Genomic DNA, 72,089 nt, shown 5'->3' on the forward strand with positions numbered 1-72,089 from the left:
ATATCATGTAACGTTCACCATGTATTACCATGCTTTTTATGTTCTCTGTCTTCTATGTCTATCTGTTGTATCTATTGGCGAAGAGCGGCGTATGTAAGCCACTGCCGGCCCACCTCATGTGAGGCATGAAATTACAATAAAGGAAAAAAAATCGATAAAAATGTAGTCAAGGACGAATGCACCCAGGAAAAGACATGGGGAGGAGTACATTGTCACAATGACGATGAGTGGTGAATACACTGTGTCCAAAGATTTGGACGTCAGTACGCCCATGAAACATTATGCCTCCCCACAACATAACACCTGGACCACCGAAACGACATTGTTTCTGGGAGCATTAGGGTTCTCATCTCTCGCCACCTGAGGGTGCATACAGCACTGTCGAACATGATCATTTTGGTGGTCCAGATGTTTTGGTGTTGGGAGGCATAATGCTGCATGGGCATACTGATCTCTAAATCTTTGAACACGGTACGCTCACTGGACAAAGTTATTGTGATACTTTGATCCTTTCCAATGTGGGTCTTGTCTTGGGTGCATTAGGCCTCGACTTCATTTTTATGGACGACAGTGCGTGACCACATCGAACAGAGCAGGTGGGGAGTTCTTGGAACGAGGGGATATTCGGTGATTGAATTGGCCTGTACACTCCCCAAATTAAACTCCATCGAGCACATGTGAGGTGCGCATGGAAGGTGTACTGCAACACGTTCATATGCAGCAACAACCATCGAGCAGTTTTCAACCACACTGGTGGAATAATGAAACCCCATACCTCAAGATCTCCTTATCAAAGTTGTGACCAACATGGTAGCACTTTGCAGAGCAAGCATTGCTGTCTGTGTTGGTTACTAGTGTTCGGATCGATATGCACTTAAACACCCGAAATATGTGACAAAACTCCTCGAAATATGCAGTTAAAATATGCTCTTACTGCCAGTATATGCCTTTAAATATGTAGATAAAATTCTTTAATTATTCATTTCTCTTAGATAAATTCTTTAAATTATGCATCTTACTTGGGAAAATTAATGAATAACCATCACATATTTTCAATAATGGCTATAATTCAATGAATAAAATGAAGAATAACATAGGTACTTACACGATAAGTTTGGTAAATTCTAAAAATTAGCGTTTGTTTGAACAACCAACATTTTTCCATATTCTCTACATGAAAATTTTTCCTGTGGCCAGATAATAACATTTTCAACCTTGAAAATGATCGTTCAACATGACATGACACTACAGGTAAAAATTTAAGAGCAGCGACATTAGACGACGTGAAATCATCTACATTCTTGGAGCGTTTCTCTTCTTCCAGTAACTGAGCGATCTTCTGAATCGTAGGTCAACCAGGATTTCTATGAAGAACTGCGTCCAATTTTCTTCTAAGTCTCTCACTTACCGGACCTGGGCAATTCTTGCTCTGTGTCCTGAGTCATTCATTGAGAGCCACTACCTTCGTAACTTCCACGTTACGAGTCTAAAGTTTCTCAATTAGATCTGGATGGCCACCCAAGTGCGCTCGGATGAAAGATATGCTGTGTAACAGGCTGGAATTCTTCAAGGCGTCCTTGGCTTTTGGTATGGCTAAATTTTCGCTATCTTGAAAACCCTTTAGGACCTGGAACAAGAAAGTAGTAATCTAGTGAATGTCGGTTTCAACCTGAAAACTGCTGTACGGAGAAATAAGCTTAATATTGGAATTCTATGTTGTGTTCGTTTTCTTTGCTTCCATACCTCTACAACTTTTCTGTGGTTGTCTGCATAATAGTTTGCACCTGAATTTCACATTCCCCACCTCGTCAAGATTGGTTCAGGTGGCAGAGGACAGTCAGGGTGAGCAGTCTTGAAAGCTCTCACTCGACTTGGTGCCTTGATGAAAACCTTCTTTGCCGAAGGTATAAGGCTGCTGGCCTCTGTCAATGTGGCTCTGACCTCTTCAGCGACTCGATGAATGCCATGAGCAAGACACGTGAGGTGAATAATTTTAGGGTAAAACACCTGGAGACACTCTGTGGCCTTCGCCAAATATGCGGCACTATCCATCACAATGGCCAAAATCTTCTACTCCCCACGTTTCTGATCTTCACTTCTCCACAGCATGCCTGAAAGAAAATCAAAGGATTTTACAAATTTTACTCATTTTTTATTATTTTACTATTGGCTCGGGAGATGATGTGAAAAACTAATCATTAGCTCGGGATATTGTGTGAAAAACTGCACTCTTATATTACCTGTAATTTATTTTAAACCATTCAGTATTGGCGAAACTTACACAATGCTTCCTGCAGTGGGCGTGCAGTCGTGGCGTGTGTCGTTCGTTCCACTTTTTTGCACAGTATGAGGTGCCTCGTCAGCAAAGAGTTTTACAACTATGACGTGCACCATATAACGACCGCGACAATCAGTGGTTTCGTCAATGGATAGCCAGACTGGAGCATCGACAATGTCTTTCCCAATATTCTCCAATGTCTGTAATAGAGAAACTAAATTGAAAAATACGCACAAACACGTGGACACTACATAGGAGACATACACAGGAAAACAAATTATATCCGTTTTAGCACCTACCTATATTTTGACTATTTTCTTAGGTATATTGATTCATCAAAATAATAGTCATTTAATTCGCACAAAAATTATATTCTTTAAAAATAAATATAGTTTCTTTTTTTTTGCAGTGAACGTTTCGAGACAGAGCGTCTCCTTCTCAAGTCCTTTCTTCATTTGTCTTTTCCTTTCTTGAAAATCTTCACTCACTTTAAATGTAGTTTTTTTTCACATTCAAGTAACAATATTCATTTTATAAAAATAAACATTCAAACATAATTTAAATTTCTTTTTCGATTTTTTTAAAATTTAACGACTGTTATTTTGGCCCATGTATATACCAAATTATGTCCATTGACTTTCACATACCTACGCTCATAAAAACTACCGAAAAACCTTACCTTTTTATACAATGGGTCCACATAGTTCTTTCTGAGCGTTGACTCCTGAGGAATATCTTTTCCTGTGTATATTTTCAAGGAGGTCCTTAATCCTTCTTTCTCCAGCTTATTCAAGGGGATGGTGGTGGTGGTTTTTGGGATGTTTAAGGGGGACTAAACAGCTAAGGTCATCAGTCCCCCATTCCAAAAACAGGCGAGACATAAATTCGCGGAGCAGGTAAAACCCCAAGGGGAAGGAGACCCCCCCCAGGCACTGAAAGAACACAATTTAGGCAACGAACACTACAGACAAGAAGAGTACAGATGAACACCAGACAGAAAGAAACAGAAGAAAAGAAGATGACCAAAGACTGGTTGACTGACCACGAGAACAAAAAAAGGGAAAGAGTCAACCATCTTACGACACACTAAAATCTGCTACCAAATATGAGAGACTCGAGGACAAGAGGCACAGAAAGGGAAAGGTGCAGGACCTCCATAAATGGAACTATAAAAAGGATTACCACGGATAAAATTTAAAACGTCGTCAGCCATGGAGGTATCGTCGCATAAAACCAAAGGCAAAGTGCCCGGGAGATTAAAAGATTGCCGGACGGTGCGCAGTCGGGGACACTCCAACAAAATGTGGGCGACCGTCAGCCGGGACCCACACCGACACAGGGGGGATCCTCCTGACGCAAAAGACGACCGTGCGTCAGGTAGGTATGGCCGATGCGGAGCCGACACAGGATGACAGAATCCCTGCGAGAAGCCCGCAGGGAGGAGCGCCACACATCGGTCGTCTCCTTGACAGCCCGCAGTTTATTCGGGGATGTCATGCCATGCCACTCAGCAGTCCACATCCCAAGCACCTTACGGCGCAACACCAGCTGCTGATCGCGAGCTGTGAGGCCGATCTCCAAAGCTGGGGCGTCGATCGCCCCTTTGGCCAGCCTGTCAACACGTTCGTTCCCCGGGATGCCAACGTGACCTGGCGTCCAAACAAAGACCACCGAACGACCAGAACGGGTAATGGCGGAAACAGACTCCTGAATAGAGGACACCAGAGGAGAACAGGTATAGCAGCGGTCGATGGCCTGGAGGCTGCTCAGGGAGTCACTGCAGATGACGATGGACGTACCTGAGCAGAAACGCATATGCTCAAGAGCGCGCAATATGGCCACCAGCTCTGCAGTAAAAATACTGCAGCCAGCCGGCAAGGAGCGCTGCTCAACATGGGCAGCGTGAGCAAAAGCGTAGGCAGTGCGACCATCAACTAGGGAACCATCAGTGTAGACAGTCTCACAGCCCTAAAATGAGGCGAGGAGCGCAAGAAAACGGCGACGGAGGGCCACAGGCGGAACCGAGTCCTTGGGTCCCTGTGCCAAGTCCAGACGGACGGACGGACGGGGAAAACACCAGGGAGGCGTAGGTGCACGGACCCGGAAGGGAGGCAGAAGAGGGAATGACCCCAGTTCTGACAGCAGGTACTGGACGCGGACAGCTATGGAAAGCCCAGACATAGGTCGCCGTTCGGGCAGATGGAGGACCATGGCAGGGAAAAGCAGGCGACGATTGGGATGGCCCGGCGAGCAATGCACGTGGACAGCATAGTCGGCGAGCAGTCGATGGCGGCGAATCCGCAGCGAGGGAACCCCGGCCTCCACCAGCAGACTATCTACGGGGCTCGTACGAAAAGCGCCAGTTGCAAGCCGAACCCCACTGTGGTGTATGGGGTCTAACAACTTCAACACTGAGGGTGATGCAGACCCATAGGCCAGGCTCCCATAATCAAGCCTGGACTGCACAAGGGCTCTGTATAATCGCAACAGCGTGCAGCGATCCGCACCCCAAGATGTGTGGCTGAGGCAGCGGAGGGCGTTGAGGTGCCGCCAGCATTTTTGCTTCAGCTGAGTAATATGAGGAACCCATGTGAGCCGGGCATCAAACACGAGTCCTAAGAAGCGGCAAGTGTCCACCACTTCAAGCAGGTGGCCGTCGAGGTAAAGTTCAGGATGAGGGTGGACCGTCCGACGCCTGCAGAAGTGCATAACTCGAGTCTTGGCTGCAGAGAACGGAAAACCGTGAGTCAGAGCCCATGATGCTGCCTTGCGAACGGCTACTTGCAGCCTGCGTTCGGCGACTCCCGTAGTCGTGGAGCTAAAGGAGATGCAGAAGTCGTCGGCATACAAAGAAGGAGACACCGACGACCCCACGGCTGCAGCCAGACCATTAATGGCCACCAGAAATAATGAGACGCTCAACACCGAGCCTGCGGGACCCCATTCTCCTGTGTATAAGATGAAATAGAGGCGGCACCGACTTGCACCCGGAAAGAGCGGCGCAATAAAAAGGTTTGAAGAAAAGCCGGGAGCCGACCACGAAGACCCCACTCATGCAACGTAGCAAGGATGTGATGCCTCCATGTGGTGTCATACGCCTTCCGCAGATCAAAAAATACAACAACGAGATGCTGACGTCTGGCAAAGGCCGTACGGTGGGGCGGCGTTTGTGTTGGGTCCTTGAGTCGCGCGGTCTCCTCGCTCCATCCCAGGGTGGCTTCCGTCGGGGCCGGTCTGCTACGGACAATTTGGTGCGGCTGGAATCTGCTATCCGTACGGCCTTTGCCCGACGTCAGCGTCTCTCTCTCAAGGGGATGTTTGCTTTTATTAAAGCCTCGCAAAGATCTTCAATGAACTCATTTTTGTCGTCCATATGCTTCGAAAATGAGATCAATGGTTGCTGTGACGTTTTTAACCGTGTCTTGGTTACGTTGTTCTGGTGCTGAGGTGTCTTTTTATGCTGATCCAGTTGAAATTTTTTCTCAAATCTGACCTAAAGCGTTGAAGTGAATAAATATCAATAAGTACGTACAATTGTACAAAAATGTAAGAGAACAGTATGTACCTGCGAGATGGTCACTCAAAAATGTTATAAGACTACAAATAAATGTCTAAAAATTGGAACTTCGATCCCCTCACAACATTTAACTTTTTTTTAAAGTGCAAGAAAGCGGAAGGTAATTCCTAAAGTTTTATTTTGTTCCTTCCCATTGGTACATAGGAAACATGCACGCAAATTTGCAAATGAACTTAATAATTGTTTTAATTTCTTGAAAAAATTATCGAAAAATAAAAAAACAAAATTAAACCTACATCTTCTTCACACAGCTGGCAGAATATTATTTTCCCGTCCGTTGTGAAAGTATAATCGCTCCCGATCCATTTCCGTAAATTATTGGTTTTAGGCCTGGGAATATTCGTAATTTGAAGAAGGTAGCAAACAGTCGATGTGAACAGCACGTAAACACAAGCAAAAATGATTCATATTCCGATATGCCAACAATAACTAGTACGGCATTGTCGGCGCATTGCAGAGATCACGTGAACGACCTGAACACGCAATAACTGCGGACAACAAATACCGAAGCACGTGTCTACTCCGATAATCCATCTTGCAACAATGAACCATCACAAGTCTTTTTCATCCTTCTCCGAGAGGCTACCTAAATAGAAAAATAAGGCTATGTCCCTCCATAAGCTACACACGTTTACCTGAATGGCTTTTTATTCTGGTGCCTCGTCCCGTATTATCTCATTTTGGAAATTTATTGGCCTAATATGGGAGATTCTTGGGTTGTCAGGGAATAAAATGAACCTCAATATGACCTCTAAATGTCAAAAATATGCATCTTTACAGCCATTTCCTCTAAATGCGCAAACGCCAAAAATACGCAAATAACACTAGATATCATAAAAAAATGATATGCCAAATATGTAAAATCCGAACTCTTGTGATTACACGCGCTGTTGAGTACCATGCTTCGCTTGTTGTAATGTCCAGGGGACCATCATTAATAGCAGTGACTACAGTCTCATTCCTGTCTTCGAATAAACGTGTCATTCTGTTCATCTCATTGCGTGTTTCTTTCAGTTACGCTTTGTACTATACCGTAGCAGTTCTTTCTGTGTATGGTCCAAGTTTCATCCAGCTATGTTACTTGGCGGAGACAAATCATGCGAAAATTACGTTGGTCCTTACGTTTTTTGCACATCGGTGGATTATCTTGATGCATGTGATTACTATTAAACTGATAAATGACAACGTTTAAAGGTGACAATTACTGAACTATATGAAATACAATCGTCATAATTTATCAACGGTTTGCTTTAGGACGTTCAGACTGCACGGTTGACCGCGGGGCAAATTGGAATTAGTATGCACTGTTTGGTTTGGATTAGCAACGAAGCGCACTTTCATTTGGATGGGTTCGTCAATAAGCAAAATTGGCGCATTTGGGGGACTGAGAACCCGCATTTCGAGATAGAGAAAGAGTCTTCACCCTCAACGGGTAACTGTGGTGTACAGTGTCCAGTCATGGAATAATCGGTGCCATATTATTTGATGGCACGGTGATTTTATCGCCATTATCGAAAGTGCCCTGACGTCGACAAGATGTGGTTCATGCAGAACGGAGCTCGACCGCATCGAAGCAGGAGAGTGTGTGATGTCCTAGAGGAGCGCTTTGGGGACCGCATTCTGGCTCTAGGGTACCCAGAGGCCACTGGAATGGGCCACGATTGGTCGCCATATTCTCCCGATCTGAACAAATGTGACTCCTTTTTGTGGGGCTATATTAAAGACGAGGTGTATAGCAATAACCCCAAAACCATTGTTGAGCTGAAAACAGCCGTTCAGGAGGTCATGGACAAATGGCTCTGAGCACTATGGGACTCAACTGCTGAGGTCATTAGTCCCCTAGAACTTAGAACTAGTTAAACCTAACTAACCTAAGGACATTACACACATCCATGCCCGAGGCAGGATTCGAACCTGCGACCGTGGCAGTCGCGCGGTTCCGGACTGCGCGCCTAGAACCGCTAGACCACCGCGGCCGGCGGGTCATGGACAACATCGATGTTCCGACACTTCAGCGGGTCATGCAGAATTTCGCTATTCGTCTGCGTCACATCATCACCACTGATGACAGGCATATCGAACACGACATAACCTAAATACGAATATCTGTAGTGACGTTACATGTCGAATAAAGTGTGTGCACGCCGTAGTTTGTAACTAATTTACGTTTCTTTTCATATAGTTCAATAACTGTCACGCTGTACTTACCAACCACGTTTTCTGTCACTTTCCTAGACTTTTTGAAAACTCATTTCGATGCTCTACAACTTTTCCCTTACACAGTTTTGCATCAAACCGGTCAATTCTCAGATATTGCACTATCACGTAAATGTGGAAAAGTAAACGTAAAAAAAAAAAGCAGTGGGATTATCTATGGCGCACACTAGCCTTTCCTCTCTCCTACATGACATTACTTAAAATAATCGTTTACAAAATACTCAGCACGATGAGAAAAACTGTTTTCGTACTTTCCAGGAGAAATGTAGTAAACTGCGGCCGTGTGTAGGTGAACGAATGTCTTCTCACAGCGCCCAACTTCGGCAAGTATGCCAACTGACAATTTGGGCAGCCGTGACGCAGGGATAGCGCTGCCTGGACTTTCCAGGACTCGAGACAAACCACATTCCATTGAGGCGTAGTCCACACATTGGTGCCAATATTGTCGCCAGTACTAACTCATCGCTTCTGTATTCCCCTGGCGCACTACGCTATGCTGGTTATAGCCGCGGTTTGAAAACACGCTAATTTTGAAATAAAGATTATATTGCAATCGATTTAAGATCTCTCTTTTTTTTTTTGTGAATATTTCAGAAGGGGCTCCAAACCCCCAACGCTCCCTCTGGCTACGCCCGCACTTTAGCAGTATCATGGACAATCATCTATAGAAGTATAGGAGAATTCTGCAATTGATAAAAAGTCTGTCCTTCTGATTACATGGGAGTGGGCTCCGTTTTGTATGCGGTACTTACGACTTTTTGCATACGTTTAGGAAAAGATATTGGCGCCACAATCTTCCGCGCCATTCATAAATTACGTCACACGTTAAGACAGAGGGAGGGGCCAACAAAGATGACATCGTGCGACAAGAGGGGCGGGGGAGGGGGGGAGGACAAGACATAAGGTTCCTGATGTTACATGTATAAACTTTAGTTTTGTATTACAGCTCTAATGAACAACTCTAACGAAAAACTTGAAATCATTAGCAGTTCTATCATTATTATTTACTAAGGTTTTAATTTGTTTGTATCACTTTTTGGAATCTTTAAAATGTTGCACATTTTAAACCATAACTCGCTCGTATCGTGGATTTTCGTCGCAACCACCTTCGCGAATGAAAATAAACACGGGTTTTACAAAAACCTTCTCAAGCTCTAATTTTTCGAAAGATGGTATTTCTTTCGTAGGTCTGTGGCATAACATGAATCCCTGCGGCTGGGGAAGAATGTTTTCCACCACGAATCGCTCCGAATGTAGGCCCAGAGTGTGTCACGCGTCGGCCACCTTTGACATACGCCGAAGCGCAATCCCACCTTTACGGGTTTGACTAAAAATCGCCACAGCGCTGATTATGGCTATGTTGAATTGTTCATATCATTCAGTCAAAACCTGACTTTCGCTGAGTGATGGACGTGTTTTCCTTGGTTCTACTATTTTGTGATTTTCCATTTTTCTAACAAATTTTAAATGACCAAAAAAGTGATTTAGTTATTCTTACCGCAAACTTTGAAGTAAATAGTGCATCTTATGCTGATAAAATATACAAGACGAAGTTAACATCTTTTGGCGAAATTTAAAAAAAAGTGACAATGTTGAAGGTGAAGTGGATTCAAAAATCAAAGAATTGAAAAAAAAAAAAACTGACGAAAAACAAAATGACACATATAGATTTTTGTTGAAAATTTTCTTCGTCGTCACAACCACCGAAACGTCTAGAGCCCGTGAGCGTAAAACGATGTTGAGTTTTTACATTATTTTAACATTTCGTGCTCCACCACTAAGAATATATTTAGCGTTCTGTGGCAAATTGAAAAAGAGAACAAACTAGTCAATTACGTTCAGATGTTATTCATTACTTATTACTAAACAAAATCGGCAACCTTATATCTCAGTCTGTTTCTCGGAGGTAATCTCGGAAGGAACAAGGTCGATTTCAAAGCAGTTCTCACTATCGTGCAGCTGGATTCTTCAACGTGATTTAGTGCACTTATTGTGTGAAATGCCCGTATTTAACATTTTACATGCTTACTTTTAACTACAGGAAGAAACCGAACAGGACATATCAGAGGATACTGATGATATTAGTATACAACCAAGTGGAAGCCAGTTAACTCAAACAGTAACTAAAAGTACGCCTAGTAAGAATACTTATACGAATAAAATTGTAATACTAGAATCTGAGCTCGATACCTTGCTGTTAGCACGCGATGCTGGCATGGCGACAGACGAAGCAACAAAAAGAATAACAGCGCTAAGGAAAGACATTCAAAACAGGCAACGAACATACTGAAGAGAAAAATCAACGCGGCCGAACTACAGAAAAAAGTTGTGATTCTAAAGAAACAATAAATTCTAGAAATTCGTGAAATTAATTCCGTCATAGCATAAGCTCTTAAAACTTCGCAATTCTGTTGGTCGGCCTAGAGGAAAAGAAAATCAATCCTGTTTACTTGCAATCATAAAGGAGAGGGCAGTTTTTGGTGGTACATCTGATGATTGACGTCGCACTGAAATTATATGGTGCTACAAAACAATAGACGACTTACAAGCCCAAATACGTAGAAAAGGTTATCAGTCGATCAGGGTTACATTTAAGACACCTTCCCAGACGGGTCAGTACAGAGGAAGCAAAAACTGTTAAACTGTACAAACCAGACTCTACGCTTCATGTAAAGCGTAGAGATGGCAAAATCTAAAGATATTATAAGAAACATTGAACCTTTAGTTTCAATTTTGGGCGCTGGTCAGTTATTCTTTTTATCTACGGATGATAAAGCAGGTGTGCCATTTGCTGTTACATCAGCACCAATATTAATGCACCTGGACTATCGTGTGAAATCACTGGATCATGATTTTGTGGGCACTGAAAAACATAAAACTTACCCCCTCTGTTTGTGTGGGTTTGTAATAAAAAAATATGTAGGGAAATCTGAAGCTGCGACGCACTCTGGGCCTACATTCGTAGCGATTCGTAATGGAAAACATTCTTCCCTAGCCGCAGGGATTCATATTATGCCACAGACCTACGAAAAAAATACCAGCTTTCGAAAAGTTAATAAGAGCTCGAGGAGGTTTCGTAAAACCTGGGTTTATTTTCATTTGCGAAGGTGGTCCCGACGAAAATCTACGATACGATCAAGTTATAGCTTAACCTATGCAAAGATTTAGGTTTGGTTGCAATTTACATTGCCACAAATTCTCCCTGAAGAAATGCATTTAACAGAGTGGAGCGCCTCTTTCAGTCGCGAACTTACTGTTGTATTAAAACAGAACAGTTTCGGTTCACAACTTGATTCCAGTAATCACACAATTGATTTAGAACTACACTACTGGCCATTAAAATTGCTACACCACGAAGATGATGTGCTACAGACGCGAAATTTAACCGACAGGAAGAAGATGCTGTGATATGCAAATGATTAGCTTTTCAGAGCATTCACACGAGGTTGGCGACAGTGGCGACACCTACAGCGTGCTGACATGAGGAAAGTTTCCAACCGATTTCTCATACACAAACAGCAGTTGACCGGCGTTGCCTGGTTAAACGTTGTTGTGATGCTTCGTGTAAGGAAGAGAAATGCGTACCATCAAGTTTCGGACTTTAATAAATGTCGGATTGTAGCCCACCGCGATTGTGGTTTATCGTATCGCGACATTGCTGCTCGCGTTGGACGAGATCCAATGACTGTTAGCAGAATATGGAATCGGTGGGTCCAGGAGAGTAATACGGAACGCCGTGCTGGATTCCAACGGCCTCGTATCACTAGCAGTCGAGATGACAGGCATCTTATCCGCATGGCCGTAACTGATCGTGCAGCCACTTCTCGATCCCTGGGTCAACAGATGGGGACGTTTGCAAGACAACAACCATCTGCACGAACAGTTCGAAGACGTTTGCAGCGGCATGGACATCAACGCGGAGACCACGGCTGCAGTTACCCTTGACGCTGCATCACAGACAGGAGCGCCTGCGATGGTGTACTCAACGGCGAACCTGGGTGCACGAATGGCAAAACGTCATTTTTTTCGGATGAATCCAGGTTCTGTTTACAGCATCATGATGGTTGCATCCCTGTCTGGCGACATCGCGGTGAACGCACATTGGAAGCGTATATTCGTCATCGCCATACTGGCGTATCACCCGGCGTGATGGTATTGGGTGCCATTGGTTACACGTCTCGGTCACCTCTTGCTCGCATTGACGGCAATTTGAACAGTGGACGTTACATTTCAGGTGTGTTACGACCCGTGGCTCTACCCTTCATTGGATCCCTGCGAAACCCTACATTTCAGTAGGATTAATCACGGCTGCATGTTGCAGGTCCTGTACGGGCCTTTCTGGATACAGAAAATGTTCGACTGCTGCCTTGGCCAGCACATTCTTCAGATCTCTCACCAATTGAAAACGTCTGGACAGTGGTGGCCGAGCAACTGGCTCGTCACAATACGCCGGTCACTCTAGATGAATTGTGGTATTATGTTGAAGCTGCATCGGCAGCTGTACCTGTACACGCCATCCAAGCTCTGTTTGACTCAATGCCCAGGCGTATCAAAATGGTACAAATGGCTCTGAGCACTATGGGACTCAACTGCTGTGGTCATAAGTCCCCTAGAACTTAGAACTACTTAAACCCAACTAACCTACGGACAGCACAAACATCCATGCCCGAGGCAGGATTCGAACCTGCGACCGTAGCGGTCGTGCGGTTCCAGACTGTAGCGCCTTTAACCGCTCGGCCACTCCGGCCGGCCCCCAGGCGTATCAACACCGTTATTACGGCCAGAGGTGGTTGTTCTGGGTACTGATTTCTGAGGATCTATGCACCCAAATTGCGTGAAAATGTAATCACATGTCAGTTCTAGTATAATATATCTGTCCAATGAATACCCGTTTATCATCTGCATTTCTTCTTGATGTAGCAATTTTAATGGCCAGTAGTGTAGTAAACGGAACTTTGGGAGTGCTTGCATCATGCATCACAATATTTTTTAGAACTGAAAATACGAGGTTGTCGCGTACTACGGTATGCGACGATCCAGCCTGCAGCGATTATTACGAGAGTGGTTTTTACGACCATCTGTTTTGATCAAACAGATTTCAGACGGGTGTGTACCCGTCGGAAATGATGACTCCGAAGGCATATTTGCTGCGCTGTTAGTACAATTATCTTTGTGTCTCTGAGCGTCATCACATTTGAAGCAAATTCTGTGTGATGGCTATTGCCTCAGTGTCGAGGAATACTTAATTAAACGATAGAGTGGCATCCGTGGCGTATATTTTTCATCATACAACCACTAACCAACACACGCAATGACATAAGAGCCGACAAAAGGTTTTGCCCATCACGAAGATTCATCCTCAAATAACTGCAGTTAGACGTGCCAGGGAAGATCTTTGATTGATGAACGACGATGGGTGAAGATGATGTCGACTCATTGAATGCTTCTAATGTTATCCAAATCGAGAACGAAGTGATTGCCATCCCAGTTATTCATAATATAAAGGAATGGGTTCAAAGTCCTTGGACACAAAACGTTAAATTATGTATCAGTTATTTGATATGTTATGTTTAAATACTAACACGAATTCTTTACAGACGAATGGAAAAACTGGTAGAAGCTGACCTCGGGGAAGATCAGTTTGGATTCCGTAGAAGTGTTGGAACACGGGAGGCAATACTGACCCTACGACTTATCTTAGAAAATAGATTAAGGAAAGACGAACCTACGTTTCTAGCATTTGGGAGTAGACTTAGAGAAAGCTTTTGACAACGTTGACTGGATTATTCTCTTTCAAATTCTGAAGGTGGCAGGGGTCAAATACAGGGAGCGAAAGGCTATTTACAATTTGTACACAAACCAGATGGATGTTATAAGAGTCGAGGGGCATGAAAGGGAAGCAGTGGTTGGGAAGGGAGTGATACAGGGTCGTAGCCTATACCCGATGTTATTCAATCAATATATATTGAGCAAGCAGTAATGGAAACAAAAGAAACATTCGGAGCAGATATTAAAATCCATGGAGAAGAAATAAAAACTTGGAGGTTCGCTGATGACATTGTAATTCTGTCAAAGACAGCAAAGGACCTGGAAGAGCAGCTGAACGGAATGGACAGCGTCTTGAAAGGAGGACATAAGATGAACATCAACAAAAGCAAAACGAGGATAATGGAATGTAGTCGAATTAAATCGGGTGATGCTGAAGGAATTAGATTAAAAAATGAGACGCTTAAAGTAGTAAATGAGTTTTGTTATTTGGGGAGCAAAATAACTAATGATGGTTGAAGTAGAGAGGATATAAAATGTAGACTGGCAATAGCAAGGAAAGCGTTTCTGAAGAAGAGAAATTTGTTAACATCGAGTATAGATTTAAGTGTCAGGAAGTCGTTTCTGAAAGTATTTGTATGGAGTGTAGCCATGTATGGAAGTGAAACGTGGACGATAAATAGTTTAGACAAGAAGAGAATAGAAGCTTTCGAAATCTAGTGCTACAGAAGAATGCTGAAGATTAGATGGGTATATCACATAACTAATGAGAAGGTATTGAATAGAATTGGGGAGATGAGAACTTTGTGGCAAATCCTGACTAGAAGAAGGGATCGGTTGGTAGGACATATTCTGGTGCATCAAGGGATCACCAATTTAGTATTAGAGGGCATCGTGCAGGGTAAAAATCGTAGAGGGAGAGCAGAAGATGAATACACTAAACAGATTCAGAAGGTTGTAGGTTGCAGTAGGTACTGGGAGATGAAGTAGCTTGCAGAGGATAGAGTAGCATGGAGAGCTGCATCAAACCAGTCTCTGGACTGAAGACCTCAACAACAACATGTTTTGTAAATTTTCTAAGACGTTTGATTTAGTCTTGATTATATGAAAAAAAGGTTTTATATAGAAGTATAGGATTTGTGAAAAATGTTCAAATGTGTGTGAATTCCTAAGGGACCAAACTGCTGAGATCATCGGTCCCTAAACTTACACACTACTTAAACTAACTTATGCTAATAACAACACACACACCCATGCCCGAGGGAGGACTTAAACCTCCGCAATCCGTGACATGACGCCTCAAACGAGATATGACGCCTAAAACCGCGTGGCCAGGGTGGGTCAAAAATGTACTATCAGTTGGAATGAATACAAAAATTTTATTTATGAACATAGAGACAAATTCATCGGCTTGAATTACAGAAGAAAAATGTACTTACAGAAACATATTCGCAAATGTTCAGAGCAATGACCGTCACTGTCCAGACAAAGCCGATAACGCGAACCAGAGGATTCGCAAACGTCACGACACAGCTCTTTTTGGAATTCTGCAACATTGTCGTTCAATTTCAAATTTCAGTGCATCAGTTGTTCTGGGTTTTGTGCGATAAAGTTTGTCCCTGAGATAACCCCATAAAAAGACGTCCATTGGTGTGAGGTCTGGGGAACGAGCAGGGTATTCGGTACTACCCATTCGTCCAATCCATGTGTTTGGAAAAGCTGCATGGAGGTGAACTCTTACATTGTGATGGTAGTGTGGATGTACTCCATCCTGCTGAAAGTAAATCTCGTCATCATCAAGCAACTCCTCAATTCGTGGACCGACAGACTCGCAAGGTTAGCTACTTGTCACCAGTGACAGGTTCGCAAAAAAAAAAAAAAAAACCTATGATGCCCAATGCTGAATCCCACACCACACCTCTTACCCCTACTAAGTTTAAATGTTGTTCAACTGTTGAAACGTCCCCTTAGAAAAATTATACATGACTGTGCTTAAACTGACACACAATATTTTTTAGCGCAACGCAATCTGACTTTCAAAAATCTCTACAAAAGAATGGCCCTGACTAACATTAACCTATACCTTTCACAAATCACTTACCTCACAAAAATCTTCGTTACTCGAACTACTGCAATACAGCGAGCGCCACTACTGCCAGCTAAATAAAAGATTCAAACTACGGAAGGCACTAACTACCGATAGGCATAGTTAGCAAATGAAAGATTTTAATAGAGAACAAACAATGTATTTACCTTAATAGTCATAATATATATAGTAGTTCATGACATCCAGTCTTACAAATTTCAAAACTCCGCCATCTCTCTCCCCACATCCACCACTGCAGGCGGCTCACCTCAACTGCGCAACGCTACGCGCTGTTCACATCCAGCTACCGCTGCCCAACATGTAGAATGGCAGACAACAATGCAAACTAGCCACAGACTGCACACAGCACAGCCAGTGATTTTCATACAGAGCGCTACGTGGCGTTACCAATATAAGAACCTAAACAGCCTACTTACATAGCCACAACAGAGCAAACACACAGCAGAGTCATTCGAAGTTTTGAAGAATACTGGTAGGTAGGTCATCACAGAGCAGACCCACTGTAGTCCTGGTAGAGATTATGGTATTTGTGGGCCACCAGAGGTGCAGACCCATTGCAGTCCTTGTAGAAATAATGGTATTGGTGGGTCATCAAAGGTGCAGACCGTCATCAAAGGTGCAAACCCACTGTAGTCCTTGTAGAGACGGCCAGCAGCCATCTGTTGCGACTGTGCAGGTGCACAATCACCATCGAAGAGTCTTGCGGAGAATATAGCAAGTCCATAAACCACCACATGTCCACTCACAAAAAATTTGTTTGAAATGTCCTTAGAACCAGCAATGCTGTTATCCAGTCCCTTGCTGAATTATTAACACACGTGCAAACACTATCAGTCCCTACTTCTCACATATTGTCCATATACTATGACCAACAGAAACGTGTGCAGTGAAGTGTAACTTACGAGTTACTTAATTTGATGAACTGGTGTCAATTACAATTTTATAACATAAGGATACAATAACAAAGCTACAAAATACATCATTAAAGAACATAACAATACAGATAACATTTGTAGTAACACAGACTTTACAAAAGAATAGAAATAAACAGATACATCAGTGTTACAGGAATTATGACATAAGTACATACATAAAAGATCAGAATAACTTTTGAAACATCAACTTCGCACATAAGCATTAAAACAAAACAGAATAAATAATGTCTAAGCATCTTTACAAAGAAAAAAACATATTATTAGAAAAATTCCACAACATAACTCATATCAGCTAAACACATAAAGACAGGAAAAACACAAATATACAAGAGTACACAAACACATAGCAGAATAACACAAGAGGAAAGGGCAGTGTTTGTTTTCAGTGTAACATTTGGTACTGCAGTCCAACCTAAAACTTCATTCCATAGATCTTTCGTCTTATTTCAACATGTGTTTCCACCAAAAAAATCCTATTCAAGCATGCTTTCTGTATTTATATGTTCACATATTTCTTACCTCATTATTTATTTTCCATTATCTTACCTCATCATTTATTTCCAAGAAAATCCTACCTAAACCTTTTGTCCCTAAACCCTACTTTTTTGTTCATATCCACTTTAAAATACTTTTTTGGCCAACCATTTTCTTATAGCTTCTCAATGCATTTCTTTCCATTCATCACAACTCGTTCTCTTATGTAGCCTACCCCATTTTAAGCTAACTTAAATCTACTGAGCTCAGATGCTAAACTAAGGGATGAGGTAATGCAGCAGCGCAAAACAATTAACACAAACAGCAATGATAAAAAATACAAATGGCAAAGCAAGCAGCATAAATTAGCAAAGCAAATGCAATATTACAACTAATAAAAGGCCATGCGCAGCAAACAAGAAAAATAAATTCGTAGTAAAACTGGCTTAACAGAGTAATACAAAGTCAAATTCAGTAACACTATGCCTGGCAAACAGCAGCAACAAATGCAATAACTTATATCTAAACATGACAAAGCTCAAACAGAAAAAATATTACACTAAAGATGGCCATGTATAATACCTATGTCACATCTTAATACTAGAGTGATGCATCACAATTTATTCTAGAAAAGAAATTACCAAGTCATTAAAAAAAGTATTTATGTAATTCCTGTGAAGGGAAATGTCTATTTGTGCTCTCTTTTCTAAGAAAGTTTATCAGAAACGTATTCTTTACTGAGTCTGTAGACAGAAAATAGTGATATTAGTACATCTATTAAATTTTATAATAACCAATGCTGCAGTGCAGCTAGAAACTAGATATGAAAGAAAATGAGCAAATATGTACAAAGGAAGGCATGAAACATCATTCATTAGCCATATGGCGTTTAATAAGGTAGCAAAAAATCTCTCAACTAGAAAGACAGTAGACATAATCAGGTGTATAGACATAAAAATATTTCTCGTCATTTCATTAGGCATTTTAGTAAATGACAAACTGCCTATTGGCTTCTGTCTCGGGTTCTTCGGCCGACGTTCATCTAATGATTTTTCTGACGTTTCGCCAGCACGAGTGGCTGGCATTGTCAAAGCTTCACCCTCCATTGCCGGTGGTGAACTGGAGCCGAGCTCGCGGGCGCAGGCTATATGTACCTGGCGCGCCAACGTCCGAGGGCTTCTCCGCGGTCATTTCCGGTGCGGTTCTCCTCTTGCTACCTGCGACGGTCGTTCGCTGCAGTACGGGAAGCCAGGATCCGTTGACCTTAAGGCTTTCCTCTTTCTTGTTCAAACTGTTCGCGTGTTTTTGTATTTCTACAGCTTCTCTGAACAAGCGCGTGTGATAGTGCTTCTCTACAGCCAGAACTTCCGTGCCGGCGAATTTAATTACATGGTCGGTCTCATTCAGTGCGTGCTCTGCCACGGCCGATTTCTCCACCTGCCCCAACCTGCAATGTCGCTTATGCTCTTTGATCCTGGTGTTAATGGATCGTCCAGTCATTCCGACATAAACTTTTCCGCATGTGCATGGTATGCGGTATATTCCCGACATTGCAAGTGGGTCTCTTTTCTCCTTCGCCGATCTAAGACACTCTTTGATCTTCCTTGTCGGTTTGAAAATCGTCTTTACGCCATGTTTGCGCAATATACGGCCGATTCTGTCCGTCACTCTGGGAATGTATGGCAGAAAGGCCGTACCCGACAATTCTTTTTCCGGTTCCTTACTTCGCCGAGGGTTGGGCTCTGTTACACTTCTAATATAATTTGTGGAGTAACCATTGCTCCTCAGGACAGTTTCCAGGTGTTGCATTTCTCGTTTGAGGTGTTGCGGCTCACATATTCGTCCTGCTCTCGTTACGAGCGTACTAATCATGCCTCTTTTCTGGCTCGGGTGGTGGTTTGACAGTTTGTGCAGGTATCGGTCCGTGTGAGTCGGTTTTCGATACACGCTGTGTCCCAGATCTTCGCCGTCCCTTGTGACCAGAACATCTAGAAATGGCAGTTTCTTGTCCTTTTCTACTTCCATGGTAAATGTTATGTTGGCATGGAGGCTGTTCAAGTGTCTTAGGAAGTCACTGAGCTGTTCTTCACCATGGCTCCACACCACGAAAGTATCATCGACGTACCTGTACCACACCTTAGGTTTGCAAGTCGCCGAGTCCAGTGCCTGTGCTTCGAATTGTTCCATGAAGAAGTTGGCCACCACTGGACTGAGAGGACTACCCATGGCGACGCCTTCCAGCTGTTCGTAGAAATCGCCATTCCACGTGAAATAGCTCGTGGTGAGACATGCATGGAAGAGCTTTCTGATGTCTAGCGGAAAAATGGAACCGATGTGCTCCAGAGCGTCACTGAGTGGCACTTTCGTAAATAACGAAACAACATCAAAGCTGACCAGGATGTCGTTTGGTGCAAGTTTCAGTTTCTTCAGCTTCTCAATGAAATGTCCTGAGTCCTTAATGTATGTGTCGGTCTTCCCCACGTGTGGCTGGAGCAGAGAGGCCAAATTTTTTGCCAGTTTATATGTCGGTGATCCAGGAGCGCTAACGATCGGTCTCAGTGGAACGTTGTTCTTATGGATCTTGGGTAATCCATACAGCCGAGGTGGTAGGGCTTCTGTGTTGCGCAGGTTTCTCTGTATGTCCGCCGGCAGAGAAGCCGCCTTGATTAATCGATTCGTATTCCGTGTGATACGTTGCGTCGGATCTGCGCTTAGTTTTCGGTACGTCGTCGGATCTAATAGGTCTCGGATCTTTTGCTCATAATCTTCGGTCTTCATTACGACGGTCGCATTCCCCTTATCGGCAGGCAGTACCAATATACTCTTGTCGGCGTTGAGATTCTTAATGGCTTGTACCTCTTCTCTCTTCAGGTTGCAAGCTGGTGGTTTTGCTCGGCGCAGTATCCTGGCTGTTTCCGTGCGTATTTCCTCTGCCCTTTCACAAGGAAGGGTACGAATGGCTGCTTCGGTGTTGGCAATGATGTCCTCCATAGGTATAGTTCTCGGGATGATAGCGAAATTCCCTCCTTTTTGAAGAACAGACACTTCCTCTTCGGTCAATTGTCGTTCAGTGAGATTGACCACTGTGTGTGACATGTCGGGAGTCGCCTTGTCGGTGTGCTTCCGGCATCTTTCAAACTTCTTCTTCTGTCGATCGGTGCAGCGCTCGAGTTCGTTCTGCATGCTCCTGTGAGTGATGCTGTCAATCTTGTCCCAGTCGTCTCGATGCATTCTGCTACTTAGTTGATAGAAAAGGTCCAGAAGTTCCTGATCCGTTCTTGCCAAGTCTCTCCGTGTTGTATGTATTCGCTCACGAAGAAAAGCTCGTTCCATTCTGTCGTAGATACGATGTGCTTGGGCGGTGGTGAATAGGCGCTTACATCTCAAGAACTTCGGTGTAGCACATTCATCTCGGCAACGTGACAGAAAGGCGAGAGAGGACATCAGTCGCGCTTTCTTCTTCCGTCGTTGGTCAAGGCGTCGGTACAATCTGCAAATCTCCTCCCCGTAGAGGCGTAATACAAAATTGTTGAGGCTTTCGTGGCCACTTGTTGACAAACTGCCTATTGGCTTCTGTCTCGGGTTCTTCGGCCGACGTTCATCTAATGATTTTTCTGACGTTTCGCCAGCACGAGTGGCTGGCATTGTCAAAGCTTCACCCTCCATTGCCGGTGGTGAACTGGAGCCGAGCTCGCGGGCGCAGGCTATATGTACCTGGCGCGCCAACGTCCGAGGGCTTCTCCGCGGTCATTTCCGGTGCGGTTCTCCTCTTGCTACCTGCGACGGTCGTTCGCTGCAGTACGGGAAGCCAGGATCCGTTGACCTTAAGGCTTTCCTCTTTCTTGTTCAAACTGTTCGCGTGTTTTTGTATTTCTACAGCTTCTCTGAACAAGCGCGTGTGATAGTGCTTCTCTACAGCCAGAACTTCCGTGCCGGCGAATTTAATTACATGGTCGGTCTCATTCAGTGCGTGCTCTGCCACGGCCGATTTCTCCACCTGCCCCAACCTGCAATGTCGCTTATGCTCTTTGATCCTGGTGTTAATGGATCGTCCAGTCATTCCGACATAAACTTTTCCGCATGTGCATGGTATGCGGTATATTCCCGACATTGCAAGTGGGTCTCTTTTCTCCTTCGCCGATCTAAGACACTCTTTGATCTTCCTTGTCGGTTTGAAAATCGTCTTTACGCCATGTTTGCGCAATATACGGCCGATTCTGTCCGTCACTCTGGGAATGTATGGCAGAAAGGCCGTACCCGACAATTCTTTTTCCGGTTCCTTACTTCGCCGAGGGTTGGGCTCTGTTACACTTCTAATATAATTTGTGGAGTAACCATTGCTCCTCAGGACAGTTTCCAGGTGTTGCATTTCTCGTTTGAGGTGTTGCGGCTCACATATTCGTCCTGCTCTCGTTACGAGCGTACTAATCATGCCTCTTTTCTGGCTCGGGTGGTGGTTTGACAGTTTGTGCAGGTATCGGTCCGTGTGAGTCGGTTTTCGATACACGCTGTGTCCCAGATCTTCGCCGTCCCTTGTGACCAGAACATCTAGAAATGGCAGTTTCTTGTCCTTTTCTACTTCCATGGTAAATGTTATGTTGGCATGGAGGCTGTTCAAGTGTCTTAGGAAGTCACTGAGCTGTTCTTCACCATGGCTCCACACCACGAAAGTATCATCGACGTACCTGTACCACACCTTAGGTTTGCAAGTCGCCGAGTCCAGTGCCTGTGCTTCGAATTGTTCCATGAAGAAGTTGGCCACCACTGGACTGAGAGGACTACCCATGGCGACGCCTTCCAGCTGTTCGTAGAAATCGCCATTCCACGTGAAATAGCTCGTGGTGAGACATGCATGGAAGAGCTTTCTGATGTCTAGCGGAAAAATGGAACCGATGTGCTCCAGAGCGTCACTGAGTGGCACTTTCGTAAATAACGAAACAACATCAAAGCTGACCAGGATGTCGTTTGGTGCAAGTTTCAGTTTCTTCAGCTTCTCAATGAAATGTCCTGAGTCCTTAATGTATGTGTCGGTCTTCCCCACGTGTGGCTGGAGCAGAGAGGCCAAATTTTTTGCCAGTTTATATGTCGGTGATCCAGGAGCGCTAACGATCGGTCTCAGTGGAACGTTGTTCTTATGGATCTTGGGTAATCCATACAGCCGAGGTGGTAGGGCTTCTGTGTTGCGCAGGTTTCTCTGTATGTCCGCCGGCAGAGAAGCCGCCTTGATTAATCGATTCGTATTCCGTGTGATACGTTGCGTCGGATCTGCGCTTAGTTTTCGGTACGTCGTCGGATCTAATAGGTCTCGGATCTTTTGCTCATAATCTTCGGTCTTCATTACGACGGTCGCATTCCCCTTATCGGCAGGCAGTACCAATATACTCTTGTCGGCGTTGAGATTCTTAATGGCTTGTACCTCTTCTCTCTTCAGGTTGCAAGCTGGTGGTTTTGCTCGGCGCAGTATCCTGGCTGTTTCCGTGCGTATTTCCTCTGCCCTTTCACAAGGAAGGGTACGAATGGCTGCTTCGGTGTTGGCAATGATGTCCTCCATAGGTATAGTTCTCGGGATGATAGCGAAATTCCCTCCTTTTTGAAGAACAGACACTTCCTCTTCGGTCAATTGTCGTTCAGTGAGATTGACCACTGTGTGTGACATGTCGGGAGTCGCCTTGTCGGTGTGCTTCCGGCATCTTTCAAACTTCTTCTTCTGTCGATCGGTGCAGCGCTCGAGTTCGTTCTGCATGCTCCTGTGAGTGATGCTGTCAATCTTGTCCCAGTCGTCTCGATGCATTCTGCTACTTAGTTGATAGAAAAGGTCCAGAAGTTCCTGATCCGTTCTTGCCAAGTCTCTCCGTGTTGTATGTATTCGCTCACGAAGAAAAGCTCGTTCCATTCTGTCGTAGATACGATGTGCTTGGGCGGTGGTGAATAGGCGCTTACATCTCAAGAACTTCGGTGTAGCACATTCATCTCGGCAACGTGACAGAAAGGCGAGAGAGGACATCAGTCGCGCTTTCTTCTTCCGTCGTTGGTCAAGGCGTCGGTACAATCTGCAAATCTCCTCCCCGTAGAGGCGTAATACAAAATTGTTGAGGCTTTCGTGGCCACTTGTTGACAAACTGCCTATTGGCTTCTGTCTCGGGTTCTTCGGCCGACGTTCATCTAATGATTTTTCTGACGTTTCGCCAGCACGAGTGGCTGGCATTGTCAAAGCTTCACCCTCCATTGCCGGTGGTGAACTGGAGCCGAGCTCGCGGGCGCAGGCTATATGTACCTGGCGCGCCAACGTCCGAGGGCTTCTCCGCGGTCATTTCCGGTGCGGTTCTCCTCTTGCTACCTGCGACGGTCGTTCGCTGCAGTACGGGAAGCCAGGATCCGTTGACCTTAAGGCTTTCCTCTTTCTTGTTCAAACTGTTCGCGTGTTTTTGTATTTCTACAGCTTCTCTGAACAAGCGCGTGTGATAGTGCTTCTCTACAGCCAGAACTTCCGTGCCGGCGAATTTAATTACATGGTCGGTCTCATTCAGTGCGTGCTCTGCCACGGCCGATTTCTCCACCTGCCCCAACCTGCAATGTCGCTTATGCTCTTTGATCCTGGTGTTAATGGATCGTCCAGTCATTCCGACATAAACTTTTCCGCATGTGCATGGTATGCGGTATATTCCCGACATTGCAAGTGGGTCTCTTTTCTCCTTCGCCGATCTAAGACACTCTTTGATCTTCCTTGTCGGTTTGAAAATCGTCTTTACGCCATGTTTGCGCAATATACGGCCGATTCTGTCCGTCACTCTGGGAATGTATGGCAGAAAGGCCGTACCCGACAATTCTTTTTCCGGTTCCTTACTTCGCCGAGGGTTGGGCTCTGTTACACTTCTAATATAATTTGTGGAGTAACCATTGCTCCTCAGGACAGTTTCCAGGTGTTGCATTTCTCGTTTGAGGTGTTGCGGCTCACATATTCGTCCTGCTCTCGTTACGAGCGTACTAATCATGCCTCTTTTCTGGCTCGGGTGGTGGTTTGACAGTTTGTGCAGGTATCGGTCCGTGTGAGTCGGTTTTCGATACACGCTGTGTCCCAGATCTTCGCCGTCCCTTGTGACCAGAACATCTAGAAATGGCAGTTTCTTGTCCTTTTCCACTTCCATGGTAAATGTTATGTTGGCATGGAGGCTGTTCAAGTGTCTTAGGAAGTCACTGAGCTGTTCTTCACCATGGCTCCACACCACGAAAGTATCATCGACGTACCTGTACCACACCTTAGGTTTGCAAGTCGCCGAGTCCAGTGCCTGTGCTTCGAATTGTTCCATGAAGAAGTTGGCCACCACTGGACTGAGAGGACTACCCATGGCGACGCCTTCCAGCTGTTCGTAGAAATCGCCATTCCACGTGAAATAGCTCGTGGTGAGACATGCATGGAAGAGCTTTCTGATGTCTAGCGGAAAAATGGAACCGATGTGCTCCAGAGCGTCACTGAGTGGCACTTTCGTAAATAACGAAACAACATCAAAGCTGACCAGGATGTCGTTTGGTGCAAGTTTCAGTTTCTTCAGCTTCTCAATGAAATGTCCTGAGTCCTTAATGTATGTGTCGGTCTTCCCCACGTGTGGCTGGAGCAGAGAGGCCAAATTTTTTGCCAGTTTATATGTCGGTGATCCAGGAGCGCTAACGATCGGTCTCAGTGGAACGTTGTTCTTATGGATCTTGGGTAATCCATACAGCCGAGGTGGTAGGGCTTCTGTGTTGCGCAGGTTTCTCTGTATGTCCGCCGGCAGAGAAGACGCCTTGATTAATCGATTCGTATTCCGTGTGATACGTTGCGTCGGATCTGCGCTTAGTTTTCGGTACGTCGTCGGATCTAATAGGTCTCGGATCTTTTGCTCATAATCTTCGGTCTTCATTACGACGGTCGCATTCCCCTTATCGGCAGGCAGTACCAATATACTCTTGTCGGCGTTGAGATTCTTAATGGCTTGTACCTCTTCTCTCTTCAGGTTGCAAGCTGGTGGTTTTGCTCGGCGCAGTATCCTGGCTGTTTCCGTGCGTATTTCCTCTGCCCTTTCACAAGGAAGGGTACGAATGGCTGCTTCGGTGTTGGCAATGATGTCCTCCATAGGTATAGTTCTCGGGATGATAGCGAAATTCCCTCCTTTTTGCAGAACGAACTCGAGCGCTGCACCGATCGACAGAAGAAGAAGTTTGAAAGATGCCGGAAGCACACCGACAAGGCGACTCCCGACATGTCACACACAGTGGTCAACCTCACTGAACGACAATTGACCGAAGAGGAAGTGTCTGTTCTTCAAAAAGGAGGGAATTTCGCTATCATCCCGAGAACTATACCTATGGAGGACATCATTGCCAACACCGAAGCAGCCATTCGTACCCTTCCTTGTGAAAGGGCAGAGGAAATACGCACGGAAACAGCCAGGATACTGCGCCGAGCAAAACCACCAGCTTGCAACCTGAAGAGAGAAGAGGTACAAGCCATTAAGAATCTCAACGCCGACAAGAGTATATTGGTACTGCCTGCCGATAAGGGGAATGCGACCGTCGTAATGAAGACCGAAGATTATGAGCAAAAGATCCGAGACCTATTAGATCCGACGACGTACCGAAAACTAAGCGCAGATCCGACGCAACGTATCACACGGAATACGAATCGATTAATCAAGGCGTCTTCTCTGCCGGCGGACATACAGAGAAACCTGCGCAACACAGAAGCCCTACCACCTCGGCTGTATGGATTACCCAAGATCCATAAGAACAACGTTCCACTGAGACCGATCGTTAGCGCTCCTGGATCACCGACATATAAACTGGCAAAAAATTTGGCCTCTCTGCTCCAGCCACACGTGGGGAAGACCGACACATACATTAAGGACTCAGGACATTTCATTGAGAAGCTGAAGAAACTGAAACTTGCACCAAACGACATCCTGGTCAGCTTTGATGTTGTTTCGTTATTTACGAAAGTGCCACTCAGTGACGCTCTGGAGCACATCGGTTCCATTTTTCCGCTAGACATCAGAAAGCTCTTCCATGCATGTCTCACCACGAGCTATTTCACGTGGAATGGCGATTTCTACGAACAGCTGGAAGGCGTCGCCATGGGTAGTCCTCTCAGTCCAGTGGTGGCCAACTTCTTCATGGAACAATTCGAAGCACAGGCACTGGACTCGGCGACTTGCAAACCTAAGGTGTGGTACAGGTACGTCGATGATACTTTCGTGGTGTGGAGCCATGGTGAAGAACAGCTCAGTGACTTCCTAAGACACTTGAACAGCCTCCATGCCAACATAACATTTACCATGGAAGTAGAAAAGGACAAGAAACTGCCATTTCTAGATGTTCTGGTCACAAGGGACGGCGAAGATCTGGGACACAGCGTGTATCGAAAACCGACTCACACGGACCGATACCTGCACAAACTGTCAAACCACCACCCGAGCCAGAAAAGAGGCATGATTAGTACGCTCGTAACGAGAGCAGGACGAATATGTGAGCCGCAACACCTCAAACGAGAAATGCAACACCTGGAAACTGTCCTGAGGAGCAATGGTTACTCCACAAATTATATTAGAAGTGTAACAGAGCCCAACCCTCGGCGAAGTAAGGAACCGGAAAAAGAATTGTCGGGTACGGCCTTTCTGCCATACATTCCCAGAGTGACGGACAGAATCGGCCGTATATTGCGCAAACATGGCGTAAAGACGATTTTCAAACCGACAAGGAAGATCAAAGAGTGTCTTAGATCGGCGAAGGAGAAAAGAGACCCACTTGCAATGTCGGGAATATACCGCATACCATGCACATGCGGAAAAGTTTATGTCGGAATGACTGGACGATCCATTAACACCAGGATCAAAGAGCATAAGCGACATTGCAGGTTGGGGCAGGTGGAGAAATCGGCCGTGGCAGAGCACGCACTGAATGAGACCGACCATGTAATTAAATTCGCCGGCACGGAAGTTCTGGCTGTAGAGAAGCACTATCACACGCGCTTGTTCAGAGAAGCTGTAGAAATACAAAAACACGCGAACAGTTTGAACAAGAAAGAGGAAAGCCTTAAGGTCAACGGATCCTGGCTTCCCGTACTGCAGCGAACGACCGTCGCAGGTAGCAAGAGGAGAACCTCACCGGAAATGACCGCGGAGAAGCCCTCGGACGTTGGCGCGCCAGGTACATATAGCCTGCGCCCGCGAGCTCGGCTCCAGTTCACCACCGGCAATGGAGGGTGAAGCTTTGACAATGCCAGCCACTCGTGCTGGCGAAACGTCAGAAAAATCATTAGATGAACGTCGGCCGAAGAACCCGAGACAGAAGCCAATAGGCAGTTTGTCAACAAGTGGCCACGAAAGCCTCAACAATTTTAGTAAATATCATAAATTTAAAGCTCCACAATATAATCATATGTTTTCAAGTTTGAGCGTGTCGTATTTGCGATGCTTTCTACAAAGGAATGTCAATAGCGAGGATAATGGCCTCTTTTTTTTTTCTCTACCTAATGGCTTTCTTTTGTCAGACGACTATCTCTCAGCTGGGCGCCCAAAGCGCATTACGCCAAGGTCACTTACCTTTCTTACTGAAATATTTATGACAGCAGTTTCCGCTACAGTGACAGTCTCATATAAAAATATTTTCACAGGTCGAGAATTTGCGTTACAAATGTGTAGAAAATAAAATCCTATAAATATAACAGTGTCGAAAAAATTTTCGACAGCATTGTAATACATTCACGCATGTACACACATTTCATAATTCTTAAAGTACGATTCTTGGTTTCCAACATCCTTTTCCACAAATCAGAGTCCCTAACCACTACTCATTATTCCTTACCTTATTATACATATACATATTCGTCGACACTTCTTCAATATTTCATCATAAGAAATACGTAGCATAATCAAATACCTCATATATGGTAGCATCATCTTATTGATCATAAACATACCTCAACAGCATAATACATATCGTCGTCGTAATAATATCATAACATCTCAGTCAATTCTCAAAATCGTCGTAGCTTCCTCCAATAATTTCAAAACCTAAAAAAAATTCTCTGCTCATTTCAATAGTGTCATCTACCTCAAACGTACTTTAAAAATCATGATCCCATACCAAATACATCATTCAAAGCTCTCATAGTATCACAATGGTTCCGAAAAATATGAAGGGTTCACACAGTACAGACAAAATACAATTTCATAAGTGTGAAGTTATCCAGCTGTGTAATTGCGTAAACATCAGTCACTGACGTAGTAAAAAAAAAATGTTTGTCTCTCTCAGTTAAATGATCAGATAGCTGTGTAATTTATGTGTTAGAGAAATATGGTACCGATGTATAAAGTTGTATAAGCAAATACCATATTAGCTAGGGCTCCTTGTGCTTGCCAAACACATGGTACACAAAGTAAGTGTGTACCCCCCTTAGGATTAACGTAATTATACCCTCAGGTGTTACAGATTACAGCAATGGAATGAAATGTATCACGGAAAACTTTCTTTGTAATTCAAAAATCTTTAAAAATAAATGTTTTAAGTATAAAATTAATAACTCAAATACGTGTACTGTAGCGCTAAACTGTGCATCTTGTTGCAACATAATCTCTGTGGAAGTGTCGTAGTTATCGTCCTCCGAAAGCTAAGTTCTGCAGAAGTCAATGTACTTACCTCATGATAAACAAAAGTGAAATGCTTTGCGTATAGATATCGTAGTTATTACGCTTATTGTTGTGATGAAGAAAGTACTGTACAGTAACGTATTGTTGTGCCACGAAAAAGGCTGTCTCATTGTTGCTATGCCACAAAAGTTACTACTAAAACATGTTTTACTTTCCAGAATAATGCAGAAAAACTGTGCAGATATAAAACAGAAACACCGCAAAAGCAACATTGTAAATTGTCACTCATTAGTAGTGTCGTGATAAAATCGTGTAGTTGTCACATAAACTAACCACTGTGTCGTCTGGTATCTCACAGAAAGTACTTTAAATCCAGAATGTATTTTCAAGTAAACCAAAATGTTGCATTTAACTTCAAACATTGTTGCATGTTAACAGATTCTTAAGTCTGACAAAGCATACTAGAATTGTGAAGTGAAAAATTTTATGGCAAAGACTACGTTAAAAAGCAGATTATCTTTCAATAAACGGTTTTACATGTGAAATGCGGTGCAATTCTTTACTCTTCATAGTACTCAGAGTTTGAACTTGAATGCAGTTATCATGCGGTATACGTCGGTAAAGAATACTGGAATTTTTCTCAAGGTTAGCGCCTGTGTTATTTTTCTCAAGCCCAGCCGGCGCACGCGGCTGCCTGCGGTGCGAGTCATTGTCTGTCTCTTTGTTGCCGCACGTCGTTACTGGGATTAGGAGACCCAACTTCTACAAATGCACTTTGACGAGAAGGCCCTGCCCTGTTTGAAGCTCGCCAGTTGTGATGGAATTCAGGTCTGTCGTTTTGTCGATAGTTTACATAGTTTCTTGTTTGTCAGTCATGTGGTGGAGAATTTCTCCCGGAATCGTAACTGCGCGCTGAACTGTTGCGTCTGAAATTATTCTGTCTCCCTTGATAATAATAGTTCTGGTTACCATATTGTCTGTTTCTATGATTGTCTCTGTCATATTCATTACTACGGAAATGCGAACTTTCTCTGTAACTATTACTCTGCCAGTGGTTGTCATACGGGTGATGTCTGTTTTGGTCACGATTTGTGTTGTGAGAATAGCCTCGTCGTGTCCAGTTATTATTTCTTTCGTCGTGGAATTGCGACGGATGTGACCTGTAATTGATGTGTTGCTGTTTTCGCATTCCGCGATTGTCAGTGTCAAATTCTAATTCTTGTAAGAGTCCCTGAAAAGCTTCAATGTGGTCTTTGCAACGTCCTGCCACAATAATATGTCGTAAATGTTCAGGTAATTTGATTAAGCAAATGCGGATGAGTTCTGAGGGGCTGTATGGGTTTGACAGGTACTGATTCATGTGCAACATGTCTTCAAAATATTTCACAAGACTGGAAAATTCAGATTGTTCGAAATGTTTCATCGTTATGATGCTATGTTTTACTCGGTCTTGTGTAGCTTGAGACCAATATGCTGAGAGGAAGGCATGATAAAATTCTCCTTCACTGTGGCAATCGTGAATGGCCGATAGCATTCTTACAGCTGGTTCATTCTCTAAGTAGCCACACATAAATTCTAATCTGTGCTGCAATGACCAGTTGGGGGGGGGGGGGAACAATGAGAAAATTGATGGAGCCACGCTTGTGGATGAATGTCGTTGCCAGAATTCTTAAATGTTTTGAATTTACGTGTAGTAATGAACAGCTTATAGTCAAAATCATCATGTCGGCGAGTCGCATGTCGGTCATTGTTACGTCGTTTCGACGGTTCCATCTCAAAATTCGGTGTGCCTTGCCAATTTCTTTCATAATTTCCGAAGTGTCCTGTGTTATTATTTTGTGGTTGTTCCGTATTTCTAAGTCCCTCTTCCCGTGTTGGAGCGCGAGTGTCCTCTGAAATATGTAATTTTTGGATTACTTGTGCCAACTGATCTTGTACTTCCCGGATTTCTCTTCTGTGTTGCGTATTAATTTGATTCTGATTTTGTTTGAATTTCTTAATTTGTTCATACTCTTCTGTGTCAGTGATGGCTACAGGTCTTGTGTCATTCAGATCATCATCTACCTTTGTAGATAAGTTAGTGAACTGATCCGAAAGTTCGGCTACTTTCTCCGATAGTGTACTTATTTCCTCAGTGTGTTTTTCTGAACCAAGTTTCAGAGTATCTACTGTGTCCTTTAAGATTTCCTGAGTTTTTGCAAGTTGCGTAACCAAATCGGTAGATGCAACTGAGTCAATTTTAACTTGCAAGGTGTCGTGATTTTCATGAACAATGGTTTGCAGTTCTTTTATGGCTGCTTCGTGATTCTGTAATGCATTTTCATGCCGCGCAAAAATAGGTTGAAAATGCTCACAAATTTGTTTTTACTTCATTACAGACTTTTTGACATTTCGATTCAATGTTATGTAACTCAGTAGTTAAATCTTCACGTGTTTGTTCAAGTGTGGTGTATAACTTTTGAAGCTTTTGCTGTGTTTGTCTCTGATTTTGTTCCATTGTGTCTAACTGTTGCTGTGTTTGTCTCTGGTGTTGTTCCATTGTGTCTACCTTTTGAAGCTTTTGCTGTGTTTGTCTCTGATTTTGTTCCACTGTGTCTAACTTTCGAAGATTTTGTTCCATTGTGTCTAACTTTTGAAGCTTTTGCTGTGTTTGTCCCATTTGTTGTATTAATTGTAATAACAATGCACTGGTGTCTGAAACATGTTCCTCAGTGCTTTTCGGCAGTGAATTTGCACCGGCAACATTCACATTTTGACAAGCAGAAAATGTGTCTTGACTTATTTGAGAAAACGGTGAGGACCCAAAACCTGAATCTACAGTATTTGCGAGATTGTGTCCTGTCATTTCGGATTCCTGAAGCGAGCTATTGCCGACCGATCGATCGATAATGCTTCCCTGTTCACTAATTGTTTCACTGTCTACGCCATTATTTGCCGCCCGCTCCATTTCCCTATGCGCAATTACCAAATCACTAGTTTGAACATTAGTTAATTCATTAAACGGTGGCGTAACACACTGCTTTCGTCTTCACTGTCATTTCTCAGTTTACTTTGGAGCCTAGTATTACGTTTTTCACACGCCATTATTGTCACAATATTTCACACGACAACACACAAAAGTACAATTAGAAGAGCAAAATAAGAAAACACATTAACATAGCACTGAAAATAATATCTAGTTAATTGTAAGCGCAGCTGCGAAATACTTGGTGCAAATCTACATGCATGCCACAACAACAATGAAAGACTGCAACTACAAAGGGGACTCTCTCTACAATTACGCGCTAGCAATAAACAATAGCTACACTAATTACACAAACTACAAGAAAAAAAATCAGAAGATTCCAGTGAGGTATCCTCGGCTAAGGGTCGACATATGAAACGTCCCCTTAGAAAAATTATACATGACTGTGCTTAAACTGACACACAATATTTTTTAGCGCAACGCAATCTGACTTTCAAAAATCTCTACAAAAGAATGGCCCTGACTAACATTAACCTATACCTTTCACAAACCACTTACCTCACAAAAATCTTCGTTACTCAAACTACTGCAATACAGCGAGCGCCACTACTGCCAGCTAAATAAAAGATTCAAACTACGGAAGGCACTAACTACCGATAGGCATAGTTAGCAAATGAAAGATTTTAATAGAGAACAAACAATGTATTTACCTTAATAGTCATAATATACACTCCTGGAAATTGAAATAAGAACACCGTGAATTCATTGTCCCAGGAAGGGGAAACTTTATTGACACATTCCTGGGGTCAGATACATCACATGATCACACTGACAGAACCACAGGCACATAGACACAGGCAACAGAGCATGCACAATGTCGGCACTAGTACAGTGTATATCCACCTTTCGCAGCAATGCAGGCTGCTATTCTCCCATGGAGACGATCGTAGAGATGCTGGATGTAGTCCTGTGGAACGGCTTGCCATGCCATTTCCACCTGGCGCCTCAGTTGGACCAGCGTTCGTGCTGGACGTGCAGACCGCGTGAGACGACGCTTCATCCAGTCCCAAACATGCTCAATGGGGGACAGATCCGGAGATCTTGCTGGCCAGGGTAGTTGACTTACACCTTCTAGAGCACGTTGGGTGGCACGGGATACATGCGGACATGCATTGTCCTGTTGGAACAGCAAGTTCCCTTGCCGGTCTAGGAATGGTAGAACGATGGGTTCGATGACGGTTTGGATGTACCGTGCACTATTCAGTGTCCCCTCGACGATTACCAGTGGTGTACGGCCAGTGTAGGAGATCGCTCCCCACACCATGATGCCGGGTGTTGGCCCTGTGTGCCTCGGTCGTATGCAGTCCTGATTGTGGCGCTCACCTGCACGGCGCCAAACACGCATACGACCATCATTGGCACCAAGGCAGAAGCGACTCTCATCGCTGAAGACGACACGTCTCCATTCGTCCCTCCATTCACGCCTGTCGCGACAACACTGGAGGCGGGCTGCACGATGTTGGGGCGTGAGCGGAAGACGGCCTAACGGTGTGCGGGACCGTAGCCCAGCTTCATGGAGACGGTTGCGAATGGTCCTCGCCGATACCCCAGGAGCAACAGTGTCCCTAATTTGCTGGGAAGTGGCGGTGCGGTCCCCTACGGCACTGCGTAGGATCCTACGGTCTTGGCGTGCATCCGTGCGTCGCTGCGGTCCGGTCCCAGGTCGACGGGCACGTGCACCTTCCGCCGACCACTGGCGACAACATCGATGTACTGTGGAGACCTCACGCCCCACGTGTTGAGCAATTCGGCGGTACGTCCACCCGGCCTCCCGCATGCCCACTATACGCCCTCGCTCAAAGTCCGTCAACTGCACATACGGTTCACGTCCACGCTGTCGCGGCATGCTACCAGTGTTAAAGACTGCGATGGAGCTCCGTATGCCACGGCAAACTGGCTGACACTGACGGCGGCGATGCACAAATGCTGCGCAGCTAGCGCCATTCGACGGCCAACACCGCGGTTCCTGGTGTGTACGCTGTGCCGTGCATGTGATCATTGCTTGTACAGCCCTCTCGCAGTGTCCGGAGCAAGTATGATGGGTCTGACACACCGGTGTCAATGTGTTCTTTTTTCCATTTCCAGGAGTGTATATAGCAGTTCATGACATCCAGTCTTACAAATTTCAAAACTCCGCCATCTCTCTCCCCACATCCACCACTGCTGGCAGCTCACCTCCAACTGCGCAACGCTACGCGCTGTTCACATCCAGCTACCGCTGCCCAACACTACAATGGCAGACAACAATGCAAACTAGCCACAGACTTACACAGCACAGCCAGTGATTTTCATACAGAGCGCTACGTGGCGTTACCAACATAAGAACCTAAACAGCCTACTTACACTGTAACACGGAGATTTACTGGACCGAGTAGGTACAATTATGGCGCTTAATTGTGCCATTTAATTTAAACGTGACCTCATCGCTCCAGGCAATTTTGTGTAGAAACCCTGCATCTTCTGCATATTTTGCCAGGTACCATTCATAGGATTGAACTCTCCGGTCTGTATCGCCTTCATTGAGAGCATGGATTAGAGCTGGTATCTAGCATTTCCAGCGAAGACGCTTCAAGATGCGATGAACGCTATCTTTTGAGATGTGTGTCTCCCGAGCAGTTTCTCGTAGGGATTTCTGTGGGGATCGAATGATTAGTTTCCCACACCTACTCTTCTCTCCAGGGCTGGTGGATGCCCGTGGTTGTCCAGAGCGTTTCTTGTGACGTTGTCACGGTTCCATGTGCTTCAAATTTATCTAATTTATCGCTGATGCGAGCAATGGGCCGGTGCGTTGGTGACGGTTTATCGAACTCTCTTCTTAACAGTCTTTGCGCTTCCGTGGCGTTTTGGGTTTTCCAATAACATTTAAGGACAATCTTTCCCTCTTCAAAGCTAACTTGTTCTCCTGCCATTCTGTTCCATTAGTTACGCCTGAAAAACATAGAAGTCAGTACATTGTGGGCAGTCAAACCGTTAGTGCAGTTTTAATTAAATAATTTCTAAATTTAAAATTATAAAATATGTTGCGTCACACCAGAGGAGAGCAGGTGACACAAATTTGACCACCTGTGACAAGGAGGGGTCTCCAAAAATTATTAAATTCGTGTGGCGTAATTTATGGGTGGCTCCTTTGCTATCTTAGCTAGAAACAGGTTTCTTATGGGATGTCATCAGGCATTCTTTGATGTCGTAAATGTATGGCTCAAGTTGTTGGAGATCAACAATAGCCGTAGACTGCTGTGCTAACACGAGCAGCTAAGTCGAGTGTCGTATCTTTCAGTGTGACTTGTATTCAAAGGGATGCTGTAGATAAACGCACCATGTTTGTACGAGAATGTCGCACCAAACAGATCCTGCAACAATCGCTCACCACAAACATTTGCCCTTCTAGATAGACAGCGCACACTCAGTGTTTCGAGTTCTGACATTTGACCTTCGAAGCAGCTGATATCTTGGTGTACTTTCATTCTCCCTACAGAGCGCAAGTCGTCAGAATCCGAAAAATCTACTTTGATTTTTTCTTGATTTCTCGCGCAAATTATTAGCATTTAATAGTTTTTAACTCTTGTCATGAAATGTAATTTGAAAGCTATAGGGCCGCAAAGAACAAAAGCTAATTTAAGAAATTGTGCTAATTTCTGAGCAAAGCTCAGTAGTGATGAAATACTCCCGATGTTTGTTTTCTGGACACAGTTTTCCAAAGTGAGTGGGTGGCTGTTTCCTCACGATTATAGCCAATTAAGGGACCTCTAGTAAGTTACTTTAGAACTTGCATCCGAACTAGTTCTAATGAAATTTCGTTTGAGCGTTCCGAATCTTAACGTATACCTGAAAAAACGAGGCCGGCCGAAGTGGCCGTGCGGTTCTAGGCGCTGCAGTCTGGAACCGCGTGACCGCTACGGTCGCAGGTTCGAATCCTGCCTCGGGCATGGATGTGTGTGATGTCCTTAGGTTAGTTAGGTTTAACTAGTTCTAAGTTCTAGGGGACTAATGACCTCAGAAGTTGAGTCCCATAGTGCTCAGAGCCATTTGAACCATTTTGAAAAAACGATGTAGGAGTCACTGGGAAATAACGGTCACATTATTAGCGTTTTTTCCTAAACCCAGACAAAAATTTAGTACTGCCGATGTTATCTTGATTGATTGGGCTTTACATGTTGCTAAAAGCATAGGTGCAAATGATTTTCGTTTTCCTGAATTGGGTCACATGTTTCTGCACAATTTTTGACAACGTGTGACGAGAAAAACGACGGAAAATGAAGTGATTCAAGCAGCAGTGATCGTACCTTTCATTGAAAATGCATCAGTAGTTGCAGGGGCAACAGTCTGGATGATTGATCTGGCCCTGTAACACTAACCAAAACGGCCTTGCTGTTGTGGTACTGCGAACGGCTGAAACTACAGCCGTAATTTTTCCCGAGGGCATGCAGCTTTGCTGTATGATTAAATGATGATGGCCTCTTCTTGGGTAAAATATTCCGGAGGTAAAATAGTCCCCCTTTCGGATCTCCGGGCGGGGACTGCTCAAGAGGACGTCGTTATCAAGAGAAAGAAAACTGGCGTTCTACGGATCGGAGCGTGGAATGTCAGATCCCTTAATCGGGCAGGTAGGTTAGAAAATTTAAAAAGGGAAATGGATAGGTTGAAGTTAGATATAGTGGGAATTAGTGAAGTTCGGTGGCAGGAGGAACAAGACATTTGGTCACGTGAATAGAGGGTTATAAATACAAAATCAAGTAGGGGTAATGCAGGAGTAGGTTTAATAATGAATAAAAAAAAAGGAGTGTGGGTAAGCTATTACAAACAGCATAGTGAACGCATTATTGTGGCCAAGATAGACACGAAGCCCACGCCTACTACAGTAGTACAAGTTTATATGCCAACTAGCTCTGCAGATGATGAAGTAATTGATGAAATGTATGATGAGATAAAAGAAATTATTCAGGTAGTGAAGGGAGACGAAAATTTAATAGTCATGGGTGACTGGAATTCGACAGTAGGAAAAGGAAGAGAAGGAAACGTAGTAGGTGAATATGGATTGGGGCTAAGAAATGAAAGAGGAAGTCGCCTGGTAGAATTTTGCACAGAGCATAACTTAATCATAGCTAACACTTGGTTCAAGAATCATGAAAGAAGGTTGTATACATGGAAGAACCCTGGAGATATTAAAAGGTTTCAGATAGATTATATAATGGTAAGACAGAGATTTAGGAACCAGGTTTTAAATTGTAAGACATTTCCAGGGGCAGATGTGGACTCTGACCACAATCTATTGGTTATGAACTGTAGATTAAAACTGAAGAAACTGCAAAAAGGTGGTAATTTAAGGAGATGTGACCTGGATAAACTGAAAGAACCAGAGATTGTACAGAGTTTCAGGGAGAGCATAAGGGAACAATTTACAGGAATGGGTGAAAGAAATACAGTAGAAGAAGAATGGGTAGCTTTGAGGAATGAGGATGAAATAGGTAAAAAGACGAGGGCTAGTAGAAATCCTTGGGTAACAGAAGAGATACTGAATTTAATTGATGAATGAAGAAAATACAAAAATGCAGTAAGTGAAGCAGGCAAAAAGGAATACAAACGTCTCAAAAATGAGATCGACAGGAAGTGCAAAATGGCTAAGCAGGGATGGCTAGAGGAAAAATGTAAGGATGTAGAGGCTTATCTCACGAGGGGTATGATGGATACTGCCTACAGGAAAATTAAAGAGACCTTTGGAGAAAAGAGAACACTTGCATGAATATCAAGAGCTCAGATGGAAACCCAGTTCTAAGCAAAGAAGGGAAAGCAGAAAGGTGGAAGGAGTATATAAAGGGTCTATACAGGGGAGATATTCTTGAGGACAATATTAGGGAAATGGAAGAGGAGGTAGATGAAGATGAAATGGGAGATATGATACTGCGTCAAGAGTTTGACAGAGCACTGAAAGGCGAAACAAGGCCCCGGGAGTAGACAACATTCCATTAGAACTACTGACAGCATTGGGAGAGCCAGGCCTAACAAAACTCTACCATCTGGTGAGCAAGATGTATGAGACGGCGAAATTCCCTCAGACTTCAAGAAGAATTTAGTAATTCCAATCCCAAAGAAAGCAGGTGTTGACAGATCTGAAAATTAGCGAACTATCAGTTTAATAAGTCACAGCTGCAAAACACTGACGTGAATTCTTTACAGACGAATGGAAAAACTGCTGGAAGCCGACCTCGGGGAAGATCAGTTTGGATTCCGTAGAAATGTTGGAACACGTGAGGCAATACTGACCCTACGACTTATCTTTGAAGAAAGATTAAGGAAAGGCAAACCTACGTTTCTAGCATTTGTAGACTTAGAGAAAGCTTATGACAATGTTGATTGGAATACTCTCTTTCAAATTCTGAAGGTGGCAGGGGTCAAATACGGGGAGCGAAAGTCGATTTACAATTTGTACAGAAACCAGATGACAGGTATAAGAGTCGAGGGACATGAAAGGGAAGCAGTGCTTGGGAAGGGAGTGATACAGGGTCGTAGCCTATCCCCGACGCAATTCAATCTGTATATTGAGCAAGCAGTAAAGGAAATAAAAGAAAAGTTCGGAGAAGAAATAAAAACTTTGAGGTTTGCCGATGACATTGTAATTCTGTCAGAAACAGCAAAGGACTTGGAACAGCAGCTAAACGGAATGGACAGTGTCTTGAAAGGATGGTATAAGATGAACATCAACAAAAGCAAAACGAGGATAATGGAATGTAGTCGAATTAAGTCGGGTGATGCTGAGGGAATTAGATTAGGAAATGAGACACTTATAGCAGTAAAGGAGTTTTGCTATTTGGGAGCAAAATAACTTATGATTGTCGAAGTAGAGTGGATATAAAATGTAGACTGGCAATGGCAAGGAAAGCGTTTCTGAAGAAGAGAGCCGGCCGAAGTGGCCGTGCGGTTAAAGGCGCTGCAGTCTGGAACCGCAAGACCGCTACGGTCGCAGGTTCGAATCCTGCCTCGGGCATGGATGTTTGTGATGTCCTTAGGTTAGTTAGGTTTAAGTAGTTATAAGTTCTAGGGGACTAATGACCTCAGCAGTTGAGTCCCATAGTGCTCAGAGCCATTTTTTGAAGAAGAGAAATTTGTTAACATAGAGTATTGATTTAAGTGTCAGGAAGTCATTTCTGAAAGTATTTGTATGGAGTGTAGCCATGTATGGAAGTGAAACGTGGACGATAAATAGTTTAGACAAGAAGAGAATAGAAGCTTTCGAAATGTGGTGCTACAGAAGAATGATGAAGATTAGATGGGTATATCACATACCTAATGAGGAGGTATTGAATAGAATTCGGGAGAAGAGGAGTTTGTGGCACAACTTGACTAGAAGAAGGGATCGGTTTGTAGGACATGTTCTGAGGCATCAAGGGATCACAAATTTGGTACTGGAGGGCAGCGTGGAGGGTAAAAATCGTAGAGGGAGAGCAAGAGATGAATACACTAAGCAGATTCAGAAGGATGTAGGCTGCAGTAGGTGCTGGGAGATGAAGAAGCTTGCAGAGGATAGAGTAGCTTGGAGAACTGCATCAAACCAGTCTCAGGACTGAAAACCACAACAACAACAACAGATTATGATATTTGTTTTTTGCTAATCTTATGCATGTAAGTCTGATTCTGAAAAAGAAATGCGCGCTTGAAGAAAGTGTTCGTCGAAAGTGATAAGACCACCACATGTTTAACACACACTTAACATCACTGCAGTTTGAAGGCTACCCTCATGACCTTATTCCAAGCTACAATCAGAAGTCCATTATCAATTTACGCTATTTTGTGCAAAAAGCACTACGCAGCTTCGACATACTTATTATAGGCACTACGAAACCACCTAAATCTGCTGTAAATTTGGATTTATTTACGGGCAGCCATATTTGGTGAGTCGACAATATTCCAATCACCGACCCCATTACATCAGGTTAAAAGGAGGTTCCTTGGCGTCAGGTACATAATTATTTTCACTTGCGGTATATGAAACACATGGTGCAACTGATAATAGTTACGTACCTAACACTAAGGAACTTTCCTCTAACCTGAAATCACTCAACAGAGGGAAGTCCACTGGACATGACGGGATACCAATTCCATTCTACACAGAGTACGCGAAAGAACTTGCCCCCCTTCTAACAGTCGTGTACCGCAAGTCTATAGATGAACAGAAGGTTCCAAATGATTGGAAAATAGCACAGATAGTCCCAGTTTTCAAGAAGGGTCGTCGAGCAGATGCGCAAAACTATTAGCCTATATCTCTGACATCGATCTGTTGTATGATTTTAGAACATGTTTTCAGCTCGCGTATCATGTCATTTCTGGAAACCAAGAATCTACTCTGTAGCAATCAACATGGATTCCGAAAACAGCGATCGTGTGAGACCCAACTCACTTTATTTGTTCATGAGACCCAGAAAATATTAGATACGGGCTCCCAGGTAGATGACATTTTCCTTGATTTCCGGAAGGCGTTCGATACAGTTCCGCACTGTCGCCTGATAAAGTAAGAGCCTACGGAATATCAAACCAGCTGTGTGGCTGGATTGAAGAGTTTTTAGCAAACAGAACGTAGCATGTTGTTCTCAATGGAGAGACGTCTACAGACGTTAAAGTAACCTCTGGCGTGCTACAGGGGAGTGTTATGGGACCATTGTTTTTCACACTATATATAAATGACCTAGTAGATAGTGTCGGAAGTTCCATGCGGCTTTTCGCGGATGATGCTGTAGTATACAGATAAGTTGCAGCATTAGAAAATTGCAGCGAAATGCAGAAAGATCTGCAGCGGATAGGCACTTGGTGCAGGGAGTGGCAATTGACCCTTAACATAGACAAATGTAATGTAGGTGCTGCGAATACATAGAAAGAAGGATCCTTTATTGTATGATTATATGATAGCGGAACAAACACTGGTAGCAGTTACTTCTGTAAAATATCTGAGAGTATGCGCACGGAACGATTTGAAGTGGAATGATCATATAAAATTAATTGTTGGTAAGGCGGGTGCCAGGTTGAGATTCATTGGGAGAGTCCTTAGAAAATGTAGTCCATCAACAAAGGAGGTGGCTTACAAAACACCCCTTCGACCTATGCCTGTGTATTGCTCATCAGTGTGGGATCCGTACCAGGTCGGGTTGACGGAGGAGATAGAAAAGATCCAAAGAAGAGCGGCGCGTTTCGTCACAGGGTTATTTGGTAAGCGTGATAGCGTTACGGAGGTGTTTAGCAAACTCAAGTGGCAGACTCTGCAAGAGAGGCGCTCTGCATCGTGGTGTAGCTTGCTGTCCAGGTTTCGAGAGGGTGCGTTTCTGGATGAGGTATCGAATATATTGCTTCCCCCTACTTATACCTCCCGAGGAGATCACGAATGTAAAATTAGAGAGATTCGAGCGCGCACGGAGGCTTTCCGGCAGTCGTTCTTCCCGCGAACCACACGCTACTGGAACAGGAAAGGGAGGTAATGACAGTGGCACGTAAAGTGCTCTCCGCCACACACCGTTGGGTGGCTTGCGGAGTATAAATGTAGATGTAGATGTAGATGTAATGGTGTTCGTTGCCGGAATTTGGTCGCTCGACGGAATCTGGTCATCCGTAAATAAATACACCTTACACCATACTTTGGTGGTCTCGTGATGCCTTTCTTTAAACGAATCTTGGGCTACACTTATTACAAACTGCATCCCAGTTTTGTGTAAAAACGTCGAGGCCTATCCGTGCCTTCCAGGATTTTCAAATTTCTTCCTTTTAAGATATGTATTAGTGAAGCAATGAAGTATACTCTCTCTCACCTATTTGCAATAATACAAAAGGAGCTGCCTTTCTTTTTTTACTTTTTCGATGTCCTCCAGCAATCCTATACTGCGCAGCAGTATTTTGGAACCTGACGAACAAGCGCAGCGTAGGCAGTCTCTTTAGTGGATTTATAGCATCTACTAAGTGTTCTGCCAATAAAATACAGTCTTTAGTTCGCCTTCCCCAAATTATCTATGTGATTGTTCCTACTTAAGTTGTTCTTAATAGTAATCCCTAGATATTTACTTGAAATGACAGCCTTGAGATTTGTGTGATTTATCACGTAAGCGAAACGTAACGCATTTCTTTTAGTACTAATGTGAACGACTTCACACTTTTCGTTATTTAGAAAAGACGGCCCTTAGTGTACCCCGAAGGAAAGAGCACAAGGTGTTATGTTAGGCGACCTGGGAGTGCGGAGAGGGGGGGAGGGGGGGGGGGGAAGGGAGGGGCACGGAAACAAAGCATCATATAATAGGAAGGTTGCCTCGTTCCTGGATATCAGCATGCAGAGGAAATAGTCATCCACAACTCCACAAGTTCTTCCTGCATTGTGATTAAAGTTTGAAGGAGCCGGTTTCCGCTTTAAATTGTCACACGAGCTGCAGAGTGTACGGTTTGAAATGCAACTGCCGTCACAAAATCTTCCACACAGTTTGCTGCGGTTTTCAAAGTTCGTGGCTTGCGTGGGCCTTAGATTCTTTTTGGATGACGTACAAAACTTTCCCTCGCCCTCTTCAGGGCACACTTTGGCACACTCGGTCGACGAGTGGAAGTCCAACATCGCCCTTCCTTCAGTCACTTTCCACTAAAATTTAACATTCATTCTTCTTTGGCGAATAAGGGAAAAACTACAACACAGAAATTTTTATTTTGGGGAACATTATCTGTAGTTATTGCAGGTGTGAATGTACCGTCTCAAGCAAATGTTTAGCTTTTTGCTAAATATTATGACTTCTTGTGAATCATAATTCTCTGTTACACGTTACTGTGTCTTCGACGAATTGTGGTTCTCTGTGTCTTTAGATTGGGTAGGCTTCAAATATAAATTTGCACTAATGCAGAGTTTTACAGATAAATGACTTTGATGGGTGGTGGAACAGGGGCATCTCCCTATTTCAAAATCATGTTAGTCAGTTTTAGCCAGCCGAATGCAGTACTAGTACTTCCATTGTGAAGTCCCTCCCTGGTATTTCCCGATTTGCAGATCCAATTGCGGCTCTGCCCTGTTCAAAAGGACTTTAGAAAGAATCTTGTTTGTTATATCCAGCAGTAATATTCCTCTGTAATTGTCGGCCGCGGTGGTCGAGCGGTTCTAGGCGCTTCAGTACGGAACCGCGCGACTGATACGGTCGCAGGTTCGAATCCTGCCTCGGGCATGGATGTGTGTGATGTCCTTAGGTTAGTTAGGTTTAAGTAGTTATAAGTTCTAGGGGACTGATGACCTCAGATTTTAAGTCCCATAGTACTCAGAGCCATTTGAACCATTTGAACCTCTGTAATTGTTGGGGTCTGTCTTCAAACCTTTCTTGTGGATAGGGTGGATGAGAGCTCTTCTCCATTCTGTGGGGATCTCCTCTTCTTTCCAGATTTTATCGAAAACACACTTAAGGGATGTAACTGCATTTTTGTCAGCCTTTTTCCATAGTTCGGCCACTACTTGGTTTTCTCCGGACGCTTTGTTGCTTTTAAGTTCTGAAATGACCTTCTGTGATTGTTGTTGTGGTCTTCAGTCCTGAGAGTGGTTTGATGCAGCTCTCCATGCTACGCTATCCTGTGCAAGCTGCTTCATCTCCCAGTACGTACTGCAGCCTACATCCTTCTGAATCTGCTTAGTGTATTCATCTCTTGGTCTCCCTCTACGATTTTTACCCTCCACGCTGCCCTCCAGTACTAAATTGGTGATCCCTTGATAACTCAGAACATGTCCTACCAACCGATCCCTTCTTGTAGTCAAGTTGTGCCACAAACTCCTCTTCTCACCAATTCTATTCAATATCTCCTCATCAGTTAATTGATCTACCCATCTACTCTTCAGCATTCTTCTGTAGTACCACATTTCGAAAGCTTCTATTCTCTTCCTGTCCAAACTATTTATCGTCCATGTTTCACTTCCATACATGGCTACACTCCATACAAATACTCTCAGAAACGACTTCCTGGCACTTAAACCTATACTCGATGTTAACAAATTTCTCTTTTTCAGAAACGCTTTCCTTGCCATTGCCAGTCTACATTTTATATCCACTCTACTTCGACCATCGTCAGTTATTCTGCTCCCCAAATAGCAAAACTCCTTTACTACTTTAAAAGTCTCATTCCCTAATCTAATTCCCTCAGCATCACCCGAGTTAACTCGACTACATTCCATTAGCCTCGTTTTGGTTTTGTTGATGTTCATCTTATATACTCCTTTCAAGACACTGTCCATTCCGTTCAACTGCTCTTCCAAGTTCTTTGCTGTCTCTGACAGAATTACAATGTCATCGGCGAACCTTAAAGTTTTTATTTCTTCTCCATGGATTTTAATACCTACTCCGAATTTTTCTTTTGTTTCCTTTACTGCTTGCTCAATATACAGACTGAATAACATCGGGGAGAGGCTACAACCCTGTCTCACTCCTTTCCCAACCACTGCTTCCCTTTCATGTCCCTCCACTCTTATAACTGCCATCTGCTTTCTGTACAAATTGTAAATAGCCTTTCGCTCCCTGTATTTTACCCCTGCCACCTTCAGAATTTGAAAGAGAGTATTCCAGTCAACATTGTCAAAAGCTTTCTCTAAGTCTACAAATGCTAGAAACGTAGGTATGCCTTTTCTTAATCTAGCGTCTAAGATTAGTCATAGGGTCGGTATTGCCTCACGTGTTCCAACATTTCTACGGAATCCAATCTGATTTTCCCCTAGGTCGGCTTCTACCAGTTTTTCCATTCGTCTGTAAAGAATTCGCGTTAGTATTTTGCAGCCGTGACTTATTCTGTCAACACCTTCCTTCTTTGGGATTGGAATTATTATATTCTTCTTGAAGTCTGAGGGTATTTTGCCTGTCTCATACATTTTGGTCACCAGATGGTAGAGTTTTGCCAGGATTGGCTCTCCCAGGGCTGTCAGTAGTTCTAATGGAATGTTGTCTACTCCTGGGGCCTTGTTTCGACTTAGGTCTTTCAGTGCTACGACATTCTGTAGTTCTTCAGTAATCCGTGGTTCTGAATTCGGCTCCTCACGGTTATTTGGGATGGAATCAAATTTCTCAAGGATGGGTTCACAATTCAAGAGTTTCCCAAAGTAGCCTGCTAGTATTTTGCAATTTTCCGTGTTACTGAGAGTGATGATCCCATTTACATCTCGAAATTGGAGAGTGGGTGCTTTGTATCTTGATAACCTTTGTTTGAGGGGTTTTTATTATGCAGTCATCCATTTTATCCATGTTTATCTCAAATGGAGCAAAGATCTGCATTGCGGCACTTCATCCCATTTTTTGGAGTGAAATCCCGCAATTTTTGTTTTAGCTAAATTGTAAATTTGTATGTAATTAATAATCAGACAAAGCTAGAATTTGGAGGTAACTAACCAACCTATGTCTTCAACTTGAAATCACGGAAAAATCTACCCCTCATTGACCACAATATTAGAAACATTGAAAATTTCAGGGCTTTACCCCACCCATCCTATGCACCGCGTCATGGGGGCGGGGCCTCTGTGAGCAGTATTATTCTCTAAGGTAAGGTAACCATATTTCTGGGAGTCTAGGCTGGAACCAATGTTCATTCCTTGTAACGCAACAACACTCTCTAATTGTTATACATTATTAAAGCTTACAACGAAGCGGATAGTAGACTCAAAAATGGCTCTGAGCACTATGGGACTTAACATCTATGGTCATCAGTCCCCTAGAACTTAGAACTACTTAAACCTAACTAACCGAAGGACATCACACACACCCAGTCATCACGAGGCAGAGAAAATCCCTGACCCCGCCGGGAATCGAACCCGGGAACCCGGGCGCGGGAAGCGAGAACGCTACCGCACGGGACAGTAGGCACCAAATGATAATATACCAAACATAGTCTAAAACATAGGCACATTCGTAGTTATTGTATAGTTATAAAACACTTAAATCTTAAAAGTTGGTAAACACGACACTTCGTTAGGTAATTCAAAAATGGTTCAAATGGCTCTGAGCACTATGGGACTTAACTTCTGAGGTCATCAGTCCCCTAGAACTTAGAACTACTTAAACCTAACTAACCTAAGGACATCACACACAGCCATGCCCGACGCAGGATTCGAACCTGCGACCGTATCGGTCGCGCGGTTCCAGACTGTAGCGCCTAGAACCGCTCGGCCACCCCGGCCGGCGTTAGGTAATTACACATAGTTTTTAACACTCAGTTTTCCATGTTCTCATACTTCTGTGATGAATTAATTTGATTCAGCAAATCTTTGCTCCCCTTTAAGTTTAAGATGTCATCGATTTCGTACAACTGTACTTAAGGTCGTGTTAAGAAAAGAGTTTCGTAATGGTCTATCCGCGTTTTCAAAGAGACTGTTATACATCTTGCTTGGACCTCTAGAATGTAGTTGCCCCCAAATCATTATGTTCCCCATAGCTCCTTACTTGTATAATTGTTTACTTTCACTTATAATATCTAAATTTCATAGGCCTTTAGATAGGAATTCCATGTCTATCATTCTCCAGTCTTCCCCAAGGTTTCTTATTTTACCTACTGACGTGTAGACTTCATTATATTCCTCTTTTCTTACAATTGTTAGCCTTTTCGTAGAAATTTCTCTGCTCTACCGAAAATGCGATCAGCAGCTAAGTAACTGTGTCCTGGTAATTATAATTACTAACATTATTACTACGCGTTTGTTACGAGAGAGCGCAGAAGCACAGACTGGAGACAGCAGCTGCTCTGCGCGGGAATGTCTAACCTCGACTAGAATTGAACCACGTGACTGGAATGAGCATCTCCTATTGGTCGTAACGGAGTAGTTCTTCTTTGCATAAAATGTATATGTGGACAGGTTCGTGCCTGCTCTGAATCATATATTTTCACAGCCACGACCCATGTTTGATTTCGCTTAAACTGTGTGATGTGTTTAGATTCTGCTTATCCTATACGTAATGTTCCACTCCGTATCTCTTTTTTTTTTTCTTTTTTTTAATTGTGAACTTGTTCGCCTTCGTGTGTCACTTCCTCAAATGTCGTTGCATGTTCTGTCCATGAAGCCCCTCAGTTTAAGCCTAGCTGCCGAAAGCTACTATACACTATGGTTCTGTCAGCTCCCAAGCAGCTGTTGGAACGAATCTTCGCGATAATATTCATTTGTTGTTGGTGAATACAGCAATCGGTGATTTCGACGGCAACGTCAAAGGCCGTGAGTAATAGTGGCCCTCTCGTATGACGATAAGATTCGTTCGAGGTCATCCTTATCTTTCGTGCTTCTGTTTGGCGCCCTTCGACCTTCCTCGTAAGATATCTGCTGTTTATTTCACATCTGGTCGGATACCCTGTAGAACTGTAGAAATTAAACCACCCCCCTTGACGGCAGCCGGAGACCGAACCATACGCTCACTTTTTTTTTTTTTTTTTTTTTGGGTCATCAGTCTTCTGACTAGTTTGATGCGGCCCGCCACAAATTCCTCTCCTGTGTTAACCTCTTCATCTCAGAGTAGCACTTGCAACCTACGTCCTCAATTATTTGCTCGATGTATTCCAATCTCTGTCTTCCTCTACATTTTTTGCCGTCTACAGCTCCCTCTAGTACCATGAAAGTCATTCCCTCATGTCTTAGCAGATGTCCTATCATCCCGTCCCTTCTCCCTATCAGTGTTTTCCACATATTCCTTTCCTCTCCGATTCTGCGTAGAATCTCCTCATTCCTTACCTTATCAGTCCACCTGATTTTCAACATTCGTCTGTAGCACCACATCTCAAATGCTTCGATTCTCTTCTGTTCCGGTTTTCTAACAGTCCACGTTTCACTACCATACAATGCAGTACGCCAGACGTACATTCTAACATATAACCATATTATAGGGACCTGGGTCAGATCTGCGTCTGTCTTATGAATTTTATAAACAACAAAGTTGCTGCTTCAGTCGCATTTGATAACAATATTTACTCTAGCAAGGCGCCTTTCGTCAGCATACTGCCATGACCTGTTTTAGCTTCGATTGCATTAGATGTACCTTTGTTCCATAGGCTCATAGTGAGGAAATCCTCATATATGTATAATACGTCATAAAACAAGAGTACACAATACATTTCTACAAAGAAAAAAGAGATATGCTAATATATTTCCTACGGATCCAAAGTGAATTGGTCCACATGGTTATGGAACAAGGCAAAAAATTTTAAACATTGTTTCATTTAAAAGATAATTAAAATATCACAAAATAATTAAATGCAAAATACGCTGAGGTGATGACAATTTTTAGGATAATATGGCGATGCATCATCAAATTGAAAATCAGCTTGCGACACTTACTTAGATTGATCACATTACTGCACCGAAGATATACTGAATTGCTATTACGAAAACTGACATTATTCAATATTATTAATAATATATAAACGTCATTCTATTCTATTAAGAAATTCGTCACGGAAAATAGAAGCAGTTGCCCACCAATAGCTCCTTGAGGCTCCTCTTACCTTAACTTTATAAGCAGTTAAACTTATGGCTGCTGTCAAGTAAATGATAATACGAGATACAGAATAATAGAAACATTTCTGGACCAAAGGAAGTGACTTTGAAGTTTTGCGAAATTTATTCTTAGTTCCAGTATTGGTTTTATGAACTTAGCTTGTTTTGTTGGTTTGGAAAACGGATTACTATTTATGGTAAATTTCATTAAGTAATAAAGATACTAGAAAGCATTAGTTAGTATTCCCAGTTCCTTGAACAAGCCTTTATAGGACACAAATAATTCGTGTTACACGTTTTTGTACCCGGAAAACTGTAGTCCCCTGTGACATTATGAAATGAACCTATGTCCTCTTCCACTCCTAAAGTATTGCCCTCAACTACATCGCCCTTATATAGACCCTCTATATAATCCTTTCAACTTTATGCGTTCCCTTCTTTGCTTAGAACTGGTTTTCCATCTGAGCTCTTGATATTCATACAAGTGATTCTCTTCTCTCCAAAGGTCTCTTTAATTTTCCTGTAGGCAGTATCTATCTTACCCCTAGTGATATATGCCTCTACACCCTTACATTTGTCCTGTAGCGACCCCTGCTTAGCCATTTTGCACCTCCTGCCAATCTCATTTTTAAGACGTTTGTATTCTTCTTTGCCCGCTTCATTTACTGTATTTTTATATTTTCTCCTTTCATCAGTTAAATTCAATATATCTTCTGTTACCCAAGGATTTCTACTAGCCCTCGTCTTTTTGCCTACTTGATCGGCTGCCTTCACTATCTCATCTCTCAAAGCTAACCATTCTTCTTTGCTGTATTCCTTTCCCCTGTTCTTGTTAATCGTTCCCTAATGTTCCCTCTTAAACTCTCTACAACCTCTGGTTCTTTCAGATTATCCAGGTCCATTCTCCTTAAATTCCTACCTTTCTGCAGTTTCTTCAGTTTTAATCTACAGTTCATAACCAATAGAATGTGGTCAGAGTCCACATCTGCCGCTGGAAATGTCTTACAATTTAAAACCTGGTTCCTAAATGACTGTCTTACCATTATATAATCTATCTGAAACCTTGCAGTGTCCCCAAGCCTCTTTCACAGCCTTCTTTCATGATTCTTAAACCATGTGTTAGCTATGATTAAGTTATACTCTGCGCAAAATTCTACCAGGTGGCTTCCTCTTTCATTCCTTACCCCCATTCCATATTCATCTACTACTTTTCCTTCTCTTCCTTTTCCTACTGTCGAATTCCAGTCAGCCATGATTACTACATTTTCGTCTCCCTACACTATCTGAATAATTTCTTTTATCTGATCATACATTTCTTCAATCTCTTCGTCATCTGCGGAGCTAGTGGTAGGCGTGGGCTTCGTGTCTATCTTTGCTACAACAATGCGTTCATAATGCTGTTCGTAGTACCTTACCCGCGCTCCTATTTTTTTTTTTTTTTTTGTATTCGTTATTAAACCTACACATGCATTACCCCTATTTGATTTTGTATTTATAGCCCTATATTCACATGACCAGAAGTCTTGTTCCTCCTGCCACTAAACTTCAATAATTCCCACTATACCTGGCATTAGCCTATTTATTCACCTTTTTAAATTTTCTGACGTACCTGCCTGTTCAAGGGATCTGACATTCCGCACTCGGGTCCGCAGAACGCCAGTCTTACACTTACATTTCACAAAATGGACGTCGTCGACATTCAGGCAATGTTCAAAACAGGCCGGCCGCGGTGGCCGTGCGGTTCTGGCGCTGCAGTCCGGAACCGCGGGACTGCTACGGTCGCAGGTTCGAATCCTGCCTCGGGCATGGGTGTGTGTGATGTCCTTAGGTTCAAAAATGGCTGAAATGGCTCTGAGCACTATGGGACTTAACAGCTATGGTCATCAGTCCCCTAGAACTTAGAACTACTTAAACCTAACTAACCTAAGGACAGCACACAACACCCAGTCATCACGAGGCAGAGAAAATCCCTGACCCCGCCGGGAATCGAACCCGGGAACCCGGGCGCGGGAAGCGAGAACGCTACCGCACGACCACGAGCTGCGGACTCCTTAGGTTAGTTAGGTTTAAGTAGTTCTAAGTTCTAGGGGACTTATGACCTAAGATGTTGAGTCCCATAGTGCTCAGAGCCATTTGAACCATTTGTTCAAAACAAACTATTAATTGCACCATGAACACCGAATGGAAAATGGAGTGCCACAAAGGTACGCACGATCAAGGTCGAAGACGAACTCCTTGGGAGTTAAAAACTATGCAGGACGATAACCTAGGTATCCACTCTTAAAGAATATCTGTAGAATGATATTGGTATAACTGAGAGAACTAATGGAATGTGAAGGCATGCAACCAAATGCGAAACAGTCTGTCCTGGAGCTTATCGTGAAACAGGCTATCCTTCAAGACGTAGCTGCAGATAGTGCGATAATTTGTTTTATAGGCACGGGAAAAAACAAACATGCAGAGGCTGAATTTGTCCATCGGTTGCAGGTGGTATCAGTTGCAATGTCACACACTTTCAGGAGGGACAGTTTGCTCTAAAGGCATATGACTTTTATACGCAGACCAGGAATTTAGCAAAAGGAAGTTACTTTGACCAGCTATTGGCCAAAAGCAGTGCTCATACCGCAGTTGGAGTCATCTTTAGCGGATTTTCCCATTCTTGCTTGCTGTGACGTAAATATTCCTTACTACCACTGCAAGATCACGCACACAAGAAAGAAATCACGCACACAAGAAAGAATCGTAGGGGCTAGAGTACCTCCAACTTCTCGCAGTACAATAAATTACTTTCCAGCCAATTTACCATCCAGATTAGCAGTCGGCATAATTGTATACGAATGCGTTAACGTATTGATGTTAGTTGATCGTGATATAACTCTCTTGGTACTTCTAATTTCCAGTGCTCCTTTTATATGCGTTTCCCCTTCAAATCCCGACTGGTCCGAGTTGAAAACAAATTTCCTGCTGAACGAAGAAATAAGTTTGTTTATCTCATGTACACATTTTCGTGCCGATTCCTCATTTTGCTGTGCATCGTCAAGTTGAGTTTTTGTTGAAATCTCGTTATCTTACGTCTTCCAATCCTGTAGCATTGTTTGAAGTCATGCAACCGTTCATTACTTCCCTTGAAGTCACTAATCTATGTCGCACGTAGTTTGACGTGTTTAATCTAGTAGGTCACTATCATGAACATCCTATAAATTGTATCGAGCATCCTTGAACTGCGCAAACACCCGTTTTTGTAAGAAATGCGCCTTGTCCTTCCTTGAATATCTGTAGTTTTTCTTATACACTACACGGTCATATTGCTGCGGACTTATTCGAAATCTGTTCATAATTGTTTTTCTTTACTATGCTTCGGATGATCTTCCATCTACGTAATTATATGTAACATGCGTTCCACAGACGATTGTCCTTTACTACGTTTCACTGGAGACGAGATTTGTGGCTCCCTGTCCAGCATGGATGACTAACTACATGTCTCGACACCTGTTTTGACACAGCGTCAAAGATCTAAGTGGAAATAAGATCCCAGAGAAGACGACATTCCCTCAGAATTATTGAGATCCTTGTAAGAAAAACCTATGGCAAAACTATTCCATCTTCAGACTCAAGAACAACGTAATAATTCCAATTCCAAAGAAGGTGAATACTATGGAACCGTCAGTTTAATAACTGACGATTGTTCAATATAGTCACCTCGGGGAAGATCAGTTTGGCTTCTCGAGAAATATGAGAACAAGCGAGGAAACACTGACTTTTAAGACTATCGCCTATCCTAGGACATAAGCTGAGAAAAGGCAAACATACGTTTATAGCATTTGTAGATCTAGAGAAAGCGTTTGGCAATGTTGACTGCAGTACAATCTTTGAATTTCTGAAAGTAGCACCCATAAAATGCAGGAAGCGAAAGCTTTTTTTCAGCATGTACAACAACAAGACTGCAGTTCTGGAAATTGAAGGACATGAAAGGGAAGCCATAGTTGTAAAGCGAGTGAGACAGGGTTGTAGCTTATACCCGATGTTATTCAAGCGGCACACTCAGCAAGCTGTGAGGAAACCAAGCAGAGATTTGGAAAGGAAATTAAAGTTCAGTGAGAAGAAATTGAAACGCTGATATTTGTCGATGACATTGTAATTATGTCAGAGACAACAAAGGACTTGGAAGTGCTGCCTGATGGAATGGACAGTGTCTTGGAAAGAAATTATAAGATGTACATCAATCAAAGTGAAACTAGGATAATGAAATGTAGTGGAATTACGTTTGGTGTTGTGAGACACTAATAGCAGTTGATGAGTTTTGTTAATTGGGCTGCAAAATAACTGATGATGGCCGAAGAAGAGAGGATATAAAACGCAGACTGACAATAGGAAGAAAGACATTTCTGAAAATGAGGATTTTGTTACCAGACAATATCAAAACATGGTTCAAATGGCTCTGAGCACTACGGGACTTAACTTCTGAGGTCATCAGTCCCCTAGAACTTAGAACCACTTAAACCTAACTAACCTAAGGATATCACACACATCCATGCAAGAGGCAGGATTCGAACCTGCGACCGTAGCGGTGGCTCGGTTCCAGACTGTAGCGCCTAGAACTGCTCGGCCACACCGGCCGGCAGACAATATCAATTCAAGTTGTTGGGAGTCATTTCTGAAGGTATATATTTGGAGGTAATGGAAAAGTGGACGGTAAGGAGTTCATACAGGAAGAGAGTAGAAGTTTTTGAAATGTGGTGCTGCAAAATAACGCTGAAATGAGATGGGTAGATCTAATAACTAATGAGCAGGTACTGAATCTGCTTGGACAAAAAAGAAATTTATGCCACACATTGATTTAAAGTAGGCATAGCTTGGTAGGGCACATCTTGAGGCATCATAGTGTTGGCAGTTCGTTAATTTAACACACTGGACTGGCCTTTGAGAGGACGACTGTTCAAATTCACGTTCGGCGATCCACATTTAGGTTTTCCGTCCTAAACCGCTCCAGGTGAATGTCTGGACGATTCCTTCGAAAGGAGGCTGCCGATTTCCTTCCCCATCCTTGCTCCGTCTCTAATGATCTCGATGTTTACGGAACGTCAAACCCTAGTCTTCTTTCCTTCCTTCGTTTTGGTGATGGATGGAAGTTGAGGGGTGTGGGGGGAGGGGGGGGCGGGAAACATTATTGGAAGTGAGGTCAAAGCTTGATTACGGAAAGCAGGTTCAAATGGATGTAGATTACGGTAATTATGCAGAGGTAAGGAGGCTGGGAGAAGCGTTGTTTTCATCCATCTCCCTCCACTGTCTGCCTACTTTATCCAGGCCCTAGTGGAACAGAGTCATTGTGAACCCATCTGCTTGACACTTTATTTCAAAGTTTTCTGGTACTGAGCTTCGATACCTGACCCTATCAGTCGTGCCTCCGATGCATCCTTCAGTAACTAATGCTTTGCAATGTCCAGCCTTCCGACACGAAAAACTTTCAGCAATGTACTCCATAGGTCGAAAGCTTTGGTAAACTCCAAGAGAGTTAATACTGTGATGGTGTTCTAGTATCCTTTAGAGACGAAAAATGTGTTCTGCACAGCTCCTCCGTTGACGCAAACGCCCCTGATAGTGTACAATGGTTGACTCGGCGTCAGATATAATACATACATTAATTGGTTCTGTTAATAAATTCATCAGTGGAATATAAAGTGTTGGCTACAAATAATCCCTCTTAAGATGGATTTTATTAGAAGCTAAATTCTTAATCGTTTTCGGCAATTTATTGAAAATGTGTGCCACTGAATAATGGACACCTTCGCGGAACAAAGTGAGTGACTCAAAGTCGTTATATATATTTCGCAGAGTGATAAATATACTACAGAGCAATAGTTAATACACCCAGTCCTTTGAACAGACCGCTGCTGGGAGTTGTAGAAGTGACAATCCAAATAATTTGTAATATACGTTTTCAGACTCGGGAAATTATGGCCTCAGCTTAGCCAAAACAGTTTCCATAGTATGTCACATTCAGAAATCTTACCAGGAGACCAGTGTGTAGTTCGCATCTGTCGCTGACAGAAAATGCAGTTTGCGGAGTTAGCACGAGTCAGCACTGACAAACAGTTTTACAACACAAGTGTATCAACATGCTACTGTGATACTTATTCAGGTTATAAACGTGGGTGACTAGCTGTACAATGACACGTCATATATCAGCCACACAGGACGTTTCTGGGAGAATAGTAAACATCTTAGGAGATGGTACTGTAGACCAATTCGAAAAAAACACCCCATGCAACATGTGTCCTATTTTTACTGGTTACACTGATACAGCTGGTTATAGAGGTAAGAGCCGGCCGGTGTGGCCGTGCGGTACTAGGCGCTTCAGTATGGAACCGCGTGACCGCTACGGTCGCAGGTTCGAATCCTGCCTCGGGCATGGATGTGTGTAATGTCCTTAGGTTAGTTAAGTTTAAGTAGTTCTAAGTTCTAGGGGACTGATGACCACATATGTTAAGTCCCATAGTGCTCAGAGCCATTTGAACCATTTTTATAGAGGTAAGTTCCATTTTGCGTATTGGTATTCCAATTGCTATGGATTTATTTATCAACCAGCTGAGTAGCGGGTGTTGCCTGGGTATGTATTTATTTCAGTCCTAGTAGTACAACACCTCCTTTCCCGTCTTTCTGTCCATCTCCTCTGCCCCCCTCTGTGCCCATCCCCTTCTCCCCCTTGTCTCGTTCCGCATCCACCCACTAGTCTCTGTCCATCTCTTCCCGCCAATCTCCCTGTCCATCTACTACGCCCTCTTTTCTTTGTCCATCTCCTCCTCCGCTTTTATCTGTCCATCTTTTCTTCCCCACTCTCCCTGTCCATCTCCTCCTCCTCCCTTTCACTTTCTCACTTTCTGTGTTGTACTGTGATGTAATGTTACAGGTACATTCAGCGGCATGTGTGGACACCGTCTCCTAAATGTGTTGAGAATAGAATTAGAAGCAAAGAAACAATAAACATGTCATGACGTCGTGCCTGATGCGTCAGTTTAACTGCACGGACAGCGAAAATGTAGTAAGTGATAAACGATTTTCCTTTCATCGTTTTGTCAGTGTTGGAAGCGAGGAAAAGTTTCGTAAAGGTTCAAAATTAGGTGTAAAGTTTATTGTAAATCAGTAAGTGCTCTTATTCTCAAATATTGGATAGCGTGCATACTAGCTATACATTATGCGACACGTACATTCATCATCATCATCAGCAGCAGCAGCCAATTCAATCATTAAATGATGTGGCCTCTTCGAGTCGTGGATTCAGGTAGGCTTTCAGCAGTCTTCTCCAAGTGGGACGATCTTGGGCAGTTCTCTGTCAGGTGTTACCAGCGATCTTCTTGATGTCTTTGTCCCATCTGTCTGGTGGTCTTCCTCTAGGCCTCCATTGCTCTCTCGGACTCCACTCCAATACTGGCTTCGTCCATCTGTTGTCTTTTCTTCTTGCGACGTGGCCAGCCCACTACCATTTCAAGGAACCTACTGTCTCTAAGATGTCATTAACCTTCGTCACAGACCGGATGTCATCTGCCCTTTTCCTGTCCTTTCTTGTATAGCCCAGCATTGATCTCTTCATGGCTCTCTATGCTGTCCTAAGTTTCCCTTTAGTAAATGAGTTCAGTGTCCATGTCTCGTAGCCATACGTCATCACAGGAAGAATGCATTGATCAAATATTTCTTTCTTCAGATTTACTGGCATGTTTGATCTGAATACTTTTCAATTCTTCCCAAATGTTTGCCAGCCAATCTTGATGCGTCGATGGATTTCTAGCCTTATGTCTCCCTTCATATTTATAATCTGGCCAAGGTAGACATATTCACTGACCTCTTCTAGTAGACTGTCCTTGACTTTCACGTCTCCAGCTGCGACCCATTTGTTGGACATTACTTTTGTTTTGGAAAGGTTCAAGGTTCATGTTCAAGCCAACCAGCTGACATTCCGATGCAAGATCTGTAACTAAGTTTTGGAGCTCTGCGGAAGTCTTTGGCCAGTAAGGCAATATCATCAGCAAATCTCAAGTTGGTAAGCCTTCTTCCATTCATTCTAATTCCCTTACCTTCCCAGCTCAGCTTTGACATGTACATTATACAACAAATAGTGTAGAAAAATGGATTCATTGAAGATTACGTAAGCAATGTATTCATTACTTTGAATCATGTCACGTAGCACATTTCAAACAAAAAAAAGGCATTTTCCCAAATATGATTAAGTTCAGAAGTCAAAAAGTAACTAGCTTTTTCAAAGAGTAAATTTCGTCCTTAATTCGCTTAATATTCTTCAAATCAACAAGTATTTTGTACTACACACTTTCTTAAGTAGCCTATGTTCTACCTCAGAGTTCAAGCTATGTTGCTACGAAATTTCATCGAAATCGGGTCAGCTAATTATTAACTGTGCTATGATGGTGTAATGGTTAGCGATGGGATTATTAATAATAAATTTAAACGTCATACATGATGCAGCAACATGGTTCAAATGGCTCTGAGCACTATGGAACTTAACATCTGAGGTCATCAGTGCCCTAGAACTTAGAACTACTTAAACCTAACTAACCTAAGGACATCACACACATTCATGCCCAAGGCAGGATTCGAACCTGCGACCGTAGCGGTCGCGCGGTTCCAGACTGTAGCGCCTAGAACCGCTTGGCCACCCCGGCCGGCATGATGCAGCAATTTTTCACGCATCTCAGTTTTTATGACCTTATATGTATGATCCATGTGGCGCATAATGATATAATTTAGCAGGCAGTGAAGGATACGTCTACCAATTTTGGATGAAACTTGATCAAGTGATTTCGGGGGAAATGTGGAAAATACATACATGCACAAGTTTTTGTAATATGTATAGATATCTTTTTTTCGTGATCCGAGTTTGATGAAATCAAGCGCGTCCCGTGCCCAAAGCTACACTTAAGTTACCTGTGAAAACCTCATAAATAGTTGTCCAGTAATTTTGGAGGTTAGCGTGTGCAAACAAACGGACAGACAATAAAAATTTAGTAAAACTTTAAATTACGATATTTTTTCCCGAGATCCGATTTTGATTAAATAAGGCCTATACGTTGCCTCAAGCTATGCTGAAGCTACCAGTGAAAACCCCATACAAATCCATCTAGTATTTATGGAGGATAGCGTGTTCAAAGGCAAACCGACAAACACGAAGTTTTTACAGTTTTATTATTAGTATTGATGTAGACCGTTATTTTTGTTTTGAAATTAAGCTATGAAATTGTGCTTAAGTTTAGATGATTGAATTTTTCAAATGTGATTGTGATTTGTTGACCAATTCTGCTGTACCATATTAGCGCGCCGAATGAATTTACAAGTGCTGAGTATGTCGATATGATATTAGACTACAGGGTTTGTAATGGAAACGCTGCTGCTGCTTGTAGAGAATACGGTAGACCAGGGCTTCCCAACGTGTGGTCCGCGGACCCCTTAGGGGTCCGCCGACCCTTTCTAGGGGGTCCACGGCCACCCTTTACCAAATCGTGTAAAATAATGAGTAAAATTATTGAATAAAAATGTGAAAATCAAATTCATCACTATTTTTTTTTTTTCGTGTGAAAAACATGTGTACTTTTACTTCAGGTCGTATTCCCAAGCAGCCTTTGGGGTTCCTAAGTGAGAACGCATACACGGTTTAGTGCCGGAGAATGCGGCTTCTCTGATCGACTGTTTCGCAACAATACGGGGGTCGTTTGTGCGCCAGCTCGTGGTGGTAGATGCGCTGAAACCTTTTACGCATGCGCGGAGCGAGCTTTGTCGACCAATCACAGCGGTCGCTGGCACATATGCGGCCCCAGGCATCATTAAATGTTGAACTTCGTCAGTGCACTACCTATTTCGTAAGTCGATTTTTCAAAGACTATTGATACCTCGGGGGGAGGGGGGTCATTGGGAACATGGAACTTGCATTAAGAAGCTTTCAGTTCTCAAGGGTTTCGCTCTGAAATTTAAAGTTACTGTGCTCTTGACTGACTAGGGGTCCGCCATGGATTTTCGACTGAAGAAAGGGGTCCACCAGCTGAAAAGGTTGGGAAGACCTGCGGTAGACGCTTTACTAACCACGGAGTACCTGATTCAAGAGTGTCTACTAATGTTTGCACTGATCTGCGTGAAACTGGTGCAGTGCCCAGCAGATCTGAACGTGCAACCGAAAAGAGCGTGAATCGAGCAGACATTATTCGGTTGATAGAGCGTAGTCCTTCCACAAGCATACACAAGAATTATTTCTACATGTATCGGTGCTCGACATATGTCGGACATTAGGTATGCAGCGGATTCCAAATCTTCACGAACGGTTAATAGAATAAAAATAGGGAATTCCAAACCTTCAAGAAGGATTAATAGAGTTAAAACCTCTCCAATTGACTGTAACTTCTTGTTGGTTACACGACCGGTTTCGAAGCCACTTCAGGTTCCACCAACTGCGAATAAGAGGAGGAGCTACTAGCTATCACGAACTAAGGTGCTGACATGCCAAAATACGTTAAAGCAGTGAAAAGTGATGTTACTTAATAATTATGCTAACAAAAATGTTTGGCTGTCAGGCTAGTCAGTCATTGTGGGAGGCAGGGGAGCAAGGGGGAGGGGGGCAAAGAGACGAAGACAAATCACACTCATGCCACATATTATGTTTCCAATGTAAGTAACACCACTTTTCACAACTTTACGGTTCATTTTAGTATCTCAACCACGCAGTTCTCGGCAGCTAGTAGCTCCTTCTCTTGTTTGCTGTTGGTGCTACCTGAAGGTTGGGGCTTCGAAACCGGTCGTGCGACAAATAAGAAAATGAAACTTCCTGGCAGATTAAAACTGTATGCTGGACCGAGAATCGAACTCGAGACCTTTGCCTTTCGCGGACAAGTGCTCTATCATCTGAGCTACCCAAGCACGACTCACGACCCCTCCTCACAGCTTCAGTTCTGCCAGTACCTCGTCTCCTACCTTCCAAACTTCACAGAAGCTCTTCTGCGAACCTTGCAGAGCTAGCACTCCTAGAAGAAAGGATATTGCGGAGTCATGGCTTAGCCACAGCCTGGGGGATGGTTCCAGAATGAGATTTTCACCCTGCAGCGGCGTGTGCGCTGATATGAAACTCAGCTCAGATGGTAGAGCACTTGGCCGCGAAAGGCAAAGGTCCCGAGTTCGAGTCTCGGTGCGGCACACATTTTTAATCTTCCAGAAAGTTTCATATCAGTCCGCTGCAGAGTGAAAATCTCATCCTGGAAACAAGAAATTACTGGCAACTGAGTCTTTTTTTTAAATTTACACTACAATAGAATGAGAAATTGTTGTTCAATGTTATTACCAAAAATCTCGCTAAGGTCTTCACAGATTTACTTCAGATTTTTAGGCGATACTCTAATAAACGTTCGGACGGCTATAGGTTACATATTTTAAACATATATATTATGTAAATATGTACATTGTTTGCAAAGACGAAGAAAAGTTCTAGTCCCATTTGCTTCAGATTTTTAACGTTATTCTAACAAACATTTGGAAGGAAGTAGGATAATACAGAGGGGTCCATAAAAATGAAGACACTCTTTGGTAGTCAATGTTAATGGAACAAAATGACATACCTTTACAATTCTTGCACTGGGGAAGGTCGTTTTATGTGTTGAAAGTAACCCCCATTAGCAAGCTAACAATGTCGATGCCGCTGAACTGTTGACCGAACTATGACTACCAGCGTTGCCAGTGTGCTATAGTTCAATTCTTTTATCTTGACGGCTCGCGCATGCCCGCCCAGACGCGGGAGATTGCTGCGTTGCCAGTTGCACACGACGCACGCGCCAATAGAAGCAGCGCCATAGTATAGCATAGTTCGCAAGCTTACGTTTAGGGGGGAGCGCGCAGTTCATGAAGTAAAGCCACCACGGCCGCATTAACCCTTTCGCTGCTACAAAGACGTGCTCCCTGCATTCCGCGCTAAGCGCGATTTTGTCACTGCACTGCTCGCCTGTGCAGACACATCGTGTTCCGACTGCTTTGACACTCTTATCATTCGATTCCACAAAAACTATTAGGCCCAAAAATTAGATTTTTACATGTCTTCTTGACTGATACCTTCCCCCCATAAATGACTCAATTTTGTATCGATGTTCAACGCAGTTATTATGCAGCATTACATGTAGTAAACCATTGCACGAAATTTTGAAGAGTTTGCTGAGGTAAAAGTCCATAGAGTATACTTTCCGTATGGTCGATTTTAGTTGCCACAATGTTGAGAATGAAATGTGGACAAATACCTAAATTTCATACAAAATTACTACATGTAATGCTGCATAATAACTGCGTTGAACATCGAAACAAAATTAAGTCATTTATGGGGGGAAGGTATCAGTCAAGAAGGCGTGTAAAAATCTAATTTTTGGGCCAAATAGTTTTTGTGAAATCGAATGATAAGTGTGTCAAAGCAGTGGGAACACCATGTGTCTGCACAGGCGAGCAGTGCAGTGATGGCAAAATCGTGCGGGGAGCATGTGTCTGCAGCAGCGAAAGGGTTAATAAAGAGACAAAGCACTAGAAATTTCAAAAAAATTGCATTCAGACGAATATAATTCGTGAAGTAGGGCACTTCGATATTGTTTTTAAATAATGATAATATTAAGTAGCGCACAAGGTTTGAACTCATAACCTTTCGTGTAGAAGCCCAACACCTTAACTGTTACGCTAATGCAGCTCGTCTGACTACATAACGCCATGAGGACTATAACACGTCACGCAAAATACTGACAAACACTGTTGGTATGACTACGAATTACTCACACTTCGTCGAAGTACAATACGAAATAAACAATTACCGCTGTTCTTTATTGCGAAAAAGCGGTTCGTGAGATTGATACAAACACCTTTCCTTGCTATCGCCTGAATTAGGAGTCTTATTGCTTGTTTGGTTTAATTAATTAATAGAATACGAAGCAATTGGTATAAAGAATGCTTTTTCCAAACTTCCTATAAAAGAAAGTCTGCTATCAAGACATTGCTTTTGTTCTATTACTTTATTTATGACTGAACATTTCTAAAACTGAAGACACTCGTCCATGCTATGCACTGCAGTCGAGATCTGGCAACGTCGTTCTCTGTTCATTGGCTGACTGTGTTTTGTGACGTCAGATGCGCAAAACGAACCTAAACTCGGCCGCCAACATAAATGACGCGCACTTTAGCGGCACAGGACGCCTCGATGGTTTCTCGCATCTCGTTCAGTGTAGCTGGCTTCTGTTGATAAATTTCGCTTTTCATGGTCCGCTATAAGTAGAAGTCAATAAGTGTAAGGTCTGGAGACCCTGATACGTACTCAGCAGCTCCTTTTCGACCTATCGATCGTCTAGGTAGATTTTTATCCACACAGGCTTTGACATCTCTTTAGGTAAAACGTTGCATTTCCAAACACCTCTTCTATGGCAGGTAAAATCAATATTTGCAGCATATGAAGATACGCCTCACCAGTTACGATACCTTCACAGAAAAATGAGCCAATCAAACAACGCGATGACAGACCACACCACAGGTTAACACCCGGTAGATAAACATGTTTGTGCCGCCCGGTGTGGCCGAGCGGTTCTACGCGCTTCAGTCGGGAACCGCGCGACCGCTACGGTCGCACGTTCGAATCCTGCCTCGGGTATGGACGTGTGTGATGTCCTTAGGTTGGTTAGGTTTAAGTAGTTCTAAGTTCTGGGGGACTGATGACCTCAGATGTTAAGTCCCATATGCTCAGAGCCATTTGAACCATTAACATGTTTGTCCAAGTGAATGTGAGTATTTTCTGGACTCTAGTACACGCAGCTGTGGCGCTTTACAGTACCGCTGTTTGAATGCGCCTCGTGGGACCTGACAACTGTCCCCGCAAACCGTTCATCCCCCGAAGAGTGCCTTCAAACCACTCGCAGTACTTCATCCTTCAGTTCGGGTCGTCCTCGTTCTTAGCATGCAGTGATCTTGGAATGTACCCCTTACGCTTTGCAGCCTTCAGAAATCGTCGTAGGCTTTCGCGTGCACCCTGTCTGACAACCGTTTGAGGTGGCCTAGTAAAATGTTGCAACACAGCGGCACTGGAAGCTGGACCTGTTGATGTCTTAGGTCGACCAGGCTTTTTCTTGTGCACATCCTGGACAGTACTATTGTCTTCAAATTTATACCGAATATGATGAATTCTTGTACGTATCGGTGGCTGAGTTCCGTATATATTACGCTAGTACAGTTGTACCTCCATCATGTTTTCGTACCTCCATGCAAAATTGCAACGATATGTTATTTTGTTCTAAAGAATTTAACTATCAAAGAGTGTCCACATTTTGCTTACGTTTTTGTACTTTCAGTAACACTTCAATACGGGCGTGCTTGCTCGAACGAAGACTGTTCGTTTCACAAGTCCTCACAAACACACAATACCAACGACCGTAAGGTCGGCTATCAACTTTTGCTAGCGTTCGATACGGGCCTCTCTCAAGGCTTAATGCACGCGTACCGGAGATTGATAAAAAACACGATATTCTTGGAATGATTTATCAAAATTATTGCTATAATAAAATTTACACAATGATTTATCGACGGTTAATATAAGAGTACTCTCTCAGGAGTGAGTTAGTATCGTCAATAATTTACACACTAAGCATGAAACACCCTTGTTATATAATTTGCAGTATGCCGTTTCAAGGTAACGAGCTACTGAAAATTTATTACAAATCCGTCACCATTATCATTAAAGTCACCTGGTAACACGTTACGATAAGACGAAGTAACTATTCCAGAATTTGAATAAAGAACAGTTGCCAATATGAGTAACGTAGAAGTAAATATGCTCGGAGTATTGAAGAAACTTAAATCACTTACTAAAGGCAAGTCTTCTGGTCCAGACTGTATACCAATTGCTGCTGCAATAGCTCCATACTTAACAATCATATACAACTGTTCGCTCGACGAAAGATCCGTACCAAAATCTGCACAGGTCACACCAATATTTAAGAAAGTTAGTAGGGGTAATCCACTAAATTACAGGCCCGTAACAATAACGTCATTATGCAGCAGGATTTTGAAACATATATTGTGTTCGAACATTATGAATTACCTCGAGCCGGCCGTGGTGGCCGTGCGGTTCTAGGCGCTGCTGTCCGGAACCGCGGGACTGCTACGGTCGCAGGTTTGAATCCTGCCTCGGGCATGGATGTGTGTGATGTCCTTAGGTTAGTTAGGTTTAAGTAGTTCTAAGTTCTAGGGGACTGATGACCTAAGATGTTAAGTCCCATAGTGCTCAGAGCCAATTACCTCGAAAAAAACGAGCTATTGACAGACAGTCAACATGGTTCAAAATGGCTCTGAGCACTATGGGACTTAACTACTGAGGTCATCAGTCCCCTAGAACTTAGAACTACTTAAACCTAACTTACTTAAGGACATCACACACATCCATGCCCGAGGCAGGATTCGAACCTGCGACCGTAGCGGTCACGCGGTTCCAAACTGAAGCGCTTAGAACCGGACGGCCACACCGGCCGGCACAGTCAATATGGGTTTAGAAAACATCATTCTTGTGAAACATAACTAGCTCTTCATTCGCATGAAGTGTTTAGTGCTACTGACAAGGGATTTCAGATTGATACCGTACATCCGGATTTCCGGAAGGCTTTTGACACTGTACCACACAAGCGCCTTGTAGTGAAATTGCGTGCTTATGGAATGTCGTCTCAGTTATGTGACTGGATTTGTGATTTCCTGTCAGAGATGTCACAGTTCGTAGTAATTGACGGAAAGTCATCGAGTAAAACAAAAATGATATCTACGTTCCCCAAGGTAGTGTTATAGGCCCTTTGCTGTTCCTTACCTATATAAATGATTTGGGAGACAATCTGAGCAGCCGTCTTAGGCTGTTTGCAGATGACGCTGTCGTTTATCGACTAGTAAAGTAATCAGAAGATCAAAACAAATTGCAAACCGTTTATAAAAGATATCTGAATGGTGCGAAAATTGGCAGTTGATCCTAAGTAACGAAAAGTATGAGGTCATCCATATGAGTGCTAAAAGGAATCCGTTAAACTTCGTTTACACGATAAATCAGTCAAATCTAAAGGTCGTAAATTCAACTAAATACCTAGGAATTACAATTACGAGCAACTTAAATTGGAAGGAACACTTAGAAAATGTTGTGGGGAAGGCTAACCAAAGACTGCGCTTTATTGACAGGACACTGAGAAAATGTAACAGATCTAATAAGGAGACTGCCTACAGCACACTTGTCCGCCCTCTTTTAAAATACTGCTGCGCGGTGTAGGATCCTTACTTGATAGGATTGACGGAGAACATCGAAAAAGTTCAAAGAAGGGCAGCACGTTTTATATTTTCGCGGAATATGGGAGAGAGTGTCACTGAAATGATACAGGATTTGGGCAGGACCCCATTAAAACAAATTCGTTTTCTTTGCGACGGAATCTTCTCACGAAATTCCAATCACCAACTTCTCCTCCAAATGCGGGAAAATATTTTGTTGACACAAGCCTACATAGGGAGAAACGATCACCACGATACAATAAGGGCCATCAGAGCTCGTACGGAAAGATATAGGTGTTCGTTCTTTCCGTATGCTATACGAGATTGGAATAATAGAGAATTGTGAAGGTGGTTGATTAACCTTCTGCTAGACACTTAAATGTGACTTGCAGATTATCCATGAAGACGTAGTCGTTCAAGAGCGAATATAACAACCAAGAGAGGAAACAAGCATAACATGATTAAGTGCTAGCGAGGTTTGCATCCCACCACATGCAATTTTTTTTTTTTTTCATGTTAGCGTGGTGAACACATTTTGGGATTTTCTTACAAACACAAAGGCAAATACAAATATGTTCCGCAATATTCAATGTAATTTACATTCCGTCTGATTTGAGAACGAAGGAGCAAATAAATATTTAGTGATTTACAAGTAGGACCGTTGATATTTTTAAAATATCGGGAATCCGATCATCGATATTTAAAAAAGTACGATTATCGGCCCTCGACATTCCGAAAAAAATTATTGTTATCTTTAAATATAGACGGAAAAAATATTTACGCACCGGCAAAAAAACTACGACTGCACACCGTAAATAAAGTGCCAGTGTTGGAGATGTATATTTAAGTATTGATTTATTATTAGATGTTCTGTACATCAACAAGCTAGCAACCTGCTTATCCCCCTTCGAGCAAGAATCGAAAGGAAAATGATGCAAGTTCACGCGTGGCGATAACCACTTTGCCAACAATGGTAACTGCATGTAAGTCGCACTATAAAAGGTGTCCCATGGGTCCGTCGTTCGGTTTCGACACATATCGGATTTTTCTGGAACAATTCATTTCGACTTCCCTGTTTCTTCATTTCTGCAAACGCCAGCGACCTAGCAGTTGTAGCGTTAAAATTGCGGTGTGCGGTTAAACGCTGCTGTATCTATTGGCAGCATCGAACACCGATTACGTCAGTACTTCCCTTCACACGTCTCCGCCCTCCGCAACGTCAGTCTTGTCATTTAGATTTTTGTACATCAGTTCGAGCAACTGTTTTTGAAGAATGCCGATGTGAAGAAATAGCACACTAGTTGCGTTAAAAACTGTTTTGAACTCAACTGGTGTGCTATTTTTTCACATCGGATATCTTGTTATGTCACTCACGCTGTGACCCCCCCCCCCCCCCTCACCCACACTCCCCAATGCGATCAGACTTCTTCGTGCCATCTATACTTGCTTCACACAGTCAAAGAGAAAGACTGGACGTGATTAAAACTCGAAAAGTAATAAGACTCCTTCATACAGTGAAAGTAAAATTATGTTCTACTACAATTTCAAAAGAGCGGCTTCAAGTATTTATCGAAAGGCGCGAAAAAAATAATATAAGATAAAAGTATTGTCACTCGATATCGCCATTTTAAAGTCGATGTATCGGTAGCAACGCAGTCACTTACATGTATCGATATTTCTTGGAAAAAATATCAATATTGTATCATCAGCCCTATTTGTGAGAGTGTGTTGAGATGGGAAGCTAAGAGGACAATTTAAATTACTGCGAATGAAACGAGCAGCAATAACATTCATATTCTTCCTTGTCACAAATATTTCGCTGTTTATTTACGAATATGTGGCAATTTCCGAGTGTGTAGTTAGGCGGGGAACTATGAGTGCAGTTCTAAATCTATAAATTTGTGGTAATTTCTATTGAACCAAACTGCTGAGGTCATCGATCCCTAGGCTTACAAACTACTTCTCTAACTTAAACTGACTTACGCTAAGGACAACACACACGCCCATGCCCGAGGGAGAATTCGAACCTCCGCCGGGGGAACAGCTTTAAATGCTGCGACTAAAACGAGCTGCAATAAAACTCATTTTCTGTCTTTACACAAATATTTGGCTCTTTATTTGCGAATCTGTGGCAATTTACGAAAGTGTGGTTTGGCTGGAGGGTAAGCGGACAGCTTAAATTGCTGCGAGTGAATCGGGGAGCAATAACATTCGTACTTTTCCTTGTCATAAAGTCGATAGTCAATCATCCGGTTGATGAAACCACTCTCACTCGTGAGGATATAATAACGGTCTACAAAAACCACATGCGTTTGTGAAGACACATTTTCAATAACGTTTCTCTGTAAATGTGTGACGTAATATGATAGATGGTAAGTTGAGTGGGTCCGTTGTGTTACCGCATTGTCTTACAAGGCCCTGTTTTCTACACTTCCTTGAAAACGAGCATCCGGCATTAATGGAAGACGTTCCTTTGGCTGCAAGGATGGATATGTTTAAAATGGCTCTGAGCACTATGGGACTTAACATCTGAGGTCATCAGTCCCCTAGACTTAGAACTACTTAAACCTAACTACCCTAAGGACAGCACACACATCCATGCCCGAGGCAGGATTCGAACCTGCGACCGTAGCAGCAGCGTGGTTCCGGACTGAAGCACCTAGAACCTCTCGGTCACAACGGCCGGCATGAACATGTTCCTCCAGTATGATGGGCCCCTGCACATTCTAGTCATCAGGTAACACATCATCTAAACCTAACATTTCCCAGAAGACGTTCGGCAGAAATGGTGACAATTGTTGACCACCAATGTCTCCGGTCCTTCAGATTTTTAGATTAGAGTAGTGCTGCCCTCCCCTAAGGAGCGCCAAGATGACGACAGGAGAGCTACACGTGGTGATATCGAGAGAATGCGAAAGTGCATTGAAATCGGAGGTGGAACGTATGAAAATCAACTTTGAACTTAATCATTTGCCTTTGTTTAATACCTTAAGTGATCATTTTCTTTATCACATTCTAACGACTGAATCTCCGTAATCAGCAATAATTGGATACATGCTATTTGCAATGTTGCAATGCTTTATTTGAAATAGTTCATCCGGGTTCGATTCCCGGCGGGGTCAGGGATTTTCTCTGCCTCGTGATGACTGGGTGTTGTGTAATGTCCTCAGGTTAGTTAGGTTTAAGTAGTTCTAAGTTCTAGGAGACTGATGACCATAGATGTAAAGTCCCATAGTGCTCAGAGTCATTTGAACCATTTTTTGAAATAGTTCATACTACCACTTCCTAAAATGCTTACTATTCCTCCTGAAAACCTTCGATTATATGGCGTAAGAGGCTCCTCTATCTAGACGAAAAGCACCATATCTGTGTGCCATTCAGTCGAAATTCTGTCGAAAGGCCTCTGAAGTGTTGAGGTATACTGTTTGAAAAGCTCCACACAGCTTACGGATATTTACAGCTGCAAGAGCCCACCACAGTGACCGTGGTGTCTACCTCACTGATGTTGTAGCGTCTAGCTCCAATCATCCGGATCGAATGCTGGTGGTAATGGAGGAAAGATATCCCACCCCGTGCCTATTTTCGTAGCTAAATACCAGACGTCGTCGGACTGAGTAAGATTCCTATAATCTGAGCTGAACTGTTCGCCATGTTTTCCCCTAAATATTAGGAAAAAAAAATGGCTCTAAGCACTATGGGACTTAATATCTGAGGTCAACATCCATGCCCGAGGCAGGATTCGAACCTGCGACCGTAGCAGCAGCGCGGTTCCGGACTGAAGCGCCTAGAACCGCTTGGTCATAGAGGCCGGCTTAAGTATAGGATATTCATACTTGTTTACACATGAGTCACGATACGACTGGTGATTTCTGATTTAATATATTGAATAATTCGTCATAAATTTGGGTGGCTGCTCAATTGTGAACTGCACTAACCATTGCAAAAATGGTTTTCGCATATTTAGATTTCCAAATTATCGAAACCAGGAAAAAAAATCAGCCATAAGTTGCTGCAGACACAACTGGGAACCGAGACTTGACGCTCAATAGCGTATTGAAAATATGTGTTAATAAAATTAGTTATAAACACGAAACCAACTGCGTTTCTTCTACACTGAAGCAAATTGTCTCAAAATTTGTCGATTCCTCAAATATTTTCGCAACTGGCTAAATGAGAAGGTATATTTATTGTGAAGTATTTATATATCTCGTTTTCACAAACAGATATACACAAACTGAATAATACTCAACACCATTTCTTATAGAGGTACGGTAGGACGAGTGATAATTACGGTATTGTTATAGCGGACAGGTCATTGTGAGGAAACCTGCATAAGTAACATAACCTTCATAGATGAAAGTTTTGACCACAACTCAGCAAGAAAGAAATGAAACAACAAATTCGTTTCACTGGAACATAAAAATCCACTTTTCCGCCCTCTGTACAATTAAAATGCAATGCCGCAATTGTACCTGCTTGTGACTAAACAATAACATCACTTATGCAGGCGCTTACATACGGACAAAAACTAACAGAGGGTCACAGGTTGTTACTCCTTATATCCCTATTTCAAGAAATTCGTAATGTGTTCTTAACTCATTATAGCCGGCCGTTGTGTCCGAGCAGGCGCTTCAGTCCGGAACCGCGCTGCTGCTACTGTCGCAGGTTCGAATCCTGCCTTGGGCATGGATGTGTGTGATGTCCTTAGGTTAGTTAGGTTTAAGTAGTTCTAAGTCTAGGGGACTGATGACCTCAGATGTTACGTCCCATAGTGCTTAGAGCCATTTGAACCATTTTCTGAACTTATTATACTGAACATTTACAAACTACCGCACATGAAATATTACATTTCAATTTTTCTGTTATATGAAAAGGGGAATCTAAGTATCTCTATATACATACATTGCTATTTTGTGCAAGCAATATCAAATATTCTATAGGAAATATTGTGGAATGTTGCTGTAACAGGTTAACCACCCAGACAGAAAACATTGCCGGATTCTCAGAGTTGGGGAAAACATGGTGGACGACTATGCCTATTATAAAGCAGCTCTAGGATTGAGGACACGGGGCATCGCTGACGGTGATTCGCTTGTTGGACGGAAACGCCACTGTGTTACACTTTCGAGAGGAGCGCGCGGTGTGCTGCAAACAGGTTTCACTCCTTCCCTCCTCCAGCCTTCGCCGTCAACAACACAAACACGACGCTTTCCTATGCGGACGTGTATACAGTTGTTATTCCTAAACAGTCAGTACGTAAGTAGCGGATTCAAACTAAGGAAGGCAGATTAAGAATTAACATCTCATCGACGACGAAATCATTAGCACGGATAGATACTGGATATTGTGCTACACCTATTACGATGTACCACGTCGAGTCACATTAATGTGACCGCCGCCTACATTCGACGTCAACGTGCAATAACCGCTCACACACGGCAGGTGGCAGCACTAGGAGTTCGTCTGAGGCAGGGGGGGGGGGGGGGTCGCGGAAGTAGAGCAATCGTTGACGTAAAGAGGCAACAAAGCGATATATCTGTCGTCCAAAAGGGGCATTATCATTGGCTTTTTGGGCCAAGGGTGGAAACATTTCCGAAAAGTGAGTTTGTAAGCCGTTCGCATGCCACCGTGGTTAAAGATACCGTGCATGGCAAAATGGTGCTGTCCACAACTGGCGACAAGGCAACTGTGGTACAACAAGGGCCATAGATAAGAGGGGTGAACGACAGCGACGGGGATGTGTACGGGCGAGTAGACGTGCAACTGTTGAGCAACTGACCGCCCAGATGAACCAAGGGGCTACCAGTGTCTCCTCAACGACTGTTAAGTGAACGTTGCTGCATAAGGGGCCTCATCATCAGGTGCCTGGTTCGTGCACCCATGCTGACTGCCATTCATGGGCGATGAAGGCTGAAATTTGCACGCCAATGCCACAACTGGACATCCACTCAGTGGTGATAGATGTCCTTTTCAAATTAATCACGTTTTATGACCCATTGGAAGGTGGCCGTTGGTGTTCACGGCATGAAACGTCTGAAAGCAAGTACCCTGCAACAGTCGTCGGAAGGGTCCAGGCGGGAGGGCATTCCCTGGGTGATTCTGTAAGGCACAGTGGACCAACACAAGTATGCATCTGTCCCTGGGGACCATGTCCACCCGTGCATCCAGTTTGTTTTTCCTCGGCACGATGCCATCCACCAGCAGGAGGATGCAAAGTGTCGCACCAGGACGAGTTTACCATACTTCCCTGGGCAACAAGCTGGCCAGATTTAAACCCACTCGAAATTCTACCACTTCGACCGGCACTGATCGTGTCAAAGATCCTCAAACGAGAAAACTTGCTCAGCTGACCTTGACACTGGGACCACGCTCCCCTGGCCAACAAGCTGCCCAGATTTAAGCCCACTCGAAAATCTACCACATCGACTGCGCTGATCATGTCAGGGATCCTCAAACGAGAAACCCTGCTCAGCTGACCATGACACTGGGACCACACTCCCCTGCCCAACAAGCTGGCCAGATTTAAACCCACTTGCAAAACTACTACTTCAACCACATTGATCGTGTCAGGGATCCTTAAACGAGAGACCATGTTCAGTTGACCATGACACTGGGACTGCACTCCCCTCGCCAACAAGCTGCCCAGATTTAAACCCAATCGAAAATCTACCAGTAGGACTGCGCTGATCGTGTCAGGGATCCTCAAACAAGAAACCTTGCTCAACTGACCATGACACTGGGACCACACTCCCCTGGCAGACTAGCTGGCGACATTTAAACCCACTCGAAAATCTACCACTTCGACTGCACTGATTATGCCAGCGATCCTTAAATGAGAAACTTAGCTCAACTGACCATGACGCTGGGACCACACTCCCCTGGCCAACAAGCTGGACAGATGTAAATACACTCGAAAATCTACCACTTCGACCGCACTGATCATGTCAGGGATCCTCAAACAAGAAGCTTTGCACGGCTGTCCATGACGCTGGGACCACACTCCACTGGCCAACAAGTTGCCCAGATTTAAACCCACTCGAAAATCTACCACTTCAACCGCACTGATCATGTCAGGGGTCCTCAAACAAGAAGCTGACCATTACCCTGGGACCACACCCTCCTTGGCAGACAAGCTGGCCACATTTAAACTCACTCGAAAATCTACCACTTCAACCACACTGATCGTGTCAGGGATCCTCAAACGAGAAACCATGTTCAGTTGACCATGAGACTGGGACCACACTCCCCTGGCCAACAAGCTGGAAAGATTTAAATACACTCCAAAATCTACCACTTCGACTGTGCTGATCGTGTCAGGGGTCCTCAAACGAGAAATCTTGCTCAGCTGA

The sequence above is a fragment of the Schistocerca nitens genome, chromosome 4 (assembly GCF_023898315.1).
Source record: "Schistocerca nitens isolate TAMUIC-IGC-003100 chromosome 4, iqSchNite1.1, whole genome shotgun sequence".
NCBI lineage: Eukaryota > Metazoa > Arthropoda > Insecta > Orthoptera > Acrididae > Schistocerca > Schistocerca nitens.